This window comes from Vulpes lagopus, chromosome 5 (genome assembly GCF_018345385.1).
Source record: "Vulpes lagopus strain Blue_001 chromosome 5, ASM1834538v1, whole genome shotgun sequence".
Classification (NCBI taxonomy): domain Eukaryota; kingdom Metazoa; phylum Chordata; class Mammalia; order Carnivora; family Canidae; genus Vulpes; species Vulpes lagopus.
This window is the reverse complement of record NC_054828.1, coordinates 23395225-23467313: the sequence shown is the minus strand read 5'-3', so window position 1 is coordinate 23467313 and position 72089 is coordinate 23395225.

Below are 72089 nucleotides of genomic sequence, written 5' to 3'. Positions count from 1 at the left end.
GGTTATTATGTCGCTTCTAGGCAAAGAGTTAATATTTGATTGACAGTCAAGTTGTATTCATTTTTAACAGTGATAGAAATATTTAATGTGCCCTGAGATATAACTTTATAGTCAGCCTTTAGGTCAAATGATTCTAGACCTAGAATAAAATGCATTATATGGCATGGGAAAACCCCAAAGTAGCTATGCCCCAGCTGCTAAAATTATCTAGTTTATAACATCTAGATTTATATAAAGTAAAAGTTTGCTAAAGAAAAATAAAACCTTAGAAAACAATTACAGAGAGAAAGAGAGTGAGAAATTATTTTACTAGTTTGCATAATCTTGGTCCAAAACTCATTATTACAAATTGGGAACAATTGACCAGACAATAATTTCCCAAATAACATGAAAGATTTTTGACTTGTCTCAAAAATGATGGAGGGACACCATACACTTCCAATACTACCCTGAACACCTCATTCAATTCTCCACACAGTCTCATATTTTTCTCAAGAAATGGGTAGAGGAATAGACGTTTCTATTTTGAGGGAGACACCAGTATAGATACTGTGAACAATGGAGAGGTACTCGATGGAAAACTTGGATAAACCTATGAAGCCAAGATGCACAGGAGTAAAAATCTTACCTGAGATTTGAGTGTTTACTATGTACAGGCATTCTTACTAGCTTATAACATATGAACTAGTCTTTCATAAACCTGAAAATACCTTATGAGTTATGCAATCTTATTTTCTACGTGCATTTTGTGGATGAGGAAACGTAGGCACTTGAAGTTATTTTCACCAGGTCACACATTTGGTAAGTGGTAAAGCTCGTTTTCCAATCTATAAAGTCTAACTCCAGAATTGCTTTCTTGAGCACTATTGTATACTCTTCCTCATGTTTGGGAATCTCTGTGCTCACACATCCACACCCACCTAGACATCAAAATAGAACCACAGGAACAGTCACACCTAGATATTCTCCATTTTGGCCCTCTACCTTTTCATGCTCATTGATGAGCAAATTTCAAACTATCTTTCTCAACATTCTAGTGTTTGGAGTCGTGCAGAGCTATCTCACACATCTCATGGATATTGTTCTCTATGCTATTCATGGAGCCCACAACTTTATCGTTCCCTGTCCTGACACTGCAGAAATTCTCTACTATGGAATGCCTCTCTGCATCCTGCAGCATGCATGATAATGCCTGATAAGCACCACCATGGAATTATCCGGACCTGATGGGACCAGTACAGAGCCTCACTTATGCAAGAGCCACTGGCACTTGCCTTTGTCTGGATTAAGACTTGGTAATCCCAAAGAAGTCCAGTTCACGTTATCTAAGTCTCCTAGAGTATATTTTAAATAATCATTTAGCTTAAATTTAGAGAAACATTGTAAACATAGTAGTTTTCCTATATCCCATTCCTATATTGTTTTCCTCTACTATTAACACCCTATGGTAATATGATATAGTTATCACAATTGATGAATTAATATTAATACTGTATCACAAACTAATGTTAATAATTTATTGAGATTTCCTTATTTTTTTTAACCTAATATGCGTTTTCCTTTCCAGAATTCCATCTAGGAAAGCACATGGCATTTTTTTTTAAATTTTTATTTATTTATGATAGTCACAGAGAGAGAGAGAGAGACGCAGAGACACAGGCAGAGGGAGAAGCAGGCTCCATGCACCGGGAGCCTGATGTGGGATTCGATCCCGGGTTTCCAGGATCGCGCCCTGGGCCAAAGGCAGGCGCCAAACTGCTGCACCACCCAGGGATCCCAGCACATGGCATTTAGTTACCATGTCTCTTTAGACTTCTTGGCTGTGATTTCTCTCATTTTAAAAATTATTTTTAATTAATTTATTTAATTTGAGAGATAGAGTAAGAAGGGGGAGGGGCAGAGACACAAAGAGAGAGAATCTCAAGCAGGCTCCACACTGAATGTGGAGCAGGACAATCCCACCTCATGGGTCTCAATCCTACCCCGAGATCATGGCCTGAGCTGAAATCAAGAGTCAGTCACTTATCTGAGCCACCCAGGTCACTGACTTCTCTCATTTTTAAAGACTTCTAGATTTTAAGGAGTAGTGCTCAGGTATTTTGTAGAATGCCCCTCCACTGGGATTTGTGTGATATTTTTCTTATGGATAGAATGGGGTTCTGAAATTTTAGGAGGAAAGCATTAGTCAAATGCCATTCTCATCACATCCTATTAAGAATACATAGTATCAATATGATATTGCTGTTAATATTAATCTTGATCACCTGGCTGAGGTCATATTTGTCAGATCTCTCCACTGTAGTTATTATTTTCCTTCCACTCCATTTCCAAACTTTACTTTTTTGAAGGAAGACACTATGCAAAGATCACATTTATAGGGTAGGGAGCTGTGCTTCACATCCTTAAAATAAATTCTTTTGTGTGGGAGATTTGTCCCTTCTCTTCCATTTATTTATACATTCAATTAGTTTGTTTTCCCCATATTGATTCATGGATATTTCATACTTTGGGTGTAATCCAATGCTATTTAATTTTGTTATTCAAATTGTTCAATTTATGGCTAATAGGGGTTCTTTCCATTGGTTCATGTGTCTCTTTGACATTGAGCCATCATTATGGATATTTTTTTGTGTTTTGTTGTTTCTATCATGATAAGATGACCCAGGATCATCTTATATGTTTCCTGTTTCAGTCCTATAATCAGCCCAGTTGGCCATTTTTCCAAGGAAATTTTGTTCTTTATATTGGAAAAATCAAAACTGAGCACTAGATATATTCATTGCTACTTTGGTATTGTTGGCTCTAGGTGACAGAGCAAGGAAGTCTATGTGTGTATCCTAGCTCATGTATATACACTATAAATATTTCTATACATAACCATCTGTATCAATATTAAGCTAAACATGAGTTCATACAGATCGTTCAGCTGACAGAACAAGGAAATCTGTGTGTATACTAGCCCATGTCTATACACTATAAATATTTCTATATGTAGCCATCTGTATCAATATTAAGCTAAACATGAGTTCATACAGATCTCTCCAACATTGATCCTTTACCTCCTTGGTCATTCTAATCTTCTAGTTTCTCTTATCTTTAAATTTCCACACAGCAAGAAAACTGGTTTTGACCTTCCATCCTCCATTTACATAACTGTTCAGTTCCAGTAAGCGTTTATAGAGGTTTCAAAATTGTTAATGCACATGTCTGGTGAGAAACACCTTTATCAGCTAGAATATAGATCTTATGTGCATTTTTTGTGTTTATTTTTACAAACTGTTCATTTTGGTAAGAACTTAATACTAAGTATTTTTCTTTATGCATTTTACAGATGTTTCATATACTTTAAAAATGATCAGATGGTCTTTATTGTCACATTCTGCATTTCATCCTGGGATCTTTTTTTTTTCATCCTGGGATCCTTTTATGCTTAAGTGAATTATTATTATTATTGTTTTGTATGCATTAAGGTTCACTCTTTGTGCTATACAATAATATGGGTTAATCAAATGCAAACTTGCATGTATCCACCATTACAGTAGTATATGCACTTAAAAAAAAAAGAAAGAAAGAAAGAAAGAAAGAAAGAAAGAAGGAAAAGAAAAAAAAACTCTATGCTCCCTATTTCTAAAACTGCTGGCAATGACTGATCTTCCTACTCTCTGTGGTTTTATGTTTTCCAGAATGTCATATAATATAAGCCACCTATTATATAACCCTTTCAGACTGGCTTTTTGTATTTAGCTATATTCATTCAACATCCATTCATAACTTTGCATGATCTCATAACTCATTTCTTTTTATTACTGAATATTATTCTATTGCCTGGATGTACCATAGTTTGTTTATCCACTATCTACTGAAAAAGATCCTGGTTGCTTCAAGATTTTTTGAAGATTATGAGTGAATTGTTATAGAATTTTCCATGCAGGTTTTTGAATGAATGTCAGTTTTCAAATAACTAAGTTTTAGTTGGGTAAATAACAAAGAATGCAATTGCTAGATTGGATAGGAAGACTGCTTAGCTTTTTGAAATTGCCAAATTGTCTTCAAAGTCACTATACTATTTTGTACTTCCACTAGCAATGAATGAGAATTTCTATTGCTCCACAACCTGGGCAGCATTGGTGTTGTTATTTTTTTTTCTTTTGGATTTTAGATATTCTAATAGATGTGTAGTAGTATCTCATTGCTATTTTCATTTTTAGTTCCATATTGACAAATAATGTCAAGCATTTTTCCATATGTTTGTTTGCCATCTTCATATTTTCCTTGCTTATTTTTCAGATCTTTTCAGATCAGATCTTTTGCTTATTTTTTAATTGGGCTGTTTGTTTTCTTATTTTGACTTTAAATATTCTTTGTATAATTTAGATGTAAGTCCTTTATCAGATATGCATTTTCCACATATTTTCTTTCAGTCACTGACTTGTGTTTTCATTCTTTCATGTATCTTTCAAAGAGCAAGATTTTTAAATTTTAATGAAGTCCAACTTAGCAGATTTTCTTTCAGATATTGTGATTTTCATGTTGTATCTAAAAACTCATCATCAATCCCAAAGTCACATTTTCTTCTAGAAATTTTAAATTTCGCATCATACATTTATCTGTTTGGGTAAGAAGGTCTATGTCTAATGCTCATTTAAACAGAAATGGGGGGTGGATATGAATGCCCAATTGTTTAGCAGCATATGTTGAAAATACCATTTTTTACTTCATTTAATTGCTGTTATAATGCTGTCAAATGCACTTGTGTGGATTTATTTCTGGGCTCCTATTTTGTTGCATATTTTTTTGTTTCACTAATACTATGCTGTTTTCATTACTATAACTTTATAATATGTCATGGTGTTCGGTAGTATTAGTTCTACAACCACGTTCTTCCTTCTCCTCCTCATCCTTTCCTTCCTCCTCCCCTCCCCCTCCCTACTCTTTCTCTTCTTCTTCTTCTTCTTCTTCTTCTTCTTCTTCTTCTTCTTCTTCTTCTTCTTCTTCTTCTTTTCTCCTTCTTCTTCTGTATTTTGTTGACCCCTTTAGGTCTCTGGCTTTTCCAAATAAACTTTATTTTTTTTCCAAATAAACTTTAAAATCAGTTTGTTGATATTTAGAAATAGTTTGCTGGGATTTTTGCATTGAGATTTTGTTGAATCTATAGATCATGTTAGTAAGAATTGACGTTGTCATGATGCTAACAATTCTAACCTACGAACATTGAATCTCTCTCTTTCTTTAACTCTTCTTCAATATTTCCCATCAGTGTATTCCATAAAGTTTTTAAATATGCTTTCCTTACTGTCATTTTAGCCTTCAGCTGTAAGGATAGGTGGCATCCTTTGCTGTAACAGAGACCAGAGGTTCTGGGAATACAGTCTCTCTTTCCTTGTTTTTAGGCCCTTGATCTTAGGCTTCTCTTAATGTGCCATAGCTTTCTTGTATGATGAATTCCTTCCCCTGTGTTCCAACACACAAAGATCCTTCCAGTCAGGCTCAGATTTGCTGGTGCACTTGGATGAGCACCACTGATCTACCAGCTGAGATCCCTGATGTGCTTCCCTTGAACACTAGTCCATCTGTATTGCTGTTTGGTCTTGGTTGGTAGTCTCCAAGTCATGGTAGCTATGACAACTGTCACTGACAAAAAACTTGATGAATGTTTATAGGTTGAATGAATAAATTAGTGGATGGAAATACTGAAGGTTTATGGAAAAAAGATGCCATAGTTGCATGAAAATGCATGAAAGATGCATTTGGGTCACCACAATTTTCACCCACTGTCCTACTTACACAAGAGCTGGTCTTGACAGTCCTCTTAAAGTGTCTTGTTTGGACTCATCTCTGTGCTCACTTCTCTAAGGCAAATGCCCTCTTCCATTCACACTTCTTACTGGCTTGACAGCAGGTCTTGCTCTTGCTTCTCTGTTTGGCCCTATTCCAATTTTACTACTTCACTCTTGCAAACTTTAATCCACCAGGATGCTATATATATGCCATTTTGATAACCCTAGTTTAGAGTTCTTTTTTTAATTGTTTTTAATTTTTTTTTTAGTTTACAGTTCTTGAGAGTTATCATTAATTATGTTTTAGTCAATTTTTGTACATATCTTGTTTCTCTTTAGCAAGTATTTTAAAGAGTTTAGTTCCAATTCTGAATTTTCTGGGTGTACAACTATAGCAGTCTTCATGTTTAAATATGCAATAAATACATTCTCAATGTTTTACCTATGTTTCTGCCAAAAGAGTAACTGTACAAAGAGTCCAGCTGCTCTGATTAAAAAGTACTAATTGCTTTAATTAGCATTTTTGAAAAAAATAAAGTCATCTTATCCCTTTTTTTTTAATTGGAGCTAATCCTTAAATTAGTGAGTAGGATGCAGTCAAATCTCAGTTATAAACAGAAAGTATTTCTTTCAAGGTCTTAAAAATACAATCAGGTCTAGTAGTTCACAAAGTACTTTGTTTACTATTTTCTAATCTCTATTTAATTGTAAACTCATCCCATTTCCATAAAACGTATAAGACAAAAGAGTACTGTTTAGATTCATACATTTGGTATCCTCCAACTGGTAGAAGGCCTAAACCCCAAATACAAACAGTTAGAAAAGAGATGATAAACTATTGTCACCCTCTGATTTGTATTCTCAAGCCTGCTTGTATTCTCAATCTGCTCACCTACTAATGGACTAAGGATTGCATGGATGCCAGGCACATCACAGAAACATTTCAGTACTTAGTAACTGAGTGCTATTTGAAATGAATTCCTCATTCTTCCTTATTGTTTGGAACACTAGGCAACGTTACTTAGTTCTCTTTCGTGCAGTCCATTTCTTACTGCCTCATTGTGGCATTTATTTTGTATTTTTATTTAGTACAATCAACTGGAAGAAATAGGGAAAAGTATAACTATAAAAGTCATGTTTCTCTTTGCTTCCTATAAAGCAGAGGTCAGGAAGCTATGGTTTATGGATCAAACACAGCCCACCCTTGTTTCTTGTGAATAAAGTTATATTGGTGCACAGCCATCTCATTTGTTTATACATTATCTATGCTTGCTTTTGAACTGAAATGGCAGTCGAGTAATTGTGGGAAAGATGATATGACCAACAGATATTTGTTATCTCGCCTTTTAAAGAAAAAAGTTTGCTTTCTTCTGTTGTAAGAACTTGATCACCATAGAAGTTTCCTATAATGCTGAGTCAAGAACATCTTATTTCGTTAGCTTTAGTGCCAATCTATTTCTAACAAACTATTCTCCTAAATATTTGAATAAAGGCACTAAGTCATTGATATGAAATCAGATTTTATATTGTCATCAGCAATAGCTTTTATAATCATCCTTTTAAAACTTTTATTATATTCCATCATTGTTGGTAAACACAGTTTAAGAATGTTGTATAAATGATTCAGAAAACCTTGCTTTCTCAGTTCTGATTTTCCTAAAGAGAAGTGTTTTGCTCAAATTTACAAGCAATGTGCCATTTGTTGTCAACCTTTTTTTTTTTTTTTTTTTTGCATCTTATACAGCATGGGCTTGACAACACCATAGGCCAATGTCTCTTCTCATTGAAATAAAGTATTAAGTGTTAGGTCCAGGACAAGGTGATATTTCAAAGGGCAGTCTATTTATAAAGTGTTCTTTTCTGGTTTCAAATTCTGCATTTTATACAAAACTACAACTGCTGACTTCAAGAATAAGTTTAAAACTAAGAAGTAGAAATCTAGAAATGAAGAACATTCTAAATATGCTGAATCTCAAAGCTTACAACTGAAATCTTCGAGGAAAATTGTTCCTCAGCTTCTGTGAACTGAGGCTTCTATAATCTCCAAAATACCTATCAAATTTCTTCCATCACTTCTCTTTAAGTCCATGTTAAGGCTGAATTTTTAATCTTAGTTAGTTTCTTTTTTCTTTCATTTCTACCCCTGCTCATATTTGGCTCAAAAGCTAAGATCTATCCCTTAATAAGATGATATTTCCATCTCCCTTCTACTTTGACCTTGCTTTTATGACTTATTCTCATCTCTTTGTACATCTTTTAAAATCTCAATTTTACCATCTGGAGCCATCCAGTCATTTCCTTTTCCCATTCTTTCTTTGATTTTCTGTCTTTTAATCATTTGAAAGGCATGTGTGATTTCTTTGGTTGTCTTAGTTTTCATTGCCACTTCTCGCTGTGCCTGAAAGATTACCGTTTTTCTCCTACACTAAATCCCTGAATCCCAGACAACACCTTTACAGAATGGATGAATAGTATCAACTGTTGTTTTTCTATACCTGGAACAAAACAAATTGCTGCTGGGGTCATTAGGAAAAGAATCCTTATACTTAACTGTGAGCCATGGTCTCATTTCCTTTCATAGGATTCTATTACCCATATGCCACATATGACAATTTCAATAATGCATGTCCAAATTAACTTCAAAGAAATTCAATCTCTTTCTTGATATAGTTGATTAAAAAAATAAACTAGATTTAGCTTAGTAAAAAAAAAATATTGTTTTAAAAAAACACTTGCACCAAAGATGAGAGCATATCTGAACCTCAGGAATGACCAGAGAATGGAGCTCCCAATCTTCCTATGTATCTCTCAAATGACTGGCTTTATAATCCCCTAAAGCAGCCTGGTTTCTTCCACTCATGGGAACATTTGATGTCTAGCCTCTAGGTTCACCAGCTGGAGGGGCTGAGCCTCTTCCTTGATCCCAATGAGGAAAGTTTTGAGTCTAAGTGGTCAGGCTTGGGTTCTGGACCAGGTAATGTAATTGAGATACAGAAACCATGGTTACCTCTGGTCAAGGGCAATGCTGTTTTTCAGAAAAAAAAAAATATTGCTCTTATTAGAAAATATGATGTTCACTTCTGACAATTAGTGTGTAACGTTTTAATTACTATTTTAAAATTAATATCTAATAGCCATTTTAATTACTAGTTAATTACTACTTTTTCACATCCCTTTTCTTCTCTAAATTATTATTTCTGTAAGGATATGACATAAATCTTATATCTGTTTTCCCAGTGCCTCATACAGTTGCATAAAATCAAATCAACAAATTTTTATTGAATTAATGAATGAATAAGGGTTTTGTAAAGATTTATTTTGAGGAAAACAAATAGTGTAAAAATAAGAGGGGAGCATTATCTCATTTACTGTTGGTGACTGCGTCATTTTTCATCCACTTGCTGCTCTGTGTAACTCAATCCATTACTGCACTGGATTACAGTAGTGTTTTTATCCATCCTGCTTAATGTGATCCAGAATCCAATGCCAGCACAGCACTCAAAAAATAAAATATAATAATGATATATTTCCCATGCACTTTCACCATCTCCCAGCCAGAAAGAGGCTATAATTTATGTGCCATCTTGGACTAATAATTCTTTCCTTCAGGACACCTCAAATTTTATCAGTGCTCTTGACCTTTCCCCTTCCACTCTGACAGCCATAGAGACTTCAACTTGGCTTCAGCTTGGTTGTCAATTCCAGAGGGTTCCCCTATTTTTTTGTTAGGTTTCTTGTCTCACAATCAAGCTAGGGAGGCCCTGTCATAAGCCATGGATTTCTCCCCCATCTTCCTCCTTTGCCAGCTCCCTACAAATTTGTCACTTAAATAAAGACATGGTAAGAACCTGAGTACAACTACATCCAGATTTATACATAATTTAGGAATTGGTGTTCTTCATTTCACGGTTTTCCCCCCAAAATCCAAGTGTCCAACACACCATCAGTTTGTATTTTTTCACCGTGCCAGGGTACTTCAAAACCAACCATATTAAACGTAGTGATCTCTTTTCATCTTTCAAAGTCTGCTTTTTTCTGATCCCCAAATTTTATTGCATATTCAAATACTTAAATCAAAATAAACTTCCAAAGATCTCAGATAATGTAGCACTCACAGATAACAATGGAAATGCAGATCCTATTGTGATCATATTAATATTTCTTGAATACTGATTTATTATCATCAAGTTTAAAAGAAATGGAATTAGAAACCAAGATTAATGGTTTAAGCCCAAATTCTGATGCGACATTTAGGTGAGTCACTTCTCTTTCCCTCTGCCATGGGTTGAGCTAGAACAGAATGTCCCAAAGTAATGTAATAAATACCTAGTTCAGTTTGTCCCAGACTTAGGAGTTGGGAGCACTCAGCTGAAAATAAATAACACCGCATGGTCCGTACTCTAAGGCAAACAACCAATAATATGCCAGATACTGCCTTGCCAATAAGGTGGCAGAAATGCCCCTATCATTATTAGTTACCTCTCCCAATCTGTATTTAAAAAGTAGGGAGGACTGAGGAGCAAACAAGAGAACAATCAGAACATCACCTATGGGTGGATGACTATAAGAAGCAGTGGTTCGCTTTGCATTCCCTTCTGGGATGTCACCTTAAGCAACAGATGTGCTCACCATCCCCTATGCCTACTCATCAGGGAGAAGCAGATGGTGAGGGAAAGCATAGGGTAGCAATGCCAGAGGTCTACAGCTACAGACCCAGTCCTGGATATGGCAAGATTGTGTTAGTTTCTCGTGAACATTGCAGAGGTTCCTACCTTGAGAAGCCTTGCCAATACTACATGCCAGAGAAAAGACTCCAGTCAAGGGCCCCCAGAAACAAAACTGAATTAAGGGAAGTCCTGATGAAGGTCATGGGGAGGGGATTTGACAGGGCCAGCCAAGGGACGCTGTGATTGGAGGCTGTGACAGAGCTCTCCAGAGATCCCACTCTATACCACTCTACTTTTGGACACTTTCTCCCAAAGGAATTAATGGAAAGTTATCATTAGCATAAAGGTGCAATAAAAACCAATGCAAAAAAGATTGTGGTAGTTCAGAAAGTGGGTTGCTTTCCTAACCACCTCTTTATTTTTTTTAAAAAAAGATTTATTTTTTTATTTTAGACAGGGAGATTGTAAGAGAGAACAGTACATATGAGCACGAGGTGGAGGGAGAAAAAAAATCCCAAGTAGACTCTACTCTGAGTGTGGAGCCTGACATGGGGCTTAATCTCACAACCCTAGATCATGACCTGCTCAGAAACCAAGAGTCAGATGCTTAACTGACTGAGCCACCCCAGTGCCCCATGTTTACCTCATTAAAGAGTCCTTACCAGTAGAGGATACAAAATCAACCAGAGGGAAAAAGGAAAAAGTAACAGTTTCACACCCTCTTTTAGCCTGTGTTCCTCATAGTCCAGCCTGCAAGTCCAGAGCTACTTCAGGGGAGCAGCTCTGAATTAAATATAACATCTAAGTTTTATACTAAAGAGACTAGTTTTAATTACTGAAAACTGCTGGAAAATAAAGAACTTGACATTTGCTCTAGATATCATGTGACAGGATAGATTCAATACAGCACCAAGTGATGAGAAACAAAAGTAATAAAATATCAAGCATATACTTCATACAACAATGAATAAAATATGAAAATCAGGCTCAAATAAGAATTAGGAATTCAAACTATAGCCTTGACTCAATTCCCAAAAATCTCAAACAAGATACTTCCTTCTATGGCCTATTGTTAATTTGGACAAAATAGTTCTTACCTTACCAAGTAGGCTAAAACTCTGAAGAACATAAGAAACTGTTTGCCTTGTGTATTACCATGTGTATTACCACACTTAATAAAGTTGTTAGCTTTCCCTTGCTGCCTAACAAATCACCACAAATTAAACAGTATAAAACAATATCAATTATTAGCTCACAGTTACATGGGTTAGAATTTGGGGGTAGGTTCAGATAGTTCTCTGCTTAGGGTCTCATAAGACCACAATCAAGGTGTCAGCTGGATTTGTCTCCTCCCTAGGGGCTCCAAGAAAGAATTCATGGACAAACTCATTTAGGTTGTTGGCCAAGCTCCATTTCAGTCCCTTGCATCTGGAGAACTGAATCTCTTTCATTTGCTTGCTGATTGATAGCTGAGGACCATTCACAGCTCCTAAAGGCTACCCACGTTCCTTGTCATTCAATGTCTCTTCTCTTCAAAGCTACCCACCATACTTTGAATTCCCTTATGCTATGAATCTTTTACTCCTTTCATGAGCCAGAAAAAAAAATGTTATTCTTTTAAAGAGCTCATCTGATTGGGTCAAACCCATCTGAAAAAACCCTGTATCATAAGATGACTGATTGGAGACTAACAGATTCATCACTTGGAAAGTGACAGGGTATGGTTGGCAGGCAAATACATTCTGTGAACCTTCAAGTGTTTGGTAAGTTCTCTGTTCTTGAGATTTACTTATTAAATAATGGGGGAAAAGGACAGCCTTGGCCAGCCTATGACAGAGAGTAGCATGTGGTGGGGATGATAGAACTTAAATTTCACAGAAACTATTGTTGATCTTTTGTAGAATTAGATTACGAATAATATATATTGAGGTGGATTAAATTATGACCCCTCAAAAATGCCCCATGTGGGTATTAGGGTGTCCATGGCCTAATCACCAGAACATGTGAATATGTACTCTATGTGGCAAATGACTTCAGAGATGTGATTAATCTTGAAATGAGGAGATTATCCTGCATTATCTGGGTGAGACAGATATAATCACAAGAGTCTTTATAGAGGGAAGCAGGAGGATCAGGGTCAGTAGTAAGAGATGGGATGATGGAGGAAGAGGTTGGAGGGATGCAAGCAGGGGGTCTGGAATCAAAGAATGCAAGTGGTCTCTAACCACTAAGAAGATAAGGAAGTGGAGCCTTGAGATCAATGCAACCTAGCTGACACCTTGGTTTTAGACCTCCAGAACTATAAGAGAATGAATTTATGTTGTGTTAAGTTACTAAGCTTGTGCGATTTTGCTACAGCAGCAGTAGAAAACTAATATGCTAATGAAATATTCTATCATTTTTTTATTGGTGAATACTTCAGACATTAAAGATGCTAGTGGAAAAAATGACGTTTTAGTGCAATTTTTCTGGACTTGGAAAGAGATTTGTAACTCAAATAACAAAACTGAAATAATCATAAACACATATAGTAATAGCCACCGTTTATCAAGCACATCCTGATGTCCCAGACATTCTGCTAATCTTTTAAATTACATTAACACTTATAATTGAATTCTCACACAACCCTATGAGTTAAGTGTTAATATCTACTTTATATAGATAAGGAAATGAGGTCTAGAGAGGGAATTAAGCTAGTCAATAGGAGAGTTTTCAAATGCTGCTGCTGCATGTCTATTATCAGAGAGAAGAGGATAGGGAAGAAATAGCCTTTTTTAAAAAAATGTTATATTCTAGAATGAAACATAAAATACTTCAATTTTTGTTGACATTCGCTACTTTGGGGAAAAAATGGATGGGAGGGCAGTCTCCATTAATTGTATAGTATCTTCAATGATAGCTTTAAATATCTCACTGTAAAGTTTATTTCTTATGTAGTATTGACATGGAAACCAATCCGTTAGATAAGCCTGATTTTTCTGCCATTATAAATCTGTCAACATGGGCAATTCTATGGTATATTGATATTCTTTTATATTTATTTCACAAGTGCCTTTAGGAACCCCATGATATTAGTTTACACATACATCTGCATTATGTTGCAATGGCAGCGATTTTTAAGATAGCATTTCTGAATTCTGGCTCCTATAATATTCAATCTTTCAATAGCATTTTACATCAAAGAATTCCTGATAATAGCAATATGGTACTAACTTCAGTGTGCTTAGAAGGTCTCAGTATTGAAATAAAAGAAAAGCAGTTATTCAGCCTAACCCAACCATATATATGTGTATTCATTCCTAAGAGCTTAAAAGATATATAACCTATTTTAAGGAACTACAAATGCGATTTCACAACTGATGTAACATTTTCAGACATCTAGTATTCTTCTTTTTTGGAAAATGTTTTGATGGCTAACTAATATTCATCCAGATTAGACACCTTAATATGATAAACATAGGTATTAAGAATACGATTTTTTTGTATATCAGATATATATCGTAATTCCACTTTATTAATTTTCAATAAAAGATAGAACTTTTGAGCTGACTGGAGACTTTTTTGCAGCTTCTCAGAGAATTCTATACCAGGAAGAAGGCTGGAGACAGATGGCCAATTGTTTGTTCTTTAGATCATCTTTTTTTCCTAGACTCCATGTAGACAATCACTTTTCCTTAAACATGCAGTTTCCTCAGACAGAGTCAGTACATTTATAGGAACACAGATTTTTTTAAACATTATGATTCTAGCCATGGTTCATCTGATTGGGCATTTGCATTTCATAAATTTTCATCAAAAACACTTGCAAACTATTCTTTCCGTGGGACACGTTTCCTAGTTGTTAGCCTCATCATTATTGTTAATTCTTCCTAATTTTGGGGAAACCCTTATTGCTATTTCATGATGGCAGAATTTATTAACCTGCTGGGGTTTCTGTTTTTCCCTCCTTCTCTACCTGTTTTTCTTCTCTCTCTTCTTCCCTTTCCTTAATCCCCTATGGCTTTCTTCTCCAGGCTTGCATTCTTTCTTTCCTTTTGGGAAGAGTCTATTTTTCTAAACCAGATTATAAAATGGATCTTATGTAATATTTGTCCAACTACCAAGCCTTCTAATGTATTTTCCACCTGAATTCCATAAAACATAGCAGTATGAGGGTGGATATTTTATATCTTATTTTGTATAATTTCTTCTTGAAATAGACCCTCCTACCTGCATGATCCATAATTTCCGCCTAAGACATCCCCATCAGTGTCAAATTAATGACTCATAGACGATGTCCTCTTATAATTTCATCAGATTAAGTTTTTTAACCGAATTATTTGGATGCTGTGATAAGATGGTAGGGAGCATATACTCATCCCAGTCACAGTGTAGTCTAGTGGAATCACACACCATCTTGTACCGAGGAAATAACAAGTCTGAAGATGACATCAGAACCATAGATAAGTTTGGGAGGCAGAAGGAGATATGGAACATGGGAACTGAGAAGGTGGTGGAGCCACTAAATGAGTCCCAAAAATAAACCCTTGTCATTTTAAGGCACTAGTGTTAGATTTACTATATCATGTAGCTGAAACTAAGCCTAAGTAAAAATGTATCTATTGTTTAATGGTGCATATATCTTTAGAGCTTTTTATGTGTCTCCAGCAATGTGTTTTGGGGCAGAAAAGATGATCTGCTATGTTATCTCAAAATAAAACCTTTGCAATTGTAAGTCTTAAATTATTTCATCAGGGTCAAAAGACCAATGGAACTAGATTTTACTTCTCCTGCCTAATAAAGTTGAAAATGTACCTTGATTCACTCATTTCAGAGGTACAGATGACCTTTCTTGTGCATAGGAGCTCATCCATAGTTTTATTATTTGAGAATAAATTAGAAAGCAGTTATTGTAAATTGTCCACTACAGTAATTTCCTTATATATATTTCTGCTTGGGTTGTGAACCATTAAACAACCAATTGAAATGAGATGCCTAGCAGTGAGGAGGAAATTTTGATCAGAGATTCTCTTTACATAATGAGAAATTCCCATGGCCTAGAGCATCTTGTTTTTAAAGTCTTTGGATTATTGATGATTGTCCAAGAATAGCATTATCTCAAGCAATCAAAAGTACATATCTGATATTACCGCATTAATTATTTTTTGTCCCAGCAGAGAGAAAAAAATCATTGCAAATGAAATGATTATTTGCTATTGCTTTTAGGACACAACTTAGTTTGAGAGATGTCAAAGTTATTTTTTTAATGACTTTGGAATCAAGGAAACAAGTTATTATTTTATGAAATAATAGAACCAATAAAATTAAAGAAATAAGTTAGCGCCTACTGCTTGTAAAGAAGCCTTCTAGATGACAAAAAAAGATAGATGAAAGAAAGACTAATATTTAAACTGAATGATATTAACATGATTCAAAAGCTTGGTGAATAATAAATTAAGACTATCCTTTAGATTGATATATACAGCACATCCAAGGTACAATATGTCTAATGCAGATATTTATTAAAACTTGCCTTAGTTATAAAATGTGAATAGGTTTATCAGTGATGTATCCTGGCAATGAGATAATGTAGAAAGTCCTGGCCTGCTCCTGCCCTCCTGAAATGGGCCTCTTTGACTCATAATGTGAATCATTCTGGTCTGTTCTGTGGTAGTTTTATTTTAAGCTGTAAGAAAAGGTATTTTAAGCATCATTGTGTATGTTTGTATGTGTGGGTAAAAATATTTTAACTTGGTAGTCCTTTTATGCTCAGCTCAAGAGAAATCTAATACAAACCACCACATTATATACATATTAAAACTATAATTACAATACATAGTTGCATACAATAATTTTAATGGGTATGTACTGCAAATTTACTCAATGCAGAGTCTTATCGCATACAAAGTAAAGATATGCCAAATAAACTGCTAGTTGTCATGTTCAGCTTTACCCCATCTTCTCTGGTATTGGAACCACCCGATTTTTGCTGAGTGCAGAATGGCCCACAAAAAAATTTTATGTTTTTCCGTGTTCCTTGCTGGGTAGTTGCAGAAACATTATGAAATCCCACCCCAAATATGCTTTAGATGGCAAAACTGATGCTTTTATCTACACACACTAAGAGTGCAAAAAGCATTATTACTCACATAGTGGGGTTTTCTGGGCAGAGGAGGGAGGAGGGTGACTCCAGAGCAGATCCAAAATGGCTTGAGTGAAATGGTGGTAAAAGGATACTAGTTTGACTTTTTTATGGTGGTTAGGCAGTGGGGCTAGAGTGAGGGTTCTCATATATGGGAGAGGCTTTTTTGGCTTGAATTTCCACCAGAATTGGTGAAAAGCATTTAGACTTTCTCATCAGCTTGCCATGAAAGGCAAGAGGGAGGAGTGAGGCTTAAAAAATGTGAATAGCAAACGTAAGAAAATTAAGTCAGACTCTGTTACAGTAGTCATGTATCAGTGGGCAGTGTGCAAATAAAGTTTTCAACTTCTAGGAAATATTTTTAAAAACATACATTCCCTTAAAAGTCATTGTCTCCTTTTAATTTCCTGCAGGATAAAATGCAGTCTTCCTAGTTGGAATTAGATTGATTGTGGTAAATCATGAGGTCAGACTGCAAATAAAGGTCACCTATGAAAAGCACTTATGGAAGGGCAGTGGGTCTCAGCACTCATGGAGCATTACTTACTCAATGCCACTGAATTGTGGACTTGTATAAGACAAGTCTATTGCCATTTCATTTAAGCCAAAGCTATTTTTATTTTTCCACCACAACCAAACTTAATCTAAACCTATTCTATTCTATACTATTCTATTCTATTCTATTCTATTCTATTCTGAGAGTCAAAGAAGTTACAATGTAATTTGGACAATCTGGAATAGGAAAACTTCATTATTAGACATAATACACCAGTATATCATAAATTAATAGATTTTACAGAAGGTAGTATAGAAATTATAGGAAGAATTCAAAATAGGGCTTATTGGTAACTACACTAGCATATCATAAATTAATAAATTTTACAGAAAGTAGTATAGGAATTATAGGAAGAATTCAAAATAGGGCTTATCAGTCACTACAGGGATGAAGCAGCTTCCAGGAGAGGATATAAAAGTTAAGTGGTATTACAACACATCAAGAAAGAATGGCAGAAGTGGTTGAGAAGGACATTCTGGGGACAAAGAACAAAAGTATCCTTAGAAGAGAATAGAGAGTAGGATTTGGTTAGAATAAATGCAGATTTTACATATAGGTAACACAGGAGAGAAGACTGGGAAAATAGGCTGGGGATATATCATAAAAGTCATAATTATTAAGGTTAAATCTAATGGTTTCTCTTGTTTTTCAAGGCAATCCATGAATGAATCAGTAGTAAAGTGATCTTAGTTATGTAGGGCCATTTATCCACTAGCTGTGACAGTAGGGTTTGGTTAGTCTTTGTAATATTATTGGCAGCAGGACAGAAGGAGAAGAAACAGCTAGAACCTGGGACTAAAAACTTCTCAGAGAAACAACAGGTTCATGGAAACTTTCCAGTAGCATATGCTGAGAATCATTTTTTGGGGGGAAGTGGGAGAAAACAAAATAAAGTTGTTCCAATTAATTTCAGGCTAAGTGTTGAATAGTGCATCTTAATATTGCTAAAAAGCACAGTATCGGCCTGAGCCACAAGTGGAATTGTATCTATCCATGTGGTCTGCATCTGGAAGATTTTTCATGAGTAATTGGAACCAGGCATTTCTTTCAGTACCAGCTCATCAAGGATGATTAAAGAAAGACAGAGAATCCCAGTCCCATGAAGGAATCAGCTATTGAGTCAGAATTAAGTCAAGGAAAAAATATCTAGGCAGAAGCTCATAACCTGAACTAAAGGATGTGGAGTGGGAACAGAAGAATAGGAATCATCCAAACAAAATTTAGTCAAATATAATTTCAGACTAAGGAAAAATATTAATAAATATTTCTGAAAGCTAGACACAGGAGAAGAGGAAAAGACTGTTAGAGCTATCACATACCTGGGTAGGGGAAGTACACTGAGAAAGGGATGGGACTCAAGCTGACAGTGTAGAAATATAATAGGGAGCACCATTGTATGAAATTATATATGAGATAACTAACAAGATTAACTCAGTGATTAGATTATGTTCATAGTCTCCAGATTCCATTATTTACAACTTTGTTTCCCTTCACCCAATACCTTTTCTCCTCTTTGGCATGGTTATTCTTGATTAGACATTTTCTGGTCTAATCTATCAATTTACTTAATTAGCTATTGAGCTCCCAATCTATCTACTAGATTTACAAATGCCTTGGAGGCAGAGGTTGTTTTACCTCAATTTGCATTCCCTAAACAACTAAAATTTGTGTATAATAGTCGTTTAAATATTTGTGGGAGTTAAATTAATTAACAAGTGTTTAACTGGGTCAAATGGTGCAGAAGGTGATGGGAACGAAAACTTGAAAAATAGAGTAATTCAACTTTTTGAGTACTGTCCACCGTGCGGAAGACAACTTTAATCAAGATTTAATTTCTGTACACTGGGAGTCTATTGAAGGATAAACAGTCAAATGGGAGATTATAATATCATTAATTCAGATAAGGGAATCATGTGATGATATATGGGAGCATAAGAATTTTACCTGGCTTAAGCCATTGAGTTTAGTGCTATAGAGGTCACTGTGTAGTTTTCAATTGCTACTATAACAAATTTTTACAAATTCTGGCTTAAAGAAACACAAGTTTGTTATCTTACAGTTGTATAGGATAGAAACATGACGTCTGTCCCACTAGGCTACATGTGAAGTGTTGGAGGGGAAGTGTTTCTAAAGGGTTTCAAGGAGGATTTTTTTTCTTTGCCTTTTCTAATTTCTAGAAGCCACCTGTATTCCTTGGCTAGGGATCCCCTCACTCTCTTCAAAACCAGCAACACTGCATCTCTATGACTCTCCTTTCATCATCACATTTCTCTTTTCTGACCTCAGGTGTGAAAAATTCTCCATATTTAGGGACTGTAGAGATTAGATTGAGTCCACCAAGATAATCCAGGATAATGTACCTATTTCAAGATCCATAATTTTAATCACATCTGAAAAGCCCCCATCTCCATATAAGGTAATATATGCTTGGTCCTGAGGGTTAGGACATAACAATCATTAGGGGCGTTGATCTGCCTATTTGAGTCACTGATATCTCCTAGAATATCAGTTTTAGTTCAGTCTGTAAAAGAGGTTAAGATATGTGTGTGAAAGCGGAACAAAAGTAGTGAGTAAAGTGTAACATTATATAAATCATAGATAGAATAAAGTACTTCAATGTCACTGTTTTCATTTTACTAATGAATATATTCGCATACCAAATGGCAAGAAATCACCATATCTAGTATGAATGCCAGGTCTAAAATATAAATCCACTGGATGTTGTAGTATCATTATACATATACCACAGGATGAATAAAGTCTTCGATTTTTGTTTTGTTTTGTTCTATTTTAACTATATATAGTGCCTTTTGATGATTTGAATATTCACATTTAAGATAATGGTAACTGATTTTTCATGGTGGTAAGAGTAGATGTACGATCCCAGGAAGTTATATAATATATATATATATATATATATATATATATATATATATATATATTTAGTAAGCAGTATGATAGTAACAAGGGGGGTATAATCATTATTTAATGTTTTAAAAAGATTTATGAAATCCTTAAAACATTTATTTATTAGTTTTAAAGAAGGTTAAGTACTTACAAAGAGTTATTATGTTAGATATGTAATTCTGCCATTATAGATTTGAAATTTATTTTATAATGTCTAAAAGAATTTGGTTAATGAAACTGATAATTCTCTTTAAATAATAGGGAAATTTTATTTTTAAAAGTATAAGTAAATCAAAAGTTAATTAAAATGAAGAAGGGATTGATTATGTATATATTTAAAGATTTTATTTATTTATTCATAAGAGACGCAGAGAGAAAGAGAGTCAGAGACACAGGCAGAGGGAGAGGCAGGCTCCATGCAAGGAGCTCGATGTGGGATTCGATCCGGGGACTATAGGATCACGCTCTGAGCTGAAGGCAGATGCTTAACCGCTGAGCCACCCAGGTGTCCTGGGATTGATTTTATATTTACAAATACTACTACATTTGAAAATGTTATTGGTTTACATAATATGATCTATAAACTTAGCTTAAAAGCTTAACACAACCTAAATTTTTTTTTAAGATTTATTTATTTGAGAGAGAGAGAACATGAATTGGGGGAGAGGCAGAGGAAGAAGGAAAAGCAGACTCCCTGCTGAGCAGGAGCTGGATGGAAACAGAACTCCATCCCAGGACCCTGTGATCACGACTGAATATAGATGATCAACCCACTGAGCCACCCAGGTGCTCCTACAACTTCAACTTTTAAGGTATAATTTGAGTGATTTTACATACAGTTGATTGAAAAAATATATGTTTAATGTAAGCACTCCTTTTCATGCCAAAGAGGTCTCCTTGATAATTAAAATATAATTAATTATAAGGGAATTACCAGATATGAAAACATTTCAGTAAGACAATGTTTGTTACAACAAATTTATTATTTAAACACAATTTTGAGAAATGCTAAATTTTCAACATTAGGAATTTACTTAAATAAATTAAGGCCTATCCATAAAATGGAATGCTTATCATTGAAGAATATCAGTCAATGAACTTAAATTTAAGAAAAAATTCAGTATATCTCTTGGTGTTACATAAAACTATGCATATGTAAGCATAGAAATAAAATTAAAATAGAGGGGCAGCCTGGGTGGCTCAGTGGTTTAGCACCGCCTTCAGTCCAGGGCCTGATCCTGGAGACCCCAGATCAAGTCCCAGGTCGGGCTCCCTGCATGGAGCCTGCTTCTCTCTCTGCCTGTGTCTCTCCCTCTCTCTCTCCCTCTTTCTGTCTCTATGAATAAATAAATAAAATCTTTAAAAAAATTAAAATAGAGACATTCAGGATTCCTTTTTCTCCACATCCTTGCCAACATTTGTTTCTTGAGTTTTTTATTTTAGTCTTTCTGACAGGTGTGGGGTGATATCTCATTATAGTTTTGATTTGCATTTCCCTGATGGTGAGTGATGATGAGCATCTTTTCATGTGTCTGTTGGCCATCTGCATGGGTTCTTTGAAGAAATGTGTGTTCATGTCTTCTGCCCGTTTTAATTAGATTATCTGTTTTTTTGTGTGTGTGTTGAGTTATATAAATTCTTTATATATATTGGAGACTAACCCTTTTTATAATGTATGCCATTTGAAAATATCTTCTCCCATTTAGTAGCAATCTTTTAGTTTTGTTGGTTGCTTGCTTTGCTGTGCAGAAGCTTGTTATTTTGATGTAGTCCCAGTAGTTTTTGTTTGCTTTGTTTCCCCTCTCTCATGCACTGTTGGTGGAAACGCAAACTGGTGCAGTCGCTGTAAAGGACAGTATGACGTTTCTTCAAAAAATTAAAAATACCCTATCATCCAATAATCACACTACTGGGTATTTCCCCAAAGAATATTAAAACGCTAATTTGAAGGGATATACACACCCCTATGTTTAGTGCAGCATTTCAATAGCCAATTTATGGAAGCAGCTCAAGTGTCCATAGATAGATGAATGGATAAAGGAGATATAGTGTGTACACACACACACACACACAGGAATATTATTCAGCCATTAAAAAAAATGAAATCTTGCCATTTACAACAACATAGATGGAGCTGGAGAATATAATGCTAAATGAAATAAGCCAGTCAGAGAAAGATATATACCATATGATTTCACACATATGTGGAATTTAAGAAAAAAGACAAAGGGAAAAAAAGACACAAACAAAAAGCAGACTCTTAACTACAGAGAACAAACAGATGGTTACCAGAGGAGAGGGGGGATGGGTAAAATAGATGAAGGGGATTAAGAGTGTACTTAACTTGATGAGCACTGAGTAAATATACACAATTGTTACATTATTGTATTATATACCTAAAATTAATATAACACTGTATGTTAACTACACTGAAATCAAAATTTTAAAAAATCTTATAAAAAATAAAAACATTAATATTTTAACTGAGGCCATCATGGGTGTGGCATAGATTGCTAGTCTTCCGTTAACAATCTTTAGTGCCAAAAAAAAAAAATAAAATAAAAATAAAAAAAAAAAAAAACAATCTTTAGTGCCTTTCTCACATTATTACAAAAATTCATGGCAGTGTCCATTCAGAATATAGGCTGCATGTCCCAGTGATGCTTATAATTAGGTGTGATAATATGACTAAGTCACAATTTCTGAGACTCTTTAAGAAACACCCACATTCATCATTTACTCTCTTTGTTACTTTCACATTCTGCCATCTGGGATGTGGAAGTTACCATGTTGGAGTGAACCATGCAGTCAAGGTTTTTTTGTGGCTCAGCATCGGAGAAAAGCTTAGCTCCCTGACAGCATGGCGTAAACCTCCACATGACAGTGAAATAAACTTCCATAATGTTGAACTCTAAAAAATGTCATAATTTGCACTTAGACACAATCTCTAACTAGGTGTTAAGAACACAGACAAGTTTAAATTCTTCATTGGCCATTATGCATTTTCCAAATTGCCTTCAATAATCACTTAATATAATTATAAGTATAAATAATACATTTTTTAAAATAATTTTATCCAAGGGGCACCTGGGTCACTCAGTAAAGTGTCTGACTTCAGGTCAGGTTATGATCTTAGGGTCCTGGGACTGAGCCCCACATCCAGCTCCATGATCAGTAGGGAGTCTGCTTGCCCCTTTCCTCTTTCCACCCCTTTCCTGGCTCATGCTCACAGTCTCTCTCTCCCTAATAAATAAATAAAATATTTTTTAAAATAACGTTAAAAAATAAAGTAAAATAATTTTATCAGAAACCTAAAGTCAAATGTGATATTATGCACCTAAAATTTGAGTTAATATCTCATAAAGGAAGAAACAATTTCCTTAACCTGGAATATTGATGTGGTTTTCTAATAATGGTTTTTTGCCACTACTAATTGAGTTATTTTTTAAAAAGATTTTATTTATTTATTCATGAGAGACAGAGAGAGAGAGAGAGGCAGAGATATAGGCAGAGGGAGAAGCATGATGCTCCCTGCAAGGAGCCTGATGTGGGACTCGATCCTGGATCCTGGGATCAGGACATGAGCTGAAGGCAGACACTCAACCACTGAGTCACCCAGGTGTCCCTCGTCTTGAAATATTTAAATATATTTTCACCGTGATTCACTATCAAATGAATGAAATGTGTAGGACTTGTTGATTGCAAACGATTTTACTTTGGCTCCTCATATTTGAATGAGGAGCCCTTTCAATGCTTGTCACTTTATAATTTTAAATTTGTAGTTTCTCTTGTTTTATATTATTTAAAATATAAAAATTAAAAGAAATAAAATTTGGCATAGGTATGCTTGCATCATGTGTGGTTAAGTACTTTCAGATGATTGGTGTTTATGAGCCATGTTGTCAGTGAACATTTATTACATTTCTATTGGATGTCAGCTGTGATGTTGGGCAGAAAATACAAATATTAAAATGATACAGTTTATGCTCTTCGGATATGTCACATGTTCAGAAAGGGGCTGCTATTAAGCCCATGCGAGGATACATTTCCTACTACCAGTCATCAAAAACCTAAGTCTTATTTAATTAGAAAAGACTAAGCAAAATTTATACAACTATTGGACTTAATTAAATACACACTTATGGATCCTCTTAAAATAAAAAGTGAATTACACCATACTCTCCTTATTTAAACCTCAATATTTTGAACATAAATGTATTATGTAGAATATAAATTAATAAATGTATTTTTTCTTACAGGTAGATAGTAGTACTAAAAGAAGGAGTTTATTTTCGTCTAATTTTGAGCTCTAGTGATAATGTTGTATAATTCTTAACATTTAAACTGAATTACTGGAAATTAATGAAAACTTCCAATTCTGCTTTAAAAAATCTCTGGCATGCAATTGAAAGGATAATGGCATTTTAAATATATCACAGTCTTAAAAATATTTTAATTAGAGGAAAGATAATGCTCAGTGTGCTATACCTTAAAAACAAACAAGATTCATAATCATCTGAGAATGTTTAATTGGAACATCTTATCATAGCATGTGGAAAGCATCACTTCCCCACCCATATTTATTTTCTCCCCAGGGCTAATGTATATACTAGTGATTACTTTGTATGTTTAGGTTTTTAAGGATGGTATTTATCAGGTATCCTAGAATATTTAAAATAATTGTATTTATTTATTTATTTACTTACTTACTTACTTACTTATTTCATTTTAAAGATTTTATTTATTTATTCATGAGAGACACACAGAGAGAGGCAGAGACACAGGCAGAGGGAGAAGCAGGGTCCATGCAGGGAGCCCGACTGGGGACTCGATTCTGGGTCTCCAGGATCAGGCCCTGGGCTGAAGGTGGCACTAAACAGCTGAGCCACCCAGGCTGCCCTAAAATGATTTTAAAAGAGTTTCTTTTTTTCCTTTAGAGAAAAGTCAAATCAGTATAAGTATCTATGAACAACTGTACAGGTAGATCAGTTCAGTGTGCAGATAAAGTCAGGAATTTATCTGAAGGATGTTTGTATTTTACTGTCTTTCTTTGGTTAAGTCATAAACTCCCCCATATTCCTGGGTTGTATTACTAGGCCCTGTAATTTATCTATTGCTATGTAACCACTCCCAAACATAGTGGCTGCAGATAATAGTGACAAAGAATGTTACAACTTCAGTCTTTGAAGGCATCTAAACCTAACAATCGTATTTTTCAAATGAGAACAATTAAGATCCTAACCTTAACTAAGTTGTTAGTTTTAGACTACATTCTCATACAATATATACTTTATTAGAAAGAAGAAAGAGGAAGGAAAAAAAAGAAAAAGAAAGAAAGAAAGAAAGAAAGAAAGAAAGAAAGAAAGAAAGAAAGAAAGAAGAAAGAAAGAAAGAAAGAAAGAAAGAAAGAAAGAAAGAAAGAAAGAAAGAAGAAAACAGAAAGGGAAGCAAACCATTAAGAGACCCTTAAATATAGAAAACAAACTGAGGGTGCTGGAGGGGACTGTGGGTGGGGGTTGGGGTATTTGTGTGATGGGCACTAAAAGGGCACTTGATGCAATGAGCACGGGGTGTTATCTGAAACTAAAGAATCACTAGATTCTACCCTGAAATTAATAAACAGTACATGTTAACTAAATTGAAGTTAAGTAAAAAATTAAAAAAAAAAACAACTTTAGTTTTGGTATTAAACTTCCCAAGACATCATTGAACTTGATACTCTTTGATCTTGAAGGCATTATGTAGCTTTAATAAGTAAACAAAAGTAGAAGTAAACAGACTACATGTAACAGAATCTTTACATATATTTGAAAATATTCTCTGACATTAAGATTAATGGAAAAATTTTATTGCAGTGTCAAGGATAACTTTTTTTATTGACTAATGGATAAGGAAGATATACAGACTTAAATGACAACAGCACAAATTACATTTGTTAACTCTAAGCAATAATTTTGAACAGAGATTTTGCAGCATTTTGATAAGATATATTGGAACCAAACTCCTACATTTGAAAAGTTTGATGATCATAGAAGTAGGTAATGTAACCCTGCCATATGTAAGTGTTATTAGAATTCTCTCTAGAAGGTTTTTCTCTTTAAAATAATTCTAATAATACTCTTCCTTAAGAAGCTTGCAAGTGAAATACATTTTTTGCTTTACGTAAAAATACGAAGATATGTAAATGTTTATTCTAATACATAGGTTCCTATCTGGGTGTCAATGGTGTATCAGCCCTCAGTATCAATGGTGAGATTCCAAACATAACCATGAATATTAAATACAACAAAGAAAATCCATTTAAAAGTAGTATAAAAAAAAATAAAAGAATGCAACAATCTTTTAAGTAAGACCATACACTAGATCCCAAAACTTTTTAGAAAGAAAATTGTACTGCTGTATACAAATATGCAACATGCCAGGAAGAGATATGGAATACATTATATGACTACCAAAACATATTTCTAATATTTCAATTTTGTAGTCTCTTGGCTCAGAACAAAACAAAAACAAAAACAAAAAAACAAGATTAGATTAGTGAACAATCTAGTCCCTAAACAAAACTTAGGTCGAAATCATCCACAGTTCTGTCAGCAATAGGATTAGATTGACTGGGCTGGGAGAGGAAGTAGCAGAGAGAAAAAAGGTGTGGGATTTCAGAAAAGGAACCTTATACCCGAACCCCTCCCCAAAGTTGGGACCATGATACTGGATCACAGAATCCCAATGCAGAAGCCTGAATGCTGTGCCTATTTCCCATTTGGTGGCCTGTGAGGGTAGTCAGCCCTGTGTCAAAAACATTACCTTCTCTCTGTGGGACTTAAAGTAGACATAGCAAATGGGTGTGTAGGCCTGTGGGGAGCTTCAAAGATCCCATGCAATTCAGGACTGTGAAAAGAGTCACTTCACTGACATGTACACTGAGAATGGTGGAGTTGGGTAAGAGAGAGAGCTGGTGGCCTGAAAGAGTCTCCTGGTGGCAGAGTGGATTTGGTGACATTGAGCTGAGTGCAGATGGGGCTGCTTTCCAACTCCAAGGACCTGATTGTCTCAACAGGTGCCTGTAGAGTGGGATTGACAATCATTGTTACCCTTCTAGAATATAAGCTCTATTTAGGTGAAGATACAACTGTATCCTCAGGACCAAGCATATGGTTCACACTCAATAAATATTTGTTGGTGAATAAATAAATCACATCTTAACACGGGATACTGATTTTGCATTGTCTATATTTGAATCCAGAGTTTCAGTACTTACTATCTAGATGTTCTCAGTTCACTCCTAAGTAAAATGCAAATTATGCTTCCCTCAATAACAACATAAATATAAAGAATGTCACACAGTACTGGACAAATAGAGATTCTTAAAATAACACATTAAGGGATCCCTGGGTGGCGCAGTGGTTTGGCGCTTGCCTTTGGCCCAGGGCGTGATCCTGGAGATCCGGTATCGAATCCCACATCAGGCTCCCGGTGCATGGAGCCTGCTTCTCCCTCTGCCTATGTCTCTGCCTCTCTCTCTCTCTCTCTCTCTGTTACTATCATAAATAAATTTAAAAAAAAAATAACACATTAATTATTGTTGGAAATTTGTAAGAATTTTTCATAATAGCAACCTTGAGAGCTTGATGGACCTAATTACTTGAGCAGAATTCTGGGTTAGAAGATCTACCAATATTGGAGCAACTGAAGTTTTTATTTCGCCCTCAGTGTTGCATTGGAGAAATTGTTCTCATCAGATACCAGAAACAGATAAGCCAACAGAAAACTTGAGTACAGAATATGTATATGCATTAACATAGTATCAGAAACAATATCCAAATATCTAGTTTGGTAAGTGGGTAAAATCTTTATTCATTGGTTTTCTAACCAATAGGTGGCTACAGCCACATCAACTCCCAGACTCACTTGCTGCCTCTTATTGACACAAATGCATAAGCCCACGGAAGCATGCTCAGCTGCAGACCCATGGGATTCAGCCTTTTCTGGATTGTGCTGAATAGCCTGAAGTAAAAGACAAACAAGGTGCCTGGAGCAAAATTTCTTGATTAGCAGTACACAGTCCTTTAAAGTGATCACATGAACTTTTATCTGAAACATAGCTTGGAGCAGCTAAAGATGGGATCTGTTGTTATGAGAACTGCCAAACAGCTCTGGTAAATTCCATGTGTGATAGATAATAACCTTTGTATCATTTAATATTGGATTTCCTGTTTCTGATGGCAACAAATAATCCTTACCTTCCTTTGGTGAGCAGTTCCTTCATCCCAAAGCCCAAAACCATGTGTGAAGACATTTTAGCAAAGGATTTCCAGTAAAGCCTACAGACCACATAGATCTGACCTAATCAGTGATTGCCCTGGGCTATCTTCTGTGTGCTTTCTGCTTCCCACATTATCTCCTGGGGTTGTTGTTATCTAACGTTTGTAAATATTTCAAAAGTTGGAGCTGTGTGTAATCAATTGTAAATGCTATGGAGCTAGGGATCACATCAATGGTGCTGAAAAGGATGCATCATCATTAAAATTATAATCAATCCATTTTTATTTCTCCTAACATTTTTTCTTATATCTTACCATGTTTTGATCCAATGTTTCAACATTATAAAAATGGCATCTTTAATCTTAGAGGAAAGTTTTTAAAAGAGTCAAAAAAAAAAAAATTGGGAGGAACTGATTCACTTTCCTTAATTTAGCACCACCATGGTTCACCAAATTCTCCAAGAGATCACATTGCCTTAAGTATTGTGTAAGAGCATATCCATATACTGGCTCTACTGACTACCCTCATCTTTTGACACAAAAAGGTCTAAATTGGAAAAGCACCAACTAACTGTAGTTCACAATCCATCTTAGAGAAGGAATGATTCTTTGAAGTGTGAGAAAAATATTTACCATTTAAATAATTTTTTTTAAAACTCACATTCTTATATAGTGGACCTATTCAATTGTATAACAGAAAATACTTCTATTGTACTGTGCTGAGAATGTCTGTGTAATTTTGACTAGGTCCCTGAATATTCATTGTGAATTTAAAGCATTAAAAACAATTTCTTTCCTACAAATAGCTTCTATTTTATTTGAGAGCTATTTCATTGGTTAATATGGTTACTTCTGCTTTTTCAAGGACTCTCCACACACACAAGACAGCATTTCTGAGCCAATTGTAGAATATGATGATGTTGAAAGAAATCAAAGATCTAAATAAATGGAAAAATATTCCATGTTCATGTATATGCAGATTCAATATTGTTAAGTTAATGTCAGTTCTTCCCAAGTTGATGTATAGATTCAACAGAATCCCAATCAAAATCTCAGCAAGTTACTGTGTGGAAATAAAAAACTGATTCTAAAGTATATATGGAAAGGCAAAAAGACTCAAAATTATAATATGATGATGATAGGAATAAGAAGGATTTGTGGGTAATATCCTTAAGCTTTGGGAAACCTTCAAACTCTTTATAGAATGTGATTCAGGCTAGGAGCTTCAGCTGCAGGGCCAGGAACCTGGTCATAATTCTATTTCATGGGTTAGGGCAACCACTTACCCAAGCTGCTAGATCTACCTCTACCTCTATCTACAGCTGACCCTTGAACAAGGCGGGAGTTAGGACCACTGAATCCCTGCACAGTCAAAAATCTGTGTATAACATTTGACTCTCCCAAAACTTAGCTATGAATGCCTACTGTTGATTAGAAGTCTTACCAATAACATAAACAGTTGGTTAATGAATATTTTGCATGCTTTGTGTAAGATATACTGTATTCTTACAACAAAGTAAGCTTTATAAAAAAAGGAAGCTTTATCCACAAAAGTGATTAAGAACATTATAAGAAGGGAAAATATGGTCATAGCACTCTAATGAGTTTACTGAAAATATATCCATATAAGTGGACCCGCATGCAGTTCAAACCTGTGTTGTTCAAGGGTCAACTGTATATTATATCTATGTCTATGTGTGTCTGTCTCTCTCTATGTATCTAAGATTCAGAAATCACCTTAAGCTACAGGCTGGGAAGCCTCCAGCGACAGGGGGAATACGCACACATAATTCTGTGGGAGATATCAGGGAATATGAAAATTGCTGGAAAGAACTGAATGTGAAATATTAGGAACAGAGGAAACTTGGAATTGAATCTAGCATCATAATTGGTCTCACACTGCTTTTGCACAAATCCATTGCCATGGGAGATAACTACTTTTCCCCATTGGTGAAATTAGAAAATCAAGCAGAAACTATTTTATTTTAAGCATTCTTTCAAAACACAAAGAAACAAGCATTAGAAATTATGAGAAGTTTGGAAGTATATTTTTCTATGGCTTTGAAATAAACTGCTGAAACCCATGCACTCCTACAACAAAATTTATCCTCTCAGAGTGAATTGGTGGTATCTGCTAGGTCCTACTAGACTAGTGCCCATTGGAGCAATTAGCATTAATTAGCACATTTATTGTTGAGGTTGGATGTGATCCTGTGAATGGGATGGGCAGAAAGGAAAATCTTATCTCCACTAGTGCTGATCCCTCCAGAAAAGAAGATTGGAATACTTGTCAGGAATCTGTAAGGCCAGTTCATTGCCAGTACCCTAATGGCAGTGGTTACAGAGTCTGTCTCCAGTGGTTCCTGCTGATGGCTCTGGTGAACATTATCTTTATCCAGAAATGGAAAATGAGATTCCAAAGAAATGATGGTGTTATTTACCTTCATGGTCAAAAGCCTCGCAAGGGGCTCTAGTGAACATTTTACATTTTAACACAATGGAGACCACTAAGGACTACGTATTCCTCATGAATGTGGTTCATTGAAATATATGTGGAGTTTCCCATGTAACACAAGATTGCAGAATGTCTTTGATTCTAATAGCCAATGGCAGTTCTCTTTCTTCTTCTATGCTTTTAATCAGGAAGATCTCTTTCTCATCCAACTGTGGGTTAAAGAAATAGACCCGAAATCAAAGTTCACCCGTACTTTAGATGATAGGGGACTTTTTTCCTATATAGAATTATTATTCCCATAATACGAATGTGAGAGATATTGCAAGTCAACTGAATAATGTAATATGAATGAAATTTAAGATCTTTCGTTGATTTATAAAGGCTATGATTCCATTCTTTCTCCAATTAATTTTATTTTATTTTTTTCTCCAATTAATTTTAATGTTTATTTAATATATGAATCCCCAAATTATATTAGTATTAATGAAGCCTTTCAAGTCATTTTAGTTAGTATTATCTTATGATCATAAACATGGATAGGAAAAATTAAAGAATGGTCTAAAAATATAAAATGGTACAATTATTTAAAGTCAAATGTGATATTTATTAAGATTAAAATGACTACATTTTGGGGAATGTACTTAGGATAAACCAGCACCAGTTTTCAGAATATTAGAATATGTGGGTATATCTTAAAATTCTTTTTGCTAGCTCTAACAATTCTGATATATATAATACATGGATTATATATACAGTACACACACATGCATCCTGATATATATTGCAGAACTTTTGAACTAGCAAAAGAATTGAAATGAAATACCTAGCAGTAGTCTAACTACTGGTCGAAAATGAGTACCATACTATTATTTACCATGTAATCACTCAAATAATGAATTATTGGTATATGTGTGAAAGCATTTGTGTTATAGTAAGTTAAAAAGTTCTGTAGTATAAAAAAAATCTGAGGGAAAGTACATGACTAAATGAAGGAAAGGTCATGTGGTTTCCACTTTATGCCCTTATGTCCTCTTTCTTTTCCCATCACGAGGAGGATATATTTCATTTATAATTATAAAATAAAATTTAAGTGAAAACACATAAAGAGAGTAGACTACCTTAAATTCATCTTTGAGCAAGCTGAGAAACAAACCAATAAACAAATAGTATACTTATAGAGTAGCAACAGCAGCAAGAAAATTAGAACTTTCAACAATATGACTTGGTATATTTTCCACATTGCCAAATTTATTATGTATGAGACATTCAAGAATGGAGGTGCTGCCTTGCAAATGTTAAAAAAAATGTATTTTTTTCTTTTCAAAATATTTAGTGTCTACAATTCATCAGTGAACCAAGTAAATCATGGCTTCTTCAAGTGCAAGGATCGAAACCAATTACCATTAGTGACCATCGGGTGCAGCCGGTCCTTTCTGTCCTGTTGCCTGAATCTCAATGATCTCCCAAGTGTGCCCATGCAATTTAACAGAAAGATCAATATACCACAGCAGTTAGCAGCAGCTCTCTTGAAGTGCTTCACAAAACATGCTACATTTCTCTACCGAATAAATGTCAAAACATTCCAACAGCTACAATTCTTAGGAGAAATCGTTCTTCTGAAACATTATTGACATACTTTAACCCACATTTCCCGCTGCTCGCAGGCTTCCTACTGGCCAGTCAATTCTGATTTGGCAAGAGCCACATCGACGTGTGTCCCCTGCTGACTTGCTCGGGTGGCATGGAAGATATCAGAATCTGGTAGATAGGTCTTTAGGTTCAAAGGTCAGTGGTCTAATGCTGACCCAAGGCCAAGGTGATGGCAACCTCTCTCCAGAGACTTGGCTTCATCTCTAATATGCCCTTGAAATCAATCAATATCATCACAGAGCTTGCCTTTCTAAGCATAAAGACTGCCTGATCTAAATGCTTCTAGGTTACTTCCTGCAAACTGAAAGCTTAAAAGCCATGTAGGAGGAAGATGGAACAGATTTTATTTCTCACTTCATGGGATTACTGTTTTTAAACCTTACAGTGATTGTGACTTTTCTTTGTGTATATAGAGATTTTCAAAAATATGTAACAAATAGAAATATTTGTACATATTGTGTATATACATATATGTAAATACACACACACACACACACACACACATAGATGGAGAAAGAGAGAAAAATAGATTTATTTTCCTTTCAACGGGTTAGTCTTTGTTGTTTCACATCAGAACTCACACTGTGACAGTGGTTTAATTGTCATGCAATGCTCTCAGCTATGTTTAAGTTCTTAGCTGCTGCTGCAAGTTCAACCTGGAATGAACATTTCTTTTGATGTTTGTTTTGTCTTCACTTTGTGCCCCTATAATTAGTGTTTCCCCTTCATCTTTTGGCAATTTTTTTATTTGAATATGTGAAAATCCTCCAGATTGTATTATGAGAAGCAATACTACATATGTGTAAGCAGAAAACCATTAGGTTAGCTTAAGCTTTATTTTGATGTTTACAAAACAAGGAACCATTTTGTCAGATGGCTGCTCTTCTTCATTTCAGGTTCATGAATACATGGCTCTTAGGACCCAATCAACACTATCACCAATTGGATCACTCTCAAGACATAAACTGCAGATGGGCAGCAATGAGAATCATTATTAAAAATAAGAAAAGGGATAGCAACTATTATTTTGCCGAGACAGATTCTCTTAAAGTTTTTGGAAACCAAATTTATTAGCTAACTGTAGTTCTCAATAGAGCAGGTTTGACTAATTTGGGAAGTTATATACAACAGGTGTGCTGAATCAGTAGCTGCATTGGGCTTCTCCCACACCTCTGCCTGTGGTGTTTAATGTATCCACAGTTAATACAGATCTAATCAAGACGAACTGATAAGAAGGAAAAGGTCTCTGCCCCAAAATAAAATGCTACCATTACTTCTAGGGTGAAAACTTAGTGGACTATGAACATTTATAGAAGCATGATTGTTAAGACAATCAACAAATGGCACTGGACTCTTAGCCTTGGTTTCTTCAATAAATATCAGCAATAGTGATCTCAGTGATAAATTTTCCTTGGACTCCACTTTAAGTTATCCAGTCTCTTCTAAGCAAACAGGAGCCTCTTATTATTACCCAGCATTAATTAATTGATAAGAGATTTATTAAACCAATATTTTCATAGTTGTTTGTTCGTATCCACCTCTCAAGACATTATCCAAACACATGGATCTAACATCAAAATGAAAGAATCACATGATGTTTCAAATACAACTTCCTCAGTAAGGTAGAAACTAGATATTTCAGGGAAAAAAAAAATCAATGTCACTTTCTCTCTCCAAACACACACACACAAAATCAATAATGTTCTAAATAACCATCTCACATATGTATTTTAGATTATGAGAACCCATCACTGAGATAATATGCAAGAATTACCTAAAGCCACGGTGACACCACTGTGAGGTGAGATCAAACATACAATGCTATCCAGAATGAGACTTATCGTACCTCCTCACGCATATACACAGATGAGTTTCCTTAATTCAAATATGAGTCCTGATAGTTAGCCAAGAGTTAAATATTCTAATCTCATATAGCTTGAAAATTCCTTAAAATAAATTATCTCTAATGAAATAGTTATTATTGACATCTGCTCAGTACATTACAGATGCTATTCTTTAACTAAAAAGAAATTAAATCTAATCCCTTTATAAGAGGATTATTATAACTAATATAATAATGTGTACGTAGGGATTCCTGGGTCGCTCAGTGGTTTAGCACCCACCTTCAGCCCAGGGCATGATCCCTGAGTCCCGGGATCGAGTCCTACGTCAGGTTCCCTGCATGGAGCCTGCTTCTCCTTCTGCCTGTGTCTCTGCCTCTCTCTCTCTCTCTCTGTGTCTTTCATGAATAAATAAATAAATAAAATCTTAAAAAACATAATAATGTGTATGTATATTTTGCATTCCACAGTATTCCACAGTATTCCAAGTATTTTGAGGGAAAGATTGTTTTCTGCTCCATACTATGCAAAATATACCATAATTATATTTTATATCCTTTATGAATACTTACCAACTACCTCAGAAGTTGCCTTCAAAACTCTAAATAGCCACTTCTTAGATAGTCCTGTTACATTTCTTATATCAATTTGTTTTCATATAAATTTTCCGTATCAGGAATCTCTCAAAGGTTAAGAAATAATTTTATGTTTGCTTTCTCAACTTGGGGTTGTCTGAATCCAAGACCCATGTTTTTAAGCCACACAGGCTATTCTAATGTTATCTTACCAAAAGTATCCCAAAGTGACAGGTTTATGGTCATTGGAGGGAAAATTCTTATCGAAAGGGAATTATGCCTTATTAATCAGGTTTGGAGATGACATCAAGTTGAGAGCAATTAATAATGCAACTAATGGCATAGTCAGCATCCAGAACTATTTGGTCAAATTAGAGAAGGCTTTTCATTTTTACTGACTCAGAATTACATAGTGGTTACAATAAATGGTTCACAGAAATTACAAGCAAATAAGGAAAACCCCACGATTGGAGGTCAGAGTAGGGGGGATAAAAACTTAGCCAGCCAGAAGTAGTGGTATGAGGGAAGAGTAGGTAGATGTGTAGTTGAAGTTCAGGTTTCAGAATTCATTCCCCTATTTCTGCTGTGTGGTCCTGGAGACATCCCACAGCTTACTCAAAATTCCCTTTCCTCATCTGAAAGATGAAGATGATAACAGCCACTTTCATTTTGAGGATTAACTGAGATAATGTATATTGTTGAAGAGACCCACCAGGCAAAACAAATAAAAAATAAATGCCCACATCAGAGGATATCATGCCGAAATATTAGAACACCATAGATTTAAAGGAAAAAAAGCCTGTAAGATTACAGAGAAGAGGAAAAATAAGGCCATATACCAAGTAACTAAGGGGAACAGCATTTGACTATTCAATAGCACAGATAGTAGCCAGATGTGATGCAGCTTCCCTTCAAATCCTGAGAGAAAAAAGACATTCACCTAGAGTCCTATGTCTTGTCAAATTATCAATAAAATATAGCAACACAATAATGTGTTCAGGATAACTTAGCTCATTGGAATCCTTTTTTAGGACATTACTGGTGAGTTCAGTTTAATGCAGAAAAGAAAAAACAGAGTATGGCAAACAGGAAGACAGCAAAAAGCCTCAATATGGCAGCTGCATAGAAGCCCCACAACCTGGCTTAGTAAGACAAGGTCAAGAGAAGAAGTCTCCAGTAAAGCGCAGAGTATTGGCAGGATTACGTGATGATTTTTAAGCAAGTAAAAAATATTTGTGGTAAAAACCATAAGAGAGACATAATAAAACATAATAAGAAGTGTTATCAACTACAGAAGAAATTGGATGAGGCAAAAAAATTCACTCATAACAGGAAACTTGATCCAAGTGTGAGAAACACTATCATTGGAATGTTACCACTAATAACTTCCTTTAGCAGAAATTATGATTATTAGGAATGGAAAAAAATAAGGATTTATTTCCACACAAAAGCTAAGACAAAGTGTGTGATTCAAGAAACGCAAAACCGTAAGTTAGGGCAGTTAATAATAATTTCCTTGAGTTCAAATATTTGAAGGACTATTACACTATAAAGAGGTCAGTCACTTTTTTTAATGATTCCAAGAGTCATCAAAAGGACAACAAAGTAAATCTTATGGGGAACATATTTCACCTTAGCATAAGAAAAGATTGTCTGACATGACATAACTTTTGGCAAAATGATTCCTCTGCAACAGGAATGGCCATATATCAGACAATTGACTGATGGAGATTAGACAGAAATCAAGAATCAAAAATAGTAAGGTTTGTTCTAAATCACCTCTGACATATCTTGTCTTGGGCTCAGTGACCCAATGGGAACTATGTGAGCCATCATTATGATGAGAAGGTTATCCCATTTGGTCTACCCAATTTGGATACTCTAGGATACCATAAAACTCTCTCTGAAATCTCAATACTGAAAAATTTGATGAAGAAATTCTCCAGTATCCCCTTCACCCCACCTACAAGTAGTTGAAGCATTGAATTTATTTCAATAAATTGGTACTGAATACTCTCCTGACTCCAAAGTGCTCTTCTGGGAGGTAGAGATACAGATTTGAACAAGACCAAGAAGGTCCCTCTAATAAGGAGCTTGTATTCTTTGGCTCACCTAGATAGACATAAAATGGAGATAGAGATGTCCTCACCAAACCAAAGAAAGATCTGGAAATATTAAATCTGCCAAATAAAGCTTGTTAAAACCACCAAATAAAGACTGGAAAGGCACAGCACAGCCTAATATATCATCCCGTGTTGAGCTGTATAGTTCACCCAGCCCAGTTTACTGAAGGTTTGATTCAAATGCTTAATGTGATTATTTTTTTGTAATTTAAAGTTTTTAGCTACCAAAGCACTGTAAAAACTGGAGACATCTTTGTTGCAGTTGATGTGATGTAGTGGTAGATGTTCAGGGTGGGAAAGAATTTTCAGAAGCTTAAGGAAATATAGTTGTCATAAACCTGTAGAGAGATAAGGCAGAGGAAAATTAGTTTTATGGTGGTCAGTTGACTCTGTTTGATGGGTTAAAAAATAGAGTTCTGCTGTGATTGGGAGAGGATTTCACTCTCTAGTGTGCTTTAGGCCAGGCTACTCCAAATCAAGTCTAACCAATCCCTCTGTACATTGTTTTCTGTCTGACACCACCCAGGATGGCCTGTAAGTTCCAAAGGACAAGAGGTAGTTTTTTATTCATTTTACTTTTCACAGCATCCAAACATTTGGATTACACCTAGAAGATGCTCGTTTTTATTTAGGACAATTGGAGGATATCTACATAATCCCTTTCCTTCCATATTGTGGTTTTTAGGATGATTTCAATGAGATTTTGAAATTTTGGTCACTTTTAGAGTTACATAAGGACTAAAAAAACTAGAAATATCATCAAACATGTTTAATTCATTTTACTGAATACCAGCACTAAAGTATTAGAAAAAATAATTAATTCCTTCTAGAATTATCAATAATGTCTCTATTTTAGTATGTTTTTTGCTAGCTACTGAAAATCAGAAGGAACTCACTATCCCTGCCCACATACTTGCCATATGCTAAAGGCTTATGATAAGGAGTCTATACATCATATGCATATTATTACATGTAGTCACAGCAAATGACATGAGTGGAACAATTCATAAAAGCCTTGAATTCCTAGGCATTTGCATGCTATTAATTCTTTTAACTTTTTTTTGACAGAGATTATTTTTTGAAATTTCTTTTTAAAAAAATTTCTTTGACATGTCAATAAAGATGGTGATTATTCCTCCATGAAGTGGAAAATACAGTTGAGTTACATCCAATGCTCAGGAAGGTGGTATAGCAATTTTATCAGATTTCTTTAAGAAAAAAATCAAAATGGTCATGTTCACATCAATTAATAATAAAAACATATGAAATAATATTTGGTCATATGTAAGAGTGATAATCAATTCACCTGCAGTCTGAATTACATCTACCATAAGTACTTTGAAATGTATTAACTGTAGGTTATCATGGTCACAAAGTTATATATATTTTTTTTTACTTGTATTGGATTAGTTTCCCTTTTAATTAAATCAATAAGTTGTCCTTCTTACCTGAAAAATCAACCCAAATGTCAACATCCTAATAGAGTTGTAAAAAGGCTGAAGAAAACACTATAATCAGATGACCAAGGAAGCATATTATTATTGATAAATAGATACAAAAGGACCAAACGTCCTTCTTCTACCAGATAAATTTTCAAAGTACCACATGTTTCTTCCAAAATAATCTCTTCACAAATAAAATATTTAAACATAAATGAAATGTAAGAAACTTTGATTTCCTATAATATGTTTTAAGTGAATCTAAACTTTATACCAATGAAAAGACAAAATGGTGGACACCCAGGTCTCCAAACTCTTAAGGAAATAAATATAAGACTAAGGCCAGGGCCAGGCTTAAGTTTATGCTGAAGAAGCAGCTTTCAATAGCATGAGAATATTTCTTATCCATGGTTCCCCAAAAATATACCTGAGATAAAAGTTTGATGAAAAGATCTTTTCAGAGTTGTCCATGTGGGTAGACAAAGGGAGACCACTTGTCCATTGGTTGCTACCTCTGCCCCATTGGTTGAGGGTGTCCCATAGGCATGAACTCCTTTGTATATGAGCTCATCACACATGTGGAAGTACCAAGAGGGAGCTGTCAAAGTAACCAGGTGAAGGCAGAAAGAGATATGTGTACAGTTGAGAAGAAATACTGGTGGCACAAAATCATTGGGAGCCCTCAGGTTTTATTCACTATATCTGTAACTGGAATTAGAAAAGAGGCTACCAGAGTATCAGGTGAGCCTCAGAAGTATTGAAATTAGAGTCTGGAGGTTTCTCTTACTGATATCACCTCTCATAGACCCTCCATGGAAAATGAGAGGCCCTCACAAGATGGTCCTCAACAATGAAGATCTCGGTTACCATTTTTTAAAATGGAAAACCAACACTTAATTTTTAAATAAATATCTCTATTCACAGTATTATGAGTATTACGTAAACATACCAACAAAAATTATAGGAAGCTATGAAATCGTATAAATGACATGAGCAAGGAAGATTCAGGAAAACCTCTGAAAAAGAAGTGTGTGAGCAGAGATCTGAATAGTGAAGATAAATGAACAAGAGATGGGAGTAAATATTTCTATGTACTATGTTGTACGATGGCCTAGGGGCAAATAGCAAGGTTACCATCTGGTACTGAAGGAAGAAGTCAGAAGGATGAGGTGAAGCATGCTCAGTCACTCACTCTGAAGGTTCCAGAATGGTGCAATGAGGTACAGAGCACCATGTGCGCTGTGCTTCATTGGGAAGACCTTGTTTCTTCACTGTGCTTCCATGTTATTGGGTTAGCATGCAAGGGCTTTGTGAAACTTTTCCCTTACTTAATGTTCATCCTGAAATAAGGAATGTCCTTTGTTTTTGATGCTGGGCCACAAGACATTTTTGTCTTCTTTTCTGTTGAATGAGGTAAGGAGGGGAGAATATAGACCTCTAAGTAAGTGTAGTGACCCAGTCTGGATCTAAAGCATTTTTCTCACCATTTCTCCACACATTCCACCCTTTGCAGTAAGGACCCTGGGGCAAGGCACCCTGGGGCAAGATCTTGGCACCATATGTTGCTATGTGAACTTGGACAAGTCAGCTATCTTCTCTGTGCCACAATTCCTCCATCTTTAACATGGGAATACTAGAATTTACAGGGTTGTTTTAAGAATTAAACAAGCTAACGTATGTAAATCAGTAGTATAGTGCCAGTTTGTATATTGCCTACAGATATTATCAAGAATATATCATCCCTTAGTGTATTAGTGGATCAGATTATCTGAAGGAATGTCAGTGATTTTTATCTCGGATCCATTGAAGTGCTCAGGAAAAGACCAGGGCTTTCTATGTGGTTGTTGAAGGATCCTTCAATGGGAGAATCAGGTGGGGACTCCAGTTCTTCCAGACCCAGGTAGAAGAGGAAAACAAATCTGTAAAAACAAAGAAAGAAACAAACAAACAAAAATGAGGGACATAGAACTAAGGATACAAGTCTTTATTTTTAAATGTGAAACAAGAACATAATAATAAATAGTTATTTTAAGGGTTTTTTTTGCATCTGTTCTGCATTTTCTACCAAAGACATCTCTATTACATTATTTAATATTGCTTTAAGAGCCAAACACAACACTATTTTGAGAAAAAAGCTTACTTTTGCCAAAAAAAAAAAATGACAATGAGAAATAAAAGAGCTTCCTTCTCACCATGACTGAGAGCCAGTTTGGAGCAAAATATTGTACTAGATAGATACCAGGTACTTCCTTAGTTTGGGATTTCTGAAGAAACTACCTTTTCCAACCATTTAATCTAACTATACTTGTCTTTATATTATACTTACATTTGTATCTTTTAGGGCTTTGACACCACAAATATGGTTCCAGGAAAAGCAACTTTACCAAAGGGGGACTCCTTCAGAAGAGAAGATTCTCAGGCCCCACCCATGACAGCTAAAATTAGAACTTCCATTGGAATAAGATTCTCCAGTGGGTCATATCCTTAAAATTTGAGAATTCTTACTATAGGTGTGTTACTCAGAAATTAGTTTTGTTTTGAAATGGGTGGGTATAAATAAGCAGTTAGTTATTTGAGTGATGCCAAAGTAAACCTAGGTAAACTTTCTCCACAAATTTCTCACAAATATGCTTTGAAGCTTATCTGTGTGTCAATTGTTTCTAACTGTATTGAACTGGAAGTGACTTCAGAGAGTCTCTGCAGTTTAAATTTCGCAGTCCTTTGTCCATCTTTGCTGTCCTAGAGTTGAGATGAAGCAGCAGTCTTCATATCATGTCCAATGGGAATATTAGGAATTGGGTCTGTAAAGAAAGAAAAGTTTGAAACACCTCCCCCCACACACACACACAAATGCAATTTTCATATTGGTGGGGCTATGAATACATTTTGACTTCCACCACAATTATAACTTTCATATATTTCTACTTCTCCTACCATGATTGTACAGCTCCAGGTAATATAAATAGCGACATAAAGATGTATTTACTTCTCGTCAAGAACAGAGATATAAAGAGAAGTCAAGATGATCTGTCTCTGGTTTTGTTTTCCAAAGACCAGTCTACTCACCTCCTTTCCCTTGACATCATCTTTATACTATCAGACGCACAGAACTAAACATAATGGTATTCTCTTATGAAGTTATTTATAACCTCAAAATGGACGCGAACTCCTCCCTGTTAGTGAACTCTACCCTTTGTAATTCTGAAAAACAGATTTATAATGCAAACTTCTATTTTGTTTATTAATTTTTGAAGAATAAATAAAAGTGTTAAGCAATGAGCTATTATTTTATCAGTGTTCTTGTCAGGATTACTTCACTAAGTGGGAAAAAAAGAAGAAAGCAAGCAGTGGATACTATGCATAAAACCATACTCATCATTAATGTATTTTTGAAAATAATAAATGTTAAAATGTAATGTTTTTTTCTGGAAAAAATTATGAACTAACATTTTTATTTATTCTTGATTGGCACCTAAAATGAATTCTCCCTCAGATGCAAAGATTTCTTAAATATAAATAAAGAACACTGTGACAAGTTGAGAAAGAGACCAAAGAAAAAGTAAAAATTGATATTTCAGGACCTCTAACAACATTTTTTTCCTGTGTTATGAGCAAAGGGTCCCAATATTTATTTTGCACTGTGCCCTGCAACGAATTAACAGACTCACCTACTTCGCACCTAGCTTCCATATGTTTTGAGGAGCAGACTGAGATGTCTAATTAGCCAACAGAATATTTCTTGCTTCAAAACACCCCTACTCCCACCCTGCTGCCCGACTTCAATTCATGCAACAGTTATTTGTGTTTTCCCATTTAGAATTTCAATTTGCTCATTTAGAAATAATAAAAATAAAATTAACCCTCTTGTGTAGAGAGGCAATTTAATAGAAATGAGAGATTAAGGAAGTCAAATGATTTTCTCTGCCTTTTAAGGGAAAAATAATGCTAGAATGTTGTTAGGAGGAATGCCTAGAGGTTCCTAATCTCCTTCCCCATCTTCTCAGGAAGATTCATGGGCAGGGTAACCAGCCACCCCAGGTTTTCTGGGACAGTCTCAGTTTCTACTCATGGAAAAATTATCAATACTTCTCTCTTTTACTCTCAAAAGTGTTCTGTTTTGGAAGATTAATTATGTAGGCACCATACATGTGGACATGGTAAGTCCTATGATGGGCACAGGAAGGGTAGATTCTGGGTACGTGCTCTTGGCATATCTCAACATCTTCCCAGAAACTGGAGATGCAAAAACTTATCATGGGGACTTTCTGAACAATTGCCATATGTAGTAACATTCTTTCAGAAAAGCAGCTTTCTTTGTCCATAGCTTGCAGCTGGATGGAAAGTGATTTATTTTGACTCTTTGGCATGAAGAAACAGACACAGTCCCATCATAGATAATATCATGTGCCTGAAAGACAGAAGAAGAGAGAGGCAGATTGGAGGTGTGGGAGCACAGTTCAGAGGCAATGAATGGATTGGACTGGCAAGGAGGGGGGCAGGGTTGGGTTGGAAAGGAGTGTACTTATCAAAAAAAAAAAGGAGTGTACTTATCAGTTGATTTATCTACAAAACCAACTAAAACTCAAGGACAAAAAAATGATGGACATTAAGGATATTGACACAAGTACAAAAAACATCAAATAAGCAAACAAAGAGTAAGGTGGACTCCAAACATGATATTTTCCAGTGGACCAGTGGTCAATAACTGCCCTATTTCTTTTCTCTCTTGACCTTGTTTTCCAAAGTCTAACACTGAGATTGGGTTCTCCTGTGTCTTTATAAGCTTTCTTGCCAATCTCGTACAAGGAAGAGAATAGGAATCTTCAATAGTCCTCAAGGAATGAGAGAAAGAGAATCTTCCCAGCAGCCCTGAAAATACACGTTCTAATGCTCTACTTATCCTATGTAGGTATAGGAACATTACTGCTGTTTTAAACTAAAACTACACATAAAATATAAAACTACATTTTTAAAAATCAAGAGAATGAGAGACATGAGGCTCACATACAGTGACCTTGGATGCAGGATCTGGGGGGATGGGATTGGAGGAAGATGAGGAACATCACAAACTGTTTAACTGTGAGCTGAGGGGAGTTTGGGAGGCTAGGTCATGAATCACTGATAATGAGCAATCTAATTCTTACATGAAAGGAAACCTATATGTATATAAAAGAAATATATACTTTATTGAAAAAATGTAAATCCTAGTATTATGAAATAACATTTAAAAAAGAAACTTTCCATAACTTTGTTATATTTCCAAAGTCTTAGTGTTCATAATTATTTATGAAAAATCATTTAAAAACAAAGGATAAACATTTTTTAAAGTCAGAAATTTTAATGTACTTTTTTTCTTAAGTTCACAATTTCATTTTCTTGTTCTATATACAATATCCCAATATTAGCAAGATGGCAGAAGATTAGGGTCCCCAAGTCACCTGTACCCACCAACTTACCTAGATAACTTTCAAATCATCCTGAAAACCTACAAATTTGGCCTGAGATTTAAAGAGAAAACAGCTGGATGCTGCAGAGAAGAGTTGCATTTCTAACAAGGTAGGAAGACAGAAAAAAATAAATAAATAAAAAAGAATCAAGTGGGGGAGAGGCTCCCATGAGGAGCTGGGCTAAGGCCCAGCAAGCTGCGATAGCCTCCAGGACAGGAAAGCCCAGTCCTGGAGAAGTGGGAACTTTTAAAAATCCGCACCAGATTCTTCCCAGTGGGAAAGGCGCTGGCAGGGAACTTGGTCAGGATCCCAGGAGGGTCAGTGGAGCCTCTAGGCTCCTGAGGTCACTAAGAGAGGAGGTGCGCCCTGGGGGGAGAGGGCACCACACCCCACAGACCAAGCCCGGTAAAGGGCTGGAGTGCGCCCAGCCAGGCCTCGGGAGCAGCTCAGGCAGCAGCTCAGGGCAAAGGGGACTATGTGACCCGGGAGCGGGATTCCAGCGGCACAGGCCCCAGATCCCAGGGTGCTGGGGAACACAGCCCAGGATCCTGCACTGTCCTTGGGACAGCAAGGACGCTCCTGCCACCAAGTGACCCGGAGCTGTGCTGGTCAGCACCCCCCACCCTGGGAGCATACAGGCCAGTGCAGCCTGGGAGCTGTGGGAGTTACTGCAGGAGCTGACTCTAGGACTGGAGAGCTGGCCACCACCAGTCTTGTTCTTCCTCCTTGTGTCACCCTGTGCCTGGGACAGAGCAGGGCCACCAGGGAACAGGGGCATCACAGGACAAACAGCTCCCGCTGAGCCCAGCACCCAGCCTTGCAGCTCCCCCAGGGGAACACTCCTGAGAATCAGCACAGGAGGCCCCTCCCCCAGAAGACCAGCTGGAAGGACTGGGGAGAGCAAGTTCTTGACCCAGCAGCACTGAAAAAAGCTCAAGGGGAAGTCGACGGATTTACAGTATATAGAACCAGAGGATGCCGCTCCTTGTTTATTGTTTTTGTTTTTGTTTGTTTTTTCTTTTTCTTTTTTTTTCTCTTTTTTTTCTTCTTCCTTTTTCCAATACAAATTGTTTTTAGTCACTCTGCACTGAGCAAAATGACTACAAAGAACTCACCACCAAAGAAAGAATCCAAAACAGCACTCTCTCCCACAGAGTTATAAAATTTGGATTACAACTCAATATTAGAAAGCCAATTCAGGAGCACAATTATAAACCTGCTGGTGGCTCTGGAAAAAAGCATAAAGGATTCAAGAGACTTCATGACTTCAGAATTTAGATCTAATCAGGCCAAAATTAAAAATCAATTAAATGAGATGCAATCTGAACTGGAGATCCTAACGAGGAGGGTTAATGAGGTAGAAGAAAGAGTGAGTGACATAGAAGAAAAGTTGGTGGCAATAAAGGAAGCTGAGGAAGAAAAGATAGAAACAGTTAAAAGACCACGAGGAAAGGTTAAGGGAAGTAAATGACAGCCTCAGAAGGAAAAATCTACATTTAATTGGGGTTCCAGAGGGCGCCAAAAGGGACAGAGGTCCAGAATATGTATTTGAACAAATCATAGCTGATAACTTCCCTCACATGGAGAGGGAAACAGGCATTCAAATCCAGGAGATAGAGAGATCTCTCCCTCAAATCAATAAAAACCATTCAACACCTCAACATCTAATAGTGAAACTTGCAAATTCCGAAGATAAAGAGAAAATCCTCAAAGCAGCAAAAGACAAGAGATCCCTAATTTATATGGGGAGAAATATCAGATTAACAGGAGACCTCTCCACAGAGACTTGGCAGGCCAGAAAGAGTTGGCAGGATATATTCAGGGTCCTAAATGAGAAGAACATGCAGCCAAGAATACTTTATCCAGCAAGGTTCTCATTTAGAATAGAAGGAGAAATAAAGAGCTTCCAAGATAGGCAGAAACTGAAAGAATATGTGACCACCAAACCAGCTCTGCAAGAAATATTAAGGGGGACTCTATAAAAGAAAGAGGAAGCCCAAAGAAATAACCCACAAAACAGGGACTGAATAGGTATCATGATGACACTAAATTAATATCTTTCAGTAGTAACTCTGAATGTGAATGGGCTTAATGATCCCATCAAAAGACACAGGGTTTCAGACTGGATAAAAAAGCAAGACCCATCTATTTTCTGTCTACAAGAGACTCATTTGAGACCTAAGGACACCTACAGCCTGAAAATGAAAAGTTGGAGAACCATTTACCATTCAAATGGTCCTCTAAAGAAAGCAGGGGTAGCAATCTTCATATCAGATAAATTAAAGTTTATCACAAAGACTGTAGTAAGAGATGAAGAGGGACACTGTATCATACTTAAAGGATCTATCCAACAAGAAGACCTAAGAATCATGAATATTTATGACCCTAATGTGGGAGCTGCTAAGTATATCAATCAATTAATAACCAAAGTTAAGGCATACTTAGATAATAATACACTTATACTGGGAGACTTTGACATGGCGCTATCTACAAATGACAGATATTCTAAGCACAACATCTCCAAAGAAACAAGAGCTTTAAATGATACACTGGACCAGATGGATTTCACAGATATTTACAGAACTTTACATCCAAACGCAACTGAATACACATTCTTCTCAAGTGCACATGGAACTTTCTCCAGAATAGACCACATGTTGGGTCACAAATCAGGTCTTAATTGATACCAAAAGATTGGGATTGTCCCCTGCATATTTTCAGACCATAATGGTTTGAAACTAGAACTCAATCACAAGAAGAAATTTGGAAGAAATTCAGACATGTGGAGGTTAACGACCATCCTGCTAAAAGATGAAAGGTTCAACCAGGAAATTGGAGAAGAATTAAAAAGATTCATGGAAACTAATGAAATGAGGATACAACTGTTCAAAATCTTTGGGATACAGCAAAAGAAGTCCTGAGAGGGAAATACATCACAATACAAGAAGCATCCCTCAAAAAACTGGAAAAATTTCAAATACACAAGCTAACCTTGCACTTAAAGGAATTGGAGAAAGAACAGCAAATAAAACTTACACCCAGCAGAAGAAGAGAATTAATAAAGATTCAAGCATAACTCAATGAAATAGAGACTAGAAGAACTGTAGAACAGATCAACAAAACCCGGAGTTGGTTCTTTGAAAGAATTCATAAGATAGATATGATAAGCCATCAGCCAGCCTTATTAAAAACAAAAAAAAAAAATTTTTTTCCCCCCCCAAAAAAAAAGGGGGGGGAAAAAAACCAAAAAAAAAATTTAAAAAAATTTTTAAAAAAAAGGGGGGTTTTTTTCCCCAAAAATTTTTCCCAAAAAAAAAATTTAAATTTAAAAATTTTTTTTCCAAAAAAAAAAATTTTTAAAAAAAGAAAAGGAAAAAAAAAATTTTAAATTTTTAAAAGGGCTTTTTTAAAAAAAACCCCCCCCCCAAAAAACCTTTTTGGGGTTTAAAAAAAATTTTTTTAAAAAAAAAAATTTCCTTCCAAAAAAAAAAAAATTTTAAAACCCCCCGGGGCCCCAAAAAAACCCCCCCAAAAAAATTTTTAAAAAAAAAAAACCCCCCCTTTAACCCCCCAAAAAATTTAAAAAACCCCCCAAAAAAAAAAAAAAAAGGGAAAAAAAAAGGAAAATTTCAAAAGGGGAAAGGAAAAAAAAAATTTTTGGGCCCAAAAAATAAAAAAAAAGGGAAAAAACCCAAAAAGGGGCCCCCCCCAAAAAACCCCAAAAAAAAATTTTTTTTTTTTTAAAAAAAAAAACCAAAAAAGGGAAAAAATTTTTTTTTAAAAAAAAAAAAAAAGGGAAAAAAAAAAATTTTAAAAAAAAAAACCCCCCCCCCCCCCTTTAAAAAAAAAAAAAAAAAAAAACCAAAAATTTAAAACCAACCAAAAATTAAAAAATTTAAAAACCCCCAAAAAAAAATTTAAACCCCAAAAAATTTTTGGGAAAAAGAAAAAAAATTTTTTTAAAATTGTTAATAAAAAAATTTTTTTGGGGAAAAATTTCCCAATTTAAAAAAAAAAAAAAAAAACCCCCAAAAAGGAAATTTCCCAAAAAAAAAAAAAAAATTTTTTTTTTTTTTTGGGAAATTTTTTTAAAATTTTTAAAAAAAAAAATGGAAAAAAAAAAAAAAAAAAAAAAAAAAAAACCCCCCAAACCAAAAAAAATTTTAAAAAAATTTTTTTTCCAAAAAAGGGGGAAAAAAAAAAAAACCCCCCAAAAATTTTAAAAAAAAAAAGGAATAAAAAGGGGGCCCCCAAAAAAAAAAAAAACCCAAGGGAAAAAAAACCCAATTAAAAAAAAAAACCCCCCCCCCTTTAAAAAAAAGGGGGAAAAAAAAAAAAAAAAAAAAAACCTTTTTAAAACCCCAAAAAAAAAATTTAAAAAAAAAAAAAAATTTAAAAGAAACCCAAAAAAAAAGGGAAAAAAACCTTTTTTTTTTGGGGAAAAAAAAGGGGGAAAAAAAAAATCCTTTTTAAAAAGGGGAAAAAAGGAAAAAAAAATTTTTTTAAAAAATTTAAATAAAAAAAAAACCCCCCAAAAAAAAAAAAAAAAAAAAAATAAAAAAAAGGGAAAAAGGAAAAAAGAAAAACAAAAAAAAAAAAAATTTATTAAAAAAAAAAAAAAAAAAAAAAAAAAAAAAAACCCAAAAAAAAAGGGGAAAAAAAAATTTTAAAAAAATTTTTAAAAAAAAAGACATACACATGGCCAACAAGCACATGAGAAAATGCTCCATATCACTTGCCATCAGGGAAATACAAATCAAAATCACAATAAGATACCACCTCACACCAGTGAGAATGGTGAAAATCAACAAGACAAGAAACAGCAAATGTTGGAGAGGATGTGGAGAAAGGGGGACCCTCTTGCACTGTTCATGGGAATGTGAACTGGTACAGCCACTCTGGAAAACTGCGTGGAGGTTCCTCAAAGAGTTAAAAATATAACTGCCCTACAACTCAGCCATTGCACTGCTGGGGATTTACCCCCAAAGATACAGATGCTGTGAAACGCTGGAACACCTCACCCCAATGTTGATAGCAGCATGTCCACAATCGCCAAACTGTGGAAGGAGCCTCGGTGCCCATCAAAAGATGAATGGATAAAGGATAGGTGGTCTATGTATATAATGGAATATTACTCAGCCATCAGAAACGACGAATACACACCATTTGCTTCGATGTAGATGGAACTGGAGGCTATTATGCTGAGTGAAATAAGTCAATCGGAGAAGGACAAACATCATATGGTCTCATTCATTCGGGGAATATAAAAAATAGTGAAAGGGAATAAAGGAGAAAGGAGAGAAAAATGAGTGGGAAATATCAGAGAGGGTGACAGAACATGAGAGACTCCTAACTCTGGGAAACTAACAGGGGGTGGTGGAAAGGGAGGTGGGTGGGGGTTGGGGTGGCGGTGACAGGCACTGAGGGGGGCACTTGATGAGATGAGCACTGGCTGTTATGTTATATGTTGGCAAATTAAACTCCAATAAAAAAATTCTAATATTATGTCTTTTATCACCCTGTCATTTTCTGCTCTAAAATTGTGAATAAAAGTTTAATATTAATTTTCTAGTTTCCTATGACCATAAGCTCTATGTATTAAATGAACAAAAGCGAATTGAATCGAGAATAATCTAATCGAATCGACAATACTTGAATCGAATCAGAAATACACGAATTGAATCGAAAATTGTATAATCCAATCTTAAATACTCGAATCGAATCAAAAATACTTGAATCAAATCGAAACGAATCGAAAATACTCGAATCGAATGGAAGATACACGAATTGAATCGAAAATTCTTGAATAGAATCGAATCGAATTGAAAATAATCGAATTGAATTCACAATACTCGAATCGAATAGAATATACCCGAATTCAATAGAATCGTAATTGAGTTATTTTTATATTTAATATCAATGAAATCAAAATGTATTAAGTTTTTAATCACAATTTATAAACATAAAAATAAAATTTTAACATAAGCATTTTAATCAGAGTGGAGTAATTAAAAATTATTTAGTGATTATATGGATAAATTTTTAAAATTTTTTTAAAATTCTAGTATAGTTAATTTACAGTGTTATATTAGTTTTAAATGTACAATATATGATTCAACAATTCCATATATCACCCTGTACTCATGTAATCCTTAATCCTCACCACCTATTTCACCCATCCGTCCTACCCACCTCCCCTCCAGTAACCATCAATTTGTTCTTTAAACTTAAGAGCCTGTGTCTTGGTTAGTTTCTCTCTCTTTTCTCATTTTTGTTTGTTTATTAAATTCCACATACAAAGGAAATCGTATAGCACTTGTCTTTCTCTGGTGACTTTTTTTTTTTTTTTTAGCATAATACTCTTTAGCTCCATCCATGTCCTTGCAAATGGAAAGATATGTTGTTTCTCGTGCTTTTGATTTTAGCCCTTCTGATAGTTGTGAGGTGATATTGTGTTGTAGTTTGATTTGCATTTCTCTGATGATGAGTGATGATGAGCATTTTCCATGTGCTGTTGACCATCTGGATGTTTTCTTTGGAAAATGTCTATTTGTGTCTTCTGCCCATTTTATAATTGGATTATTTGTTTTTTGGGGGGTGGGTACTACATTATATAAGTTCTTTACATATTTTGGATACTAACCCTTTATCAGATACATCATTTGCAAATACCTGTTTTCATTCAATAGGTTATCTTTTAGTTTTGCTGATTGTTTCCCTAGCTATACAGAAGCTTTTTATCTTGATGTAGTCCCAATGATTTATTTTTGCTTTTATTTCCCTTGCCTCAGGCTGGAGACATATCTAGAAAAATGTTGATAAGGCTAATGTCAGAGAAATTAGTCTAGGCTCTCTTCAAGGATTTTTATAGTCTCTTATTTCACAATTAGGTCTTTAATCTAAAGATTAGATTAAATCTAATCTAAAAAATAGAATTTATTTTTGTTTATGACCTAAGAAAGTGGTCCAGTTTCACTCTTTTGCTTATAGCTATGGAGTTTTCCCACTATGATTTGTTGAAGAAACCATCTCTTTCTCATTGGGTACTCTCTCTTGCTTTGTCAAAGTTTAACTGACCATATAATTGTGGACCTATATTTGAGTTTTCTATTCTATTCTATTGATCTATGTGTCTATTTTGTGCCAGTACCATACTGTTTTGATTAATACAGCTTTGTAGTGTAAATTGAAATGTGAAATTGTGATACCTCAGGCTTTGCTTTTCTTTTTCAAGATTGTTTTGGCTCTTTAGGGTCCTTTGTATTTCCACATAAGTTTTAAGGTTTTTTGTTCTAGTTCTTTGAAAAATATTATTGGTGTTTTGATAAGGATTGGGTACTCTAGACATTTAAATAGTCCATGAATAGTCCAATCCATGAATATGGAATATCTTTCCATTTCCTTGTGTCATCTTTGATTTTTTTTCACCAATGTTTTATAGTTTTAGAATACAGGTCTTTGATTAGGTTTATTCCTAAGTATTTTATTATCTTTAGTGCAATTGTAAATGGGATTATTTTCTTAATTTCTCTTTCTACTGCTTCATTATTAGTGTGTAAAAATGCAACAGAATTCTGCACATTGATTTTGTATCCCATGATTTTACTGAATGGAAATTAAGGGCAGCCCTGGTGGCTCAGCAGTTTAGTGCTGCCTTCAGCCCAGATCCTGATCCTGGAGATCCTGGATCGAGTCCCATGTCAGGCTCCCTGCATGAAGCCTGCTTCTCCCTCTGCCTATGTCTGTGCCTCTGTGTGTGTGTGTCTCTCATGAATAAATAAATAAAATCTTTAATAAAGGGAAGTTAAATAAAGTTTTGCTGGAATGAGCAAAAGAATTCTATACTATTCTATTCCTCATTTATTTATTCTATTTCTATAATTGTAAACTACAACAAAGTTTGTCCATAATTTAAAAAATGAAAATGGTATACTTTTTTCTACAGTGATTCCATTTCTTTACAATTCCTCCGTGTCCTTTGCCAAAAATTTCATAGCGATCTGTCATAAAAAAAATTTTTAGAGGTTTATCAATTTCTTGCTGGATTAAGTATTTTTTGGAGTTTTACTAAAAAAAAGACTTGGAAATAAACTGAGTTACAAAAGTATTCATTACCTCGACTTTGGGGGTTTCCACTTTTGTAATACCTATATGAAGATTTCAAACTGTCCTTTTGCTTGATATCTCAAATACTTTGCATGCTGGGGAAATAAACAATAGGAATGTTAAGGAAGTGAGAGGAGAATTGAGAGGCAATGTGATACTAGGGAGTTCTTGGGCACATCAGTTTTAGGAAAGTACGTATTGTAGCTGAGAATCTGGGAACTGATTCCCTTTAAATCTTTGAAAGGGCTTAGGATATTTTAGGGGTACACATTTGGAAATTGATTTCAGAAATTATTTTGGAAATGCCAGATCCACTAGAAAGTGAGAAAGGGAAGAGAAGCAGGAGAAAATCACCAGGAAATATTTACCTCACTAAGTAGACCAAAAAAAAAAAAAATATATATATATATATGCAGACCAGTGATCAAGATATTTAAAACACAACCAGAAAGAAAAAAAAATAAAAGAATAAAAAAGAAAGTTAGAAAGTGGCAAGATTTTGCCTACATGCTTAGTGAAGGAAACTAGGTCAGTGCTCCACATGACACAAATTCACAAAGATGGTAATCACAAAAATGCTATTTCTGATATCATAATATTCAGACATAATCTCAGGAAGTTAAATCTTTAATTTTCACAGTGAATTCTTCTCCACACAACATTTTATGAGCTATTCACAGATAACTGGACAATTCGATTTCCCTAGTTTTCCTTAAACCTGAAACAACACACCACAGATGTAGCATGTAGATCAACTAGCTTTTGAAAAAATAAAATAAATAAAACACCTAGATTTGCACCATTTCCAAAACTTGTGCCACAAATACTGTCACTGAATATAATTTCAAATTACCAACATGATGTCACTGCACAAGGAAATGGGACAAAAATGTGCAAGTTCAGGTTTTGTGAGAAACTACAAACAGGCTCCTGCACAGCACTGTGATAGAAGGGTTCCATTTGTAGTAATGGTACACTTGCTTGTAGCCAACTGAAATACAGGAAAAATTAAGAAAAGCTTATTCATTAAGAAAAAAAAATGTAATCAGGAAATGACCAAGGCGATTGGGAACTTAGGGACCGAGATTCCAGGAAAAAAGAAAACTTATTTAAATGAGACCAACATTCTATAGATCTATTTACTGAAATCACTTGATACTTTTAAAACACTCCAAAAGAAGATTTAAGAAGCCAAGAATTAAACAATTCTAAGAGTCCTATAATTTTTCCTGATATTTTGGGAATTGCACTGGCTTAGGGGAAAAACATCTGAAATTTAGGTCTATTAAGGTAGCCAGAACTTGTGTATGAGGAGGGGAGAAGAGGGAGTTACTCAGTTACCTTAGAGAAGAGGGTCATAGAGAAGTGAGCCTAAAAGTCTGACCTGCCGTATGATTCAAGATATTCTCTCTATGGCCACTAGCCATGAGAGACCAAGAATAAAAACAGGAGCCATGAAATAGAGGAGTTTAATACAGCTTTTGGTTGTCTCAAAGGGCTGAGGAGAAACAAATTAAGTATAGAGCTCTTTAAGTGATTCTGGAAAACTGTAGATTTTCAACTGAGATATATGAAATATGAGACCTAAAAGTGAATAAGAAATAAATGAGTCTTTACAAAAATGGAAACCTAGTCCTGAAATAGCTTAGCTTTTGATTGGATTAAGATGATTTTCTCCCTTTTTAAACTGATGGTAGGAAGATAAAATTTCACTCAGAGTTCATACCTGCTTTTAATATAAGGTTTCTGTTATTCATTAAAGAGTCAGTGAACATTCTAAGATATATGACAGTGAATTATACCAATAGGCAATCAAGCTGTTAGGATCATTATACACAGTTTTCAGAATAATTGATTTACATATTCAAGAACATAGATGACCATAAAAACAATATAAATGATGAAGTTATATGCATTTCTATTGTAGAATAGCAAACTACCACAAACATAAAGGCTTCAAAGAGCACACATTTATTTTGTTCTTCTGTTTCCATGGGTCAGGAGTCCAGGCACAGTTTAGCTGCATTCCCTGTTCTGAGTCACACAGGTCATAAGCACCATCAGACAGGCTAGGTCTTCACTTGTAAGTTCAACTGGAAAAATAGTCGTCTCTAAGCTCATTTGGGTTGTTGGCCAAACTGATTTACTTGTGGCTGTGTGACTTGAAAATAAAGTAACTGAAATTACAGACTCAACACTTTTGTTTAAGAACAAATTAGACATAGCTAAAGAGAGGACTCTCGATCTGGAATACAGCTAAGTAGAAAGTATCCAGATTGAAACGGGGAAAAATATTTGCAAATCATATAGCTGATAAAGGACCTACATCTGCAATACATAAATAAGTCTTTTTTTAAAGATTTTATTTATTTATTCATGAGGGATACAGAGATAGAGAGAGAGGCAGAGACACAGGCAGAGGGAGAAGCAGGCTCTACGCAAGGAGCCTGTTGTGGGACTCGATCCCAGGTCTCCTGGATCATGCCCTGGACTGAAGGCAGCACTAAACTGCTGAGCCACTGGGGCTGCCCCATAAATAAGTCTTAAACGCAACAGTGAGGGGGGAAATCTAAGTTAGAAAAAAAAAAAGGAAAAAATCTGAACAGCTATGTCACCAAAGAAGATATATAAACATAAAGTAAGCAGACCAAAAGATGCTTAATATTATTTGTCATTAGGGAATTGCAAATGGAAAGTGTTGTGATGCCATTATACATCTATGATAATGGTTAAAAAAACAAATCTGAGCATACCCAGTGCTGACAAGAAATCTGTGTTAGATTTTTAGGGCTGCTTTAACAAAGTTCCACAAACTAGGGGAACTTAAACAACAATAATGTATTGTCTTGTACTGCCAGAAACCAGAAGTCCAACACCAAGGGGTTGGTAGGGTTGAGCAGTCTGAGTTAACAATATGTTTCAGGCATCTCTCCTTAGCTTGTAGATGATCATTTTCTTATGTCTTTTTACATTATCTCCCCTCTATGTGTGTTTCTGTGTCTGAATTTATACCCTTTTTAAGAACATACCAGTCATATAAAATCAGGGGCCATCCTAATGACTTCATTTTAACTTGATTACTTGAGTACCTTTGTAAAAATCCTGTATCCAATAAGATTACATCCTGAGGTACTGAGGGTAGACTTTCAACATGTGAATTTTGAAGGGAACACAATTCAACTAGTAACAAATACCAAGCACAAGGGAAGCTTATCTAACACCAGTGGGAATGCAAAATTGTACAGCCACTGTGAAAACAATTTGTGAGCCACTTGTGAAGATAATCATACACTTACATATGACCTATAATCACCTCCAAGCTACTTCCATAACTTAACTGAAAACTTACATTCATACAACAGAATTCAGCAATAATAACAACTGAATTACACAATAACTTTGATGTAAGTTAAACACATTTTTCTAAGTGAAAGTAGCTAAATTCTAAGGCTCCATATTGCATACTATGGCATTCTGAAAATAGATAAAACTATAGGAATAGAAAACAGACTAGTGGCTGGCAGAGTTTGGAAGAAGCAGATTAGATGACTACAAAGGAACCCCAAAACCAATATTCTAGGGTGAAGGAACTGGTTCCTGTGATGGATACCTTATTTTATGGGTTTATCAAAACCCACAGAATGTACACACACACACACACAACACACACACAAAAACAAATTTAACTGTGCTCAGATAAAATCATAGTACCCAGGATATTCAGTGATCCTAGGATTGAATGCAGTGTGACAAATAGCTCTAACTGTAATACAAATGTGGGATAATGCTATGGAGGAGGGTGGAGGTGAGTAAGGAAAAGGTTAAAGTAAAGGCAGGGAAGATAGGAGGCCCCTGATTCCCCTAACTAGTCTCACAGAAATCCTACATAAGGGGAAATGTTATAGATGAGATATTAACTAGAGAGAAGGGAACGTAGAATCTACATTGTTTGTCCTAAATATGGATGAGATATTTACATGATGGTTACAAATCCACCTTGCTCATCTTAAATGTTATAGACCAAATTCCCTGATCAGTGTTCTATAAAAGACCAACCATAAAAGCCCTCACAACAACTCATTCGGTACTCCTCTCACTCCAGAAATTTTTTTTCTCTTCTCACTTTCACTTAAAAAGCTTTCACTTCACTTCATCATTTTGTGCCTGTGAGATTCATTTTTTGACTCCATGAGACAAGAACTCTGCAATCCTGCAACAGAGGAAAAAAAGGTTGAACTAAACAACCATGGAAAAAAGTGCTTTAACCTGAAGTTATAAGGTTGAAAACAAAAAGGTCTGCATATAAACATTGCCATCAAGTTACTAAATTTGTTTCTCACATGGTCCAGGTTAACAATTCAGAAACAATTTCTCATGGACAGTAGAAGTAAAAAATACATGCAAATAAAATATAGACAATAGGAATCCAAGTTTCTCTATAACAGAGAAAAAATTACAAGCAACAAGAAAGAAAGGCTAGAATAGACCATGCATGGACCTGAATTAGATTCAGGGATTTCAGTATTAACTCCTGTGCACTTTAATATACAAATGTATAATAAATAAACAGATGTGGAAATAATTATAGATAGAAGAGTATATGCTGATTAGTATAAATGCATATATATCCTAATTGTGCCTCTTGAGAGGTCCTAAAAACAGCGACACCCCAGTAGCAGCATATATACACCCAGCACCCGGATCTTGGTTTCTTATACATTCTTCATTAAAAGAAACCAAGGCTCTTTGAAGAAAGGCCGAAATGTAGCTCTGGGAAGAAGACACAAGATGAGATTGTAGTGTTTTGTAGTGCTAGACAATAAAGAATTGCTTTAAAAAAAAAAAGATGAAGGCATGCCAAAGGGACACAGAAGCCAATCTGAAAGATGTCTTTATGATCAAGGCCGGAAATGTGAAGAATATATTAAGTATAATATTGGATTATAAGTGAAAGAAGAAACTAAATATCACTAAGTGGAAATTTTCTACTAGAATACCACAGTAACATGGCATCAGGCAATGCTGAAATTAGTTGGGGAAAATTTAAAGGATATAGTATGCTTGCGAAGCCTCAAAATATCTCCCCTATATTTACCAATTGCTTGGTTGTTGTCATACACGGCCACAATTCATTGAAGCTGTTCCCAGCACGAGATGGGATTCAACGTCTGTCTACTTGAGCAAGATCTGGACTAAGTGACTTACTTTTAATGAGAAGAGAGTGGAAAACTAGTAATTTGAGAAAACTGGTAATTTTGCAATAGAGAAATCAGGCTGTTTTAACTGGTGATCAAGGTAAACACCACTAATGATAAATCATATTGGTATCAGGTGTCCCTGATATGAAAGATGGGAAAGACATATCTACTAGTTTACTTCACTGTAATATTAAATAGTGGGAATTATGGACAACCTAGTCTTATTCTTGATTTAATGGGAAAGATTCTGGCTTTTCCCAATTAAGTAACATACTGACTTTTCTGATATTCTGAATATATATATATATATATATAAAATTACATTAGGGAAGAATCCACTAATTTCTATTTTATTATATTTGTTTTTAAATTTTACAGAGAAGTTTATCACAAACACAAGAAAGCACAAGAATAGTGAGTTATAGCTCAATTATTCATAATTACAAAATGCACGCTTGTGTGCAGTAAGTAGTAACTGGGAAATAGATGCTAATAAATATATATTCACATACATGCATACATATATATATGTATTCACATACATATGCATGTATGCATATGTTCACATATATTTCCCACTCTACACATGTATGTATGTATATACATATATGCATTAGTGCACATACATATGTGGTATATGAATATTATTGAAATGGTTTGTTTCTGGGGCATCCAGGTGGCTCATTCAGTTGAGCATCTGGATTTTGATTTTGGCTTAGGTCATGATCTCAGGATCATGGGATGGAGCCCTGTGTCAGACTTCACACTCACCTTGAGATTCTTCTCTCTCTCTCCCCCTCTCTGTGTGCTGTCTCTCAATATATAAAGAAATAAAAATATTTGAAAGAAAACGAATGGTTTGTTTCTAATTACATTTGTAAAAATAAAGATGCAATCAACAAAAAAATTCAAATTGCTCTTAACTTTACAAAATGATACTTAACTTTATTCATGATTGAAAAATTGCAGTTCTGTGATCCCTGGGTGGCGCAGTGGTTTGGCGCCTGCCTTTGGCCCAGGGCATGATCCTGGAGACCCGGGATCAAATCCCACGTCGGGCTCCCTCTGCCTATGTCTCTGCCTCTCTCTCTCTCTCTGTGACTATCATAAATAAATAAAAATTTAAAATAAAAAGAAAAATTGCAGTTCTTTTTTTAAAGATTTATTTATTTATTCATGAGAGACACACACAGAGAGAGGGGGAGAGAGAGAGAGAGAGAGAAGCAGAGACACAGGCAGAGGGAGAAGCAGGCTCCCTAGGGGCAGCCCAATGCGGAACTCAATCCAGGAACCCAGGATCATGGCCTGAACCAAGGGCAGACACTCAACTGCTGAGGCACCCAAGCATCCCCAAAAGATTTCATTCTAAAGTACCCATACCTAGAAATCATTTATCATCTATTAGTTGGTGAAATGAAAAAAAAAATCAGTAAAACCTTCTGTTGATGAGACTTTTATACATTGCTAGTAGGTATAAAAATGTTACAAATTCCATGAAGAAGAGTTTAGCAATATCCAGCAAAAGTGCATATGCATCTACATTTTCCATTGTAGTCCCAATTTTAGCAAACTGCCCAAAATTTAGCCTCGCAAAAAATATTGGAATACTTATGCACAAGGATGTTCACTGCAGAAAACAGAGCAAAAGACTGGAAAGAACTCAAATGTCCATCATTCCAACTGGACCAACCAAATCAACTCTAGCACATTCACACAGTGGACTTTAGGAAGTTGTGAAAATAAATAATGAATAGTACTATATATATTAATGAGCAATCTCTAAGCTATTTAGTAAGTGTGAATCAAAGTAGAAAAAAAGTATGTATAGTGTGCTACTATTTATGAAAGGAAATAACTAGGTAGGAAGGGAGATATAGATAGACAAGAGGATAGACAATAGGCAGATACAGATGTACAATTATATTTTCAAAAAATAAAAAGCTAAATTGTAAAAGATTTTTATTTGTATTTTTTTTTGAAGATTTATTTATTTATTTGAGAGAGAGAGATACAGCATGAGCAGGAGGATTGAGGGAGAGGGAAAGACAATCCCAGTGCAGGGCTCAATGTGGAACTCTATCTCACGACCCTGACATCATGACCTGAGCCAAACCAAGAGCTGGACGCTTAACAGACTGTGTTACCCAAGTGGTAGCTTTAAAGTAGCTTCTTATAGGAATGCCTTTAGAGTATTTCTTTTATATACTATGTTTTACTGAGATTTGATGTCGGAATCATTCAAATATATAATTGTAAAAGAAAATTAAATTCTAAAAACAATCCCTAAATTTTAAGAAGCCATGAATGTAAATATGCATTCTATTAGTGTCATAACTATCAGATAAGAATGATGTAAAAAAACTTTAAAACATAGTAATTAACTGTACACTGTTAGTGCACTGAGAATATGAAAAAGAAATCTTAAACTGTTTCTTGTAATTATATTGTTGGTGGTAGTGTCAGTATTACTTTTATAAAACTGTTATGTGTATCATAGATGATGTGGTAAATGAATAACATAAGGTATGCTGATTTCATTATTCCCAAGGTCATTGAGAATGGGAACCCACTGGGGAGGAAGGACAAAATAAAGTTGTAATATGGAGGAGTCTAAGTAAAAGCGAGTTTATAATCCTGAATTTCATTTGCTAGTATCAGTATCAACCTGTGATATATTTAGTTCTATCCTTCCTTTGCCCAGTGAAAATGCCTAAAACAATGACTAATTCAGTTATCACGAGCACCCCAGCACCCAAATCATTGACTTCTAATACTACCTCCAGTGCTCCCTGAGGAGATAGTAGGGATATACAAAATAAGCCTGAAGAGTTTATCAAACAAGATAATAAGGAATCTAACAAAGAGGACAGAGGGTCATGTCAAAAGGGCTGTGTCAACTGTAAGAGGTCCCCATTACAAAAAATGGGATAATTTTAACATCAATAAAGATAAAGGCAATGAATTGAAACATATTGAATATATTTAAGTCATTAAGTTGATGAAGATATCAAAGCAACAATATTAAAACAAATATTATGTATGTACTACTTACTGAATTATTCCAAATAATAAATGAATAAGAAATGACAAAATTAGAATATGAATATTTTCAATCCCTGACAAAATAATGGAATTTCACATTTATTGCAGTGGTTGCTCACTTCACAAACAGGGAGAATTCAATATAATATGCCTCTTGATGGAGACACGTAGTACTTTGAATTAAATAGGGAAAGAAAGGGGAGAAGAGGGGCAGGGAAGAAAATAGAACAAAGAGATCTGATTAAGCCTCTAGATACAACAGTCAATTTATAGGAACTACAGAAAATATAATGACACCATGGAGAAGCTATAGGAAAAAATGAAGAATGCTTGTGAGGAGTCTTCTAGGTTAGGTGATGGTCTTTTTCTTTGTCTGGATGGCCCTCCCACTCAGTACAAATTCACTGAGCTCTCCATTTATAATCTGAAATTGTTTCTGTATTAATGTTATCTTTTAACAGAAAGCTAAACATAATGATTAAAGAATCCGATGCTTACATCAAGAACTCAACATTGTCAAGGATAGTATGCCAAGATAGAACTTCCAAATGTTTGTAGCTATTTGAAAGCACAATTATATACATAAGGAAGAATGGAAATCAGCTAAAGGTATAGTGAGAATGGACTTCCTTAGATAAATTGACTTTTTGAAATAAAATTTATTTGTTCTTAAGGTGAGATGAATTATTAATATATTATAACCGGTTATATTAATATAACCCGGATTACGCAGACTTAATATATTAGCTGTGATCCTTAGCTTGTAATGATAGACTGCCTTAAACTATATTACCATTCACAATAAATAATGGTAAATTTTTAATAAAAGAAAAGCAACAACAATAAGAACAGCTTATCTGAACTCTCTGAACTGAATGAAAGGACAACTGTCCACCTCTCTATGGAAAGGAGAATTTACTCATCTGTAATTTTATGTATATCACAAATATATATACATATAATGATATGAGAGTGAGAAAAAGAGAGAGAGGGGAGTTGAAATGTACATCTATCTGCTTGTCCTATATGAGTGAATTTGAAGTATTTTTTATTTTTATTTTTAAAAGATTTTTAAAAAAGATTTATTTATTTGAAAGAGAGAGAACATGTGCACATGTGTGAGCAGGGAGAGGGGCAAAGGGAGAGGAAGAGAGAATCTCAAGCAGACACCCCTCTGAGCACAGAGCCTGACTTGGGGCTCCATCCCAGGACCCCAAGATCATGCCCTGAGTTGAAATCAAGTCAGTCCCTTCACCAATTGAGCCACCTGGGTGCCCCCTGAAATATTTTTCTCAAATTGTGGGATAGTATAAAAAACAAAAGTCATGATACTGTCTGGGCTTCAGTAAGTCATTTTGCCCTCACAATGTATGCATTCCACAGAAATCAACATCGCCATGCTTGCTAGTTGGCCTACAAACTGCCCCCTTGCTCCATGTTTCTGGGAAATTCTTACTTATCCTTCAGAATTCACTCTGAACTTCACATCTTCTTGCATTGTGCTATTATCTGAAAGTCCTAGGAGTCTGTGACTAGAGCAATTTTCACAGGGGTGTGCATTCCCTTTGAGAAGTTTGTTCCTCTTCTCCCATTACGCTTCCGAGGGCAAAGCTTCAGTCTTATCCTTTAGTAGTAATGGAAAAGTATATGAACTTGCTTACCGTGCTGCGGTATTCCACTGACTGTGGATGTGGGCAAGTTACTGCTGCTATCTAAACCTTACTGTCTTCACATATCAATTAAGTTTAATTGTACCTACCTTGGAGGATAATGCTGAGGCTCAGGTGGTGTGTATGGTGTCTGGTGCAATGCACTGCACATTTTCGCAGTTCATTAACAAGAGGCATAGTGTAGAGGGTTGGGGGCATGCAGCAGGCCATCTCCTTGCTTACCATGTGCCCAGCACACACACACAAAAAAAAAAGTCTGTCAAATATACATGCGAACTCTTGAAACAAGTGAACTTTGGTGTTCTTTCTGGCATTCTTGACTTCAGTCTTTGGAGGTTTTCCATACAGAATAAATGATTCTATTACTTAAAGTTCATTTACTCCAACAACAAACAGCACTTCCCCCCCTCCCTCCGAATTCTCTTATATTTGTTTTGTGTAAGTGTCTTCTCTCTATTCATAAAATGCTTGCCAATGAGCATGAGTTGTTTAGCAAATGTTTGCCATGTCCCAGGCTATATACCTAAAATATACCAAACCTTTAGCCTAAATTTCAAACTTTACATAAGGACATATTCTTTTCCACAAAGGCTTAATTATATCTTAAGTGGTCAAAAGGAGATTGTCCACTAACTAAAATATATATATATATATATATATATATATATATAGAGAGAGAGAGAGAGAGAGAGAGAGAGAGATGTACTATTTGTACTACTAACAGGTCACTGCAGTAGAGGGTAAGAGGGTGACTTGGAGTAAGCGGGGCAATTGTTGATAAAAGGGTAACATTATGCATTTCTTCTTCTAGCACCAATATAGTTAATTTCAAATATACTGAATTTTAAGATGCTGAAACTATGTAACACCAGGAGATTCTCCATAAAACAGAATCCCCCATCTGTCTTATTCCAATTTTTTTTTTCCCCATGTAGATCAAATCTCAGAGACAAAGCAGACAGAAGTAGCTCCTTAATCTCCTTGCTAGGCACACTCATTACAATTAAAAAAAAAAAATGAGTTAAGAGACAGCTCACTAAATTAGTCATTTTTAACGATGAAACACCCATCGGACATTTCCATGACTGTGGTGTTGTTTAGAGAGTTAACTTAACTTGAAGTATCAATTTCTATGTACTGAAGTGAAACTCGCCAAGTCCAGGGGCCCAGCTTGCAGAAAAGGTGGCATTTTTAAATGAAAATATATTACAATACTAGCATCTCTCTCCTCACTCCTCCCACAAATTATTCATTCAGACAGCTTGTGAATTGGATTTGCAACTACTGCTATGTCTTACACAATACAAAAGAGAGAATGCCTGGTGGACTTCGTCGGTTAATTATACAACACGTGATGTCAGATCTCACATAATGTTCCATTGGCTGGGGTTTCTATTGCTAAGCTTTTACAAATATTAACTGTGTGCTTTCTCTGTGCATTTGGAAAGCTCTAAAAAAAAAAAAAAAAAAAAAAAAGAAACAACAACAAGTAACACTTCTTGGATCTTCCTGATGTTATTGAAGAGTGTGCTTGCAAGATGGTGAAATGTCAGATGTACCAGGACATCAGTGAAGCTGGACGGCTTTGATCGTGACCCCCCACCCCCACCCCAATCAACTTTGGATCACTTCCTAGAGGCAAATATGATCCATTGAAGTACTGTGAATACAGGTTAATTTTAAATGACTGAGGAATAAACTAAAAGTGTTTTCACCTCTTTTTGCCTTTAATCTTTAGTTCATGCCATGTGAATAGTGTGGATGGTTAGAAACGTCTCAAAATGCATTCTAAATTCATAATTTTCTGCCTCTCTTAATTATCTTTGCACATTTTTCTTGTTAAACTGATACCCCCAAAATGATGATAGAAAAGCTAGAGTCAGCTCCTGCCAGCCATAAATCAACATTTTTTTGGCACAATGAGTTTTCATTTATCTCTGGTATGCAGCATTTAAGGATTGATGCATTCTAACTGTACTTTTAAGGACAGATTTTCATGTGAATACAAGCACTGGCATTTAAACAAAGAAAATCATTAATCTGAATCTAAACTTTATATTAACCATTCAGAGTTTTGCTTTCCTCTGTTTGTCTTTGTCCTTTTCTCTCCTCAAGGTCATTTTCTGCCATTTCCAAAGGCATTTTAAATTTTACTCGGGGTCTTCTGTTGCCTGTTAGACGAAGGCCTAAGTGATTATTTTTCAGTAAGGAAATAAAAGTTAGATGAACCTTGACATACCACTCAGGGTATAATTCATATCACCAGGATTTACCTACTTTAGAAACTAAACAGTTAACCTAATCATCTCATTTTATTGCTAATTTAGAAAAGCTTTCCCCCCCTAAGTACACTCTCACTTTTCAAAATTCACTGCTTATGACCTGAGCCTTTTATCCATTGCGCTATTACCAACAGCTAATCCCTCTCACTTATTGATAATTGGACAAAACTGAACAACGTGCCAACTCCTGAAAACGGCATGCCCCTGAGGGTTCTATTCAGTTATTCCCGAAAAACCACATTGGTTTCCAAGTTTGGTTCTTTTGTGGCATATCAATGGGAAACAAGTGAGAGATTTTCTCACTGCTTAGGAATTTCGCCAATTCTAACCTGCTTATTGCACATTCTTTCTAAGGAAAAGCATTTACAGTTTACAGAATTCACAGCTCTTCCTTTTCTTGTAGTTCCATGAATTGTCTGCAAGTCCTGTTTACTGAAATAATTATTTTAGTGCATATATTTAAACTATAATTATACAATAAGTATTTCTTCCAGAACTTAGTTTATTTTGTCGATCCAATGCAAATTCAAAGGAGAGATGCCCCCATGTCTGGGGCTCATGCAGATTTATCACAGGATTAAGCCACAGGCACTACTTTCTATCTGCTTAATTAGTTCTTGAAATTATGGAAGCCTATGATTTGACGCCACATAGAAATCAATGTAATACTTTCTTAAGGGAATATTTCATTAAATTGTGAAACTGTATTACAACATACATGCAGGTTTAGGTAGTATTTTCTATCTTTAAGCTTAATAAACATATTTAATGGCATCTGCTTGCAAGAAACAAGCCTTTGGGGCATATGTTAGGCAGCCAGGACAAAGACTTTGGCAACTGAATTATTATAGAATGAAATTAAATGCTTACAACAGGGTAGCATTCAGAAATGCTCACAAAGAGGGTACAATGCAGTTCACACATTCAGGGCTTGAATTTATGCCCTTCCCTATTCAATGGGGAGTGTTAGCTGCCTTTCAGTGCTGCCACACAGCCATAGAAAAATCAGAGCCCGAGAAGGAACACATAGGCCTTCTCTGCTTTGGTTCCTCCTCAAATCTTTCTTTCAATTTTTCACCCTAACATGACCATGTTTTCTGACAGCCTTGAACATACTTCACATGTTGATTTCTCTAGAAGTTTGATATTAAAACACAGATGGGAAGCCATGCATTTTATTAAATTTGAGCACTTATGTTTGGAAGGATTGGGAAAGTGGCCAACACATGGATTCAAATGACACTCAAAGTTAGAAAATTGGCCATTTAAGGAAGTTAACCGACTCAAGACACAGGAAGGAAATAAATGGAATGCAAAAAAAAAAAAAAAAATCATGACAAACACATGAGTGGAATGATGGTATTAAAGGAAAGATTGTGTTGCTCCTTTTAAAGAGATATTTAAGTACCTCTCCAAATTGATTCTTTAAATCCCCAAAATAAAGCCCATTATAAGTTGGGTGTCCACGATTTTCTTTCAAGTTGCTTCCACATTTTAGCTGAGAGTTGGTTTCTGACCTCACTTAGCGGCCCAAACGTCAATGTATCCATTCATTCACTCATTTGCTCATCCACCAAACAGTTTGCCCCTGCTCTGCATTAGACACGGGGAAATAAAGTATTTCTATTGAAAACATTTATTTTCACAATATGTAGCAAAGCCATGATGTGTTTTCACCAACAAGAGAATCCAGGAGTGACAGGATGGGACCTCTGTCAGAAAGGGAGCCACTCACATATCAGGACTTCCATCAAAGATCCAGAACATTGGATCTCTGGCATTTATCCTCTGGGTTCTTCTGGGAAATCAAATACTAATGCCAATAGCATTCGCCATATATAATAAATTATTTTTTTCCCCATTCCTTCAGGTAGGAGCAGTCATGAATCTTGGGAGACTTGAGAAAATGACCTAAAATTATGTTTTGTGTTCCATAATTCAGATGAGGAACCTCAGTAGAGAAAAGCCATAGGCTCTAACATGCCACCTGCCCAAATAGGGCTCTGTAAGGTGATTTTAAGCATTTAAACAGCTAGAGATAAGGAGGGGAAGAAAAGGTGACTATGAGAGTGTTTTGGTTGTGGTTGTTTGGCTTATGTAACAGATAATTAAATTATATTGCTTTCCTATGTGGCTATTTTGCCTGTTTTGTGAGTTCCCTCTCTCTCCAGCCAGATGGCTATTCCACACTTGTCTGCCTGGCTTTGTGCTTGGAAGCTAACCTCCATGGGCTGTTCTCTGGCTTCGAGTAGGGTTCTGCCAGTGAGAGGCCCCAGTCTGGATGAGACGGTTGAGAAACAGACAAGTTGGGGGAGGTTTTACCCCAGTTTGGGCCCATACGCCATTTTTGTTACCAGTCTGTCTTCACCTTTGCAAGGACTTCTGTCCTGTGAGCCTCTTCCCTTTTCTGGCCTCTGAGAGGAGGTAGACCAGGGGCAGTAACACTATTATTTGTTCTCTGAATCCCACCTATACCTCTTTTTTTTCCTAAAGATTTTATTTATGAGAGAGAGAGAAGGAGAGAAGGAACAGGGAAAGAAGCACAGGGAGAGGGAGAAGTAGGCTGAGCAGGGAGCCAGATGTGGGCCTCGATCCCCGGACCCCAGGATCATGTCCTAAGCCGAAGGCAGATGCTTAACTATCTGAGTCACCCAGGTGCCCTCCACCCAAGACCTCTTGAAGTCTCCTCACCTCAACGATCTCTGGAGACCACTTCTGGACCCGACGACTCAAGGAAACAACAGAAGAATACTGAATACTGATTTTCCTGATACTTCGATGTCATTGATCAGTAGCATATTCATTTATTTGGGAGAAAGCATGTTTCAGATATATTTGGAGAATAGTTCTTCCCTGATTCTAAGCAATACCAAATTACTGTATCACTTGCCTTAACAGAAATGGTTGAGGGATCAATAGTTATCTTTCGGTTTACTTTAATTACACAGGAAAATATTTGTGTTTCCTATCCCACAATCACAGAGTATTTTCACCTTAAAATTTCATCGACTGCTAGGATGTTCTAATGTTTTGCTACAGGCTGGATTTTCAAGGTCCTCTTTCCTTCTTCATGATAGATCCCACTATTTCCATCTCATTTCAAGAAGCTGTGCAGTTGAGGTCCTACCACAGCCAGAATCTCCCTGGAGGCCACAGGATGGCATTACTCTTCCAATTTTTGTCATATTTATATTATTGACTGAAACTAACAGTGCATACTCTGACTAAACATTCACCTCAAAAGAGAACTGGAAAATAAGGGTCATTGGCTCACAGATTTCATGATACAATAAACCTCAAATTTGAGAGAGTCATGCTCCAAATAGAGCCCTTCTTTTTAAAAATATTTTATTTATTCTTTCATGAGAGACACAGAGAGAGGAAAAACATAGGCAGAGGGAGAAGCAGGCTCCCTGCAGGGAGCCTGATGCGAGACTTGATCCCAGGACCCCAGGATCATGACCTGAGCTGAAGGGAGACGCTCAACCCCCAAGCCACCCATGCATCCCAAATAGAACCCTTCTTCGGGTAATTTTGCTCCTGTTTATTCCAGTAAATAAATACAGTGGCTAAGGCAAAGCTAATTTCTAAGAATTATGAATAATATCTGTTGCTTACTTTTTACCTGAGGTTGTAATTTTTCAGTTCTGAGGGTTGCCTTGCAGGTGATCTCTGAATGTTTGCATTATGTCTGACTCCATTTACTCCAACAAAACAGTCTTACTCCAGGACTTGGATTAGTATTTTACATAGAATCCCAGGGATATCAGCCAATCTGCTTCATCTTGCCTTTTTAGTGTTCTCCATATTTATAATATCATTTTTAAAACTTGTCTTAGATTCTTTCAGTCAGCAATGAGCTTTAACTTGTAAACCACATTTCTTTACCAATTTACATAAAAGCAACTACTCGTATCACTAGCCAGGCAGCTGAAATAAGCATCCAAACATAAATAATAGCCTGAAATGAATATAATGTTGTATGCCAATTATACTTCAAGTAAAATATATATATATATAAACAATGCCATGAGTTCCCAAAATACATGTGATGTATCTCTCTCTTTCATGATGGCAGTATAGACAGTGTTAGGTGGGATCTTTGTCATTTCATTTTGAGTCGGGTTTTTGCCCAATTGTCCAGAAGCCTATAATTTAAGCTGGGGAAAACAGACCTCAATACACTTATTTTCAGTAGTCCCCAAGCTGTTTTATCCTAATAAAACAAAATCTTAAAACAACTGACAGAGTCTCACAATTAGGAAAAAAAATTATAATCATGGAATGCTTTAGTTTTCTTAGCTAATAATACTAAAGGCAAAGCAAGGGATTTAGTAATCAAATAACACTTACAGTCCACTTATTCAATTTATTTCTTGGAAACCAGAGCTGCCTGTTTGAGATGTTATGGGGCACTGTGCCTGAGAACAAACCACGGAGACATCAGTGCATTGCTTTTGATAAAAGAAAGAGGTACATATAGCACCTAATAGGAGTATAGGTATCGCTCAAGTTAGGACCCAACTGTGGTGTGAGGTGAGATTTACCCAAACACTCTCTAACCAAGACTAAATGGTGATAATAAACCCCAGTCAACCTTACAACCTCAGCCAAGCCAGCTGGAGCAAAGGGTCAGGAAGGAAAGTGTTAAAGAGGTAATACTATTTAAGCGGGGTTGCAGAACTCCTATTAAAAATGGCAGTACTATAAATGTTCTAGTATTGTCAGGAATGTTCTGTTGGATGACACTATGCTGTGATTTGTACACACAGCGGACCAGAGTTGATGGGTGAATGAAATGATCCATAACCCTCTCTGACACATTTAAAGCAGTTCGGCTGCACACAGAGAACAGTCCATCATTTGCACCCTTCTGTGAAAGCTGGCTTTACCAAGTGTTTCAATGAAATATGTGCAACTTCCCATTTAAATTAGTACCACATGAACCATGAAGAGCACCACAGGTATCTGTTGTAGTACCAGCCTAATGCAAAAGTGGCCTGTCTTGTAATGCTCTAACAGGAAAGACATACAACCATTCATCTGTAACATATTAAAACCAGAAGAAATAAATTACTCCACAGATGAAGAATTATTGCTTGTGAAGAAAATGTGCAAAGGTAGTCCTAAAAAGCAGCTTTTACTAAAAAATTATCGCAATAGCATTTGAATTCTTAATGCATATTAAACTGAGGACTCGTAACCATAAATCATCATTTTTAAATGGAGGAAATCTGGTTAAAACTTTTAGCAGAGATTTGTTTCACTTCTTCACCACGGTGTTAGCCTTGGCATTGATAGCAGGCTGCCTGAGTTATGCCAAGAGCATTGCACCAGAGAGATTGTAACAAAGGCAAGCAACAAAAAGAGGAGGTGCCCATTAGTTGTTGTTTTAATGCCTATTTCATCACGTGACATAATCCCAGGGAGGTTCGCTGCTATCGATCAACGAGGCAAGCTCTCCCTCTGCTACGAAAAACAATACTGTTCCAGGAGCACCCTAATGAATGGAAATCATCTGCCGAAATCCATGTGATTTAAGGGTAAAGACACAGTAAGAACCATAAAAACCATTCCCGTGTATACAGCATACACTGCAAAGAAACGCAAAGGATTGCAATTCAGTCAAACTGCTTCCCCAGTAAACTTTCAATGCTTAGACAAAAAGAATAATGATGGAGTCATCTGTTGGGTTATGACAGCAGATTTGGTGCTTTGCTAAATGTTTTACACACATGATCTCATACGATCCTCACAACAGCCCCTTAAGAGGAGATGATTTCAGCACCACGGTTCTCCAGATCTGGAAACCAGGTAGAGAGAAGTGAGGCAAATGAGTCCAAAGTCACCCACGTGAATCCTGGAGTCAGAACCGGGCAGGGTGCTGTTCTGGGCATCTCAGGGTGCTTTCAGGAGAATCTTCTCTCAGCAAGCTTGTGATGTGGCTCGAGCACATACCATCATTCCATTTCACATAGGGGGATGCATAGTTCAGAGGCAAGAAGTGGCCTCCCCAAGTCAGAACAAGAAAGTGATCGGCCTGAAAGTTACCACTTCAGGCCTGTGCTTTGCCTGCAAGGGCCCCAGGCTGGTAAATACACATAGACCTGTGTCACCCCTCCTTCCCTCCCTCCTTTGCTTCCCCTAAGCAAATCCATTCCACTTCTTTCCACTTCTTTCCACTTCTTCACTTTTAGTTAGCAAGAGATGCGTGGAAAAATGTTTTATTTTATTTTTTATTTTATTTTATTTTATTTGGACAGATATTTTAAAAGGAGGTTAACTAATATGGCTCAATAAATATAAACGTAGTTTCTGCAGAAATACTTTTTTCTCTTATATCTATAATGGATCTTGTTCCAGTAAGTCAGGCTATGGGTACTGGAAAACAACCATGTAGAAGGCATTAATAAGACAGTGTTTCTAGTTCCATGTAAAATTGTCTCTTAGCAGCTATTGTTCAAGATAGCTTTAATGTTTTCATATTTGAGATGAATATTCATACCTCAGTACTCACTGGATTTTTGTGGGACACAGAGTATGTAAAATAGGTGGAATGCTGGGCCATTGAAGAATTTCCAGAGTAGCTTTTATGACGGCTATAAGTTCAAGATAAAAGCATTTTCTCAGGAAGATTACCACCTTAGAAAGTTTATGTTTTTATGATAAAACCATGCCACACGTGTTTTCTTTGTGGCAGATGCACATTGCCCAAGTCGAAACTTTGCTGCTAATATTAAGCCCAGTGCTTATTTGTGCAATTGTTTCCTTCCAGCATGCCACTCGCGATGGCACTCATGGTGCTGTGGACACTCACATCTAAAGGAAATGTAATCATCAGCTGTGAATTATCAAAGCTGTCACTTTAAAGTTGGGTGTCACCTATTGTATAAAACTCTGTCACCAGGTATCCAAAAATTCAGTCCCATAGCCACAGCATTGAACTGAATGGCTCCTAAATAATCAAAATCATGTGAAAAGGCACCTGCAGCACCTGTTATTTCCCAGGAGCTGCAATATTAAGAGTTTTGGGTATTGGAGTGGAAAAAAACCCAGGAGGCAATTCTATTTTTCCTCCAGTATTTCTTATTCAGTTTTCTCCAAAGCAAACCCTATCTAACCCAAAGTAAAATAAAATAATAAAGTAAAAGTAGCATAAATAAAATAAGAGTAAAAAAATTTAAAAGTTTGCTGATAAAACGTTGTGACAATGTTAATTCCTCAATGTAATGGAGTGCATGAATGGCAGTATCCCATGATCTATCTACAAACTGTAGACATTCTAGGAAGAAAAAAAATGTATCTTACTATTTACACTTAGGATTTATTTTTAAGACAAAGAGGCACATCAGCTGCAAACATCAGGAGGAAGGTAGTGGGACCTGCAGACTATGCAGGAAACCACTGGAGCACTCAGAAGTAAGGTATAATGAAGAGATTCCTTCTAAGCGTGAAGGCAGAGTTAAGAGAAACAAGAGATGGGAGTCACTCTGCAAATAGCAATGGCAGGACCACTAATGTAGATACATTTACTCCAAATGATAATCCAGGCATGTGATAGGGAGCAACTCTTCTTTTATACAAATTATTTAATTGGCTGGAATACTGTGGCACTTCCTGTCCATGGCAGCTAATTGCTTCTCTTCTGTAGGCTCCCTCATTACTCTGTTTCCATTACTAGGATAGCAACTGCCAACTTGCTGGGCTGTTTTAAAAGGAGCCATCTCTTCCATTTCTAGATTGTGTGTTTCTTAAAGAGAGGATCATCTCATTTCCAGAACTAGAACTGAACCACATATTGAACAGAGGGCACTTCCATTTGAATATTGATATATATCAATCCGAACTCAATTGCATGAACATGTACATGTGGTGGGGGTGTGTGTGTAAAAGCACAAAGAACAAGGCACTGCATGTTCAAGATCTAACTCCCAGACTTCTGGCGGGGGGGGGGGGGGGGGAAGTGATGCAA